General features: G+C 48.8%; 1 protein-coding gene across 1 annotated transcript; it reads right to left on the reverse strand.

The window, feature by feature from the left end:
• Positions 1 to 18,818: 18,818 nt before the first annotated feature.
• LOC144160455 (uncharacterized) lies at positions 18,819 to 31,230 on the reverse strand. Its single transcript, XM_077691777.1, has 3 exons — positions 31,070 to 31,230; positions 23,348 to 23,683; positions 18,819 to 18,822 (listed from the first exon to the last, which is right to left on the reverse strand). The coding sequence occupies exons 1-3, from the start codon at positions 31,228 to 31,230 to the stop codon at positions 18,819 to 18,821; spliced, it is 501 nt and encodes a 166-aa protein (XP_077547903.1).
• Between the last annotated feature and the right edge of the window lie 40,859 nt (positions 31,231 to 72,089).

Raw genomic sequence — 72,089 nt, forward strand, 5'->3', positions numbered from 1 at the left:
AAAGGCCGGCCTCGGCCATAAACAGACGGAGAGTCTGTCCGACCGCGCGCCGCCAACGTATCGCACATCCGCTCGTATCGATCTGCGCCGCTAGCAGACGATTTGTTTGTAGCCGTTGCCCGATGGCTCAAACGGGTCTGATAAGCAACAAAACGTTCTTAGAAAAGTACAGGGACAACAAAAGTGAGCATCTTTCTTCCATAAAGGTTAATTACTGTACCACAGTAAAAAACGGCAGCGGCAATAGCTGGCGAGCGCCCCAAGGAACGGCCCATGCAACCGCGGTACCGTTTTCGAAGAAGGCGCAGTGGCGCCCCTGGCGGCGGTAGACGCGCTTTGCTTCAGCCGAACGCTGCAAAGCGCTCCCGTTCGCGCCACTGGATCAAGACATTCTAGTTCACTGTAGTTCATAGTGAAAGGAGGATAAACTGCGCGAGAAGTTAAGACGAAAGGAAGAAATACGTACGACACTTAAAAGTGTAGTCTAACTGCCGTATGTGTTTATTCGGTTTGTCTTAACCCTTAGCGCAGTTTACCCTTGCTTCAATAGAGAACATCTTTCCTCGTAAATTAGGAACCGCATTCGTGCAAAATGGCTTTTTCTATCTGCTTCACAAATTCGGCAGCGCATGCTTTAATTGCCTGTGTGTGAGCACTGTCGAAGTAGGCAAGTGGGCCTTTTTTATAATCTGTTCCCACATCCTTACAGTAAATACGCTGCCAATAGTCTGGCTATTTTGTGGTTTCATCCAGCAACAGAAACTTAAGCTCTCCAAAGGAAGCGCTTCCCTACAAACAGTGATATTATGTGTATTGTATAAGCCGACTGAGCGCAACTAATAATTTAAATGGTTTATTATTCAAATGTTTTCATAATGGGGGGGGGGGCTAAATCTTTTAGAAAAGGTGGCCCCCCTATAGAAAACGAGATAGATGCCTAACTTTCACAAAAAATATTTTAGTAACACTCGAATAAGCAATCATACATATTTTTGTCTATCCTCACACCGTTCCCTTTTAAAGAGGTAAGACATTTACATTTCTGCTGGCAATATCCACTTTTATAAGGACAAGAAACACATTCACATTGCACACGCATTTTCTGTCGCTAAATTGCGGAATAAATTAGCGTTTCTACAAGACTTTTCTACTTCAACGCAGTAGGTTATGCGTTTCGCAGAAATGCAGTTTTGAAATGGGGCGTGTACACGACTTACTATGTGTTCACTTTTTCTTTATTTATTAGGAAAAGAAGGAAATGCACGGAAATTTCTATAACCGCTTTCCTGCTTTTGCTGCTGTAGTTTGTTGATGAGATCTTAAACATTGATCCTTCAACAAACCCCAGTTCCGCTGCGCTATGTGCCCATCAGCTGGATCAGCTGCTTCGCTCTACGTATATAATGCATGAGTTTTGGGCGAGTGCAAGGTTTGATTTGATTGATTGTCGGGTCTAACGCACCGACGCAACGCAGGCGATGAGGCGCGCCGTAGTGGAGGGCTCCGGATTAATTTTGACCACCTGGGGATCTTTATCGTGCGCCGAAATCTCGTACACACGGGCGTTTTTGTTGTTCGCCTCCATCAGAAAAACGGCCGCCGCTGCTGGGAATCGACACAGCTTCGTCGCGCTCAGCAGCACAACGCCTTAGCCACTGAGCCACGGTGGTGGGTGAGTGCAACGTTTTCATCACAGACTGAAGAACTATGAGCTGACTTCAAGATTATGCACATTGTGCAACTAACAGCCTTTTAGAAGCATTCATTATTGAAATAGGAAATCTGTTACAATCAGGGGAACATGAGGCTTAAACTTTTTCGAATCAAACCACGAAGACTGCCATTTTTCCATCTGTCGGGGGAGGGAGGGAAGCGGGGGGGGCGTAAGCCCAGGGGGCCCGGTTGATTGATTGATTGATTGATTGATTGATTGATTGATTGATTGATTGATTGATTGATTGATTGATTGATTGATTGATTGATTGATTGATTCCGCAAAGGTCCCATTGGGACATTACATGAGGGGTGGGCATGACACGGCACTTGAAAGAAGGGCAACAACATGGTAACGGCAATGTACAGTACTTCATCAACCCATTCATTTCAACCCATTAAACCATGAATAATCCGCTCCTGAGCGGAAGTGACATAGCGGCGGTCCGCGTGCTTTTTCCTGGGGTCAGCCAGGAGAACCGGTCGAGCTCCGCTGGGCGCGCTTCTCCTAGAGCTGCTGAAAGCGCGAAGCGTTTCGTGCAGGTTAGCTCCGGCCATCCGGCCGCTCGGGCCTCTCGCTCGTCGGCGCAGATCCTGCACGTGGCCATCAAGAATCACGGGGAGGATGAGGTAAAGAAACGCCTCAACGACCAATACCTACCCGAAGGCGAGCAAGCACGGCACCCCGAGTACGGCGGACCCGACAACCCCGCGCTCGACGCCGACATAGAAGAGTGGGAAGTACGCCGAGCGGTACAGGAGCTGAACTGCAGGTCGGCCGCCGGCCCCGACGGGATCGGCAACAAAGCCCTGAGAAACTTGAGTGACGGAGCCATCACGGCCCTGACCGGCTACTATAACAAGTGCTGGCGGAGAGGCGAGCTACCCAAACAATGGAAGCACGCCAAAACGATACTTATACCCAAGCCCAACAAAGCTCCGGGACTCGAGAACCTACGCCCGATCTCCCTAACGTCGTGCGTGGGCAAAGTACTGGAGCACGTGTTGAACAACAGATGGCAACCGCACATGGAGAGAAGCGGCGCGTACCCACCGTCCATGCTGGGCTTCCGGGCCCGGCTGAGCACGCAAGACGCGATGCTGCTCCTCCAACACGATCTGCTCGAGACCCCCCACAAGACCGATGCGAGGGCGGTCCTGGGCTTGGATCTAAAGAGTGCCTTCGACAATGTGAAGCACTCGGCGATAGTGCAACAGATCGAGAAACTCGGGCTGGGAAAGCGCTCGTACGATTACATCAGAGCCTTTCTGTCGGGCCGGACGGCTAACCTGCAGATCGGGCACCTGACCCTAGACGAACGCAAGCTGGGCAGCGTCGGAACCCCGCAAGGAGCGGTAATCTCCCCGTTCCTGTTCAACGCAGTGATGATCCCCGTGGCGGAGAGACTGTCGCAAATGCAGCAGATCCGTCACACGATATATGCGGACGACATCACGATATGGACGACGGGGGGAACCGTCGGGCACATGGAGGACTCGTTACAAGAGGCAATCGCCACGGTCGAAGACTGCCTCCGGGGCACGGGACTGCGCTGCTCGCCACAAAAGTCCGAGCTCCTGATCCTGCCACCGACCGGATACTGGAGAAAATCCGTCGGAGGGGAGGCCGAGAAAATCGTGCTTCGAACAACAGACGGTACAGAAGTCCCGCACGTTAAGGGCCTCAGAGTCTTGGGTATGCACCTAGACTCTGGGGGCGACAATCACACGGCCCTGGAACGGCTCCTGACGAAGATTGGGGTGGCCACCCGTCTCGTCAAACAGGTATCCACGAAGCACAGCGGCATGCGGGAGGCAAACCTCCTACGCCTCCTGCAGTCGTTTGTGCTGAGCCACGTCGCGTACGTAGGAGCCTTCCACGCGTGGCGGAGACACGAAAGAGACAAGATCAATGCGGCGATCAGGAGCTCCTACAAGGCGGCGCTGGGACTGCTGCAATGTACCAGTAACGCGGCCCTGGCAAAGTTGGGCATACATAACTCCCTGGAGGAAATCGGGGAGGCCCAACGGGCGGCGCAGATTGCCCGCCTCGGAACGACCGCGACGGGAAGAATGATACTGCAGAGCGTCGGGGCGAGTCCAACGACGACCGGGGAAGATCGCGAGGACCTGCCCGCAGAGCTAGCAAGATCACTGAGGGTGCCGCCGCTCCCGCGGAACGTGCATCCGGAACGAAACGAAGAGAGAAGACTCGCGAGGGCGAGAGCCCTGGCGGAGGCGCACAAGGAAGACCAGCGGGCGGCCGACGTCGACGCGGCGGCGTACGGCGGTAAGCCGGGACGCTACGCAATCGTGGCGGTCAGGGCGTCCGACGGGGAGATGGTGGCAGCCGGCAGCGTCCGGGCGGCCACGAGCGAACAGGCAGAAGAGGCAGCCATAGCGCTGGCGCTAAGAAACTGCCCAGAGATGACTACAATACTCAGCGACTCCCGAGCCGCCGTGGCAGGCTACAGCCGCGGTCGCGTCGGAAGACCGGCTGCGAGAATCCTCCCGAGAGGAAAGGAGACCGTAACAACGCTGAGGTGGTTCCCGGCCCACGTCGGAGCCCTCCCCGGCGGTACGCCCAACCGCAACGAGGGCGCGGACGCCGTCGCGCGAGAAATCGTGCACCGCGCGACGCCCCCCCGTGCCCAAGCCCTGCGGACGGAAGACAACATGGAGCCCCTTGCCGGCTACAGTGAGATACTGGCGTGGTACAAGGAGGGACGCCGCGAGCTTCCCGGCCCTCATCGGGGGCTGGGGAGGCACGAGGGCGTGCTCTTCAGACAGCTACAAGTCGGGACAGTGTTGACGCCGGCACTGGCCCGGCACATGTGCTCGGACATTCCCGGCGACGGTGTGTGCTGTGTGTGCGGGGTGGAACTGGCCACCCTGGCCCACATACTTTGGAACTGTGACGAACCTGTGCGGGGTGTGCGGGGCCCCGGCCCGCTACCACCGGACATCGAGAAGTGCATCCGCTCGACGGATGAGGGCGACCAACTATACGCGATCCAGCGGCTCGAGGAAGCCCTGGGCCGGCAGAAGCGAACGGGAGACCCTCCTGCTGGGGGAGCGCTCCCTAGTAGCCGAAGCCAAGGCCTGGGTACCCCTTGAGGCCCAGGGTAGGCGGGGGCGGTGAAGCCCTGCGTGGTGAATCCCGCCCCCCTCGCAGGATTTATTAATAAAGGTCATTTTCTCTCTCTCTCTCGGCTGCAACGTCACTTCAGCGTGGCCCTAATGGCCGCGCTTTTCTCAATTTCCGCTTCAAAATCCCCGATTTTTAATGGTCGTTTGCGGCGTGCTTACGCTTATTTCAGCGGTGATATTTTGTATCTTGCACCCTTTTTAGGCAGGCTACGATAGGAAATAAGGTTTTTATGAAGTCGAAGTTTTAAGTGCAGTTGACCATCCTGTCCCCTATTTGCACGCGCCTTGTTTTTGTTTGTTTGTTTGTTTGTTTTTCTGTAGCCCTCTGTCGACGGATGGACGTCACAAATGTTTACCCACATGGGCCATCCACTTATTGCTCACGCAACAATATACTCATTTCAGGCCTCCCAAAGTGCAACGGATGCTCTTGATTGCTCACGAGACCAGAGAGTGTCGCCGGCGGTGGATCGACTGTTTCCGGTACAAGGCGCCACCCGTGGACTCCCATGGCCTGCTGGAGCTTGGACCATGCCTGGCGCTAAGCCTCGAGATGGGCGGTCAAGATAAGGTAAGTCTTTCTGAAGGTATTTATGGAAGGGAGAGAAAGAGGGACACAGCCATATCCATGGGCTTAAACAGTCCCTCTGCCGCCATAGCGCCTATTCTTGTAACGAGGGTGTGAATTAAAGGTTGGCGTTTTGAAAGAGGCTAGACGGAAGGCAGTAGGAAGAGAACGAGGCACGCAATAGTGAGGGTTCGTTGGATAAGTACCTCGACGAGCCAGCTATTTGGGTACGCGCGATTTATATTTTTGGGGGTTCTGTGTTCCGGCCGAGCTTTACAAGAATTATGTGTATCTGTGTTTAACTAGTTAGTGCCGCAGGTACTCCAGCTACCACACTGAAAGTACCGTTCTCAAGGCTTTACATCGACTGCTTTTCCGTGGTCCTTTTCGTTGCTGTTATGTTAGCTCTTTTGTTGCTCTTTCGTTTGCAACTCAGCAACGAAATTAAAGTTAGATACACTTTCTTGCATCAAAAGGCCCAACTTTTAAAAAGGTGTTTAAAGCAACGCGAAAATTAATTTGAGTATTATGCAAACAAGTAACTTTTCCCGCTATGTGGAGAAAAACGAAGAATTCGTTAGGTTCCCTTCGGAGTTAACGCTTACAAATGCATTATTGCGGCCTTGTCAATCAACAGTATTGGGTGCACTTCTGCGTAGTTGAGGGTAGTTGGGAGGGGTCGGTGGGGAGGGTTGTGGTGGGGGAGGGGATCGGTTGAAACAGGGGCCCCCTATCTCGGGCCGAATACCGTGTGTTCTAGATGCCGGACCGCACAACGTTCACGTTCATCTACGACCGCCACACCCATTGTACACGTGTACCTCCCCTTACAGGCCCCCTATGTTGATCGACAAAGTCGAATATTTCTCGTTTGTAGGACTGCGCTTGGGTACATCCCCAGGATTGAGGGACACGCGCCGCGGAAACCTGACTGCGCCCCTCTCCCGGCGCTTCGCCCGTCCGGGGCGTAACTGAATGGGGCAGAAAAAAGAAACGGCCGCCGTTTAATAACGAAGACAGCTAGAAAAATCGACTCCGGGATATCCGTAGCACGGCTCTAGCGGTATGCCGTGGCAAAATATTGGGTTTGTACGACTAACGTACGAGGTTCCCGGGCCGTCTAAAATTTTTCTGCTGCGGCCTATGAGAACAGGCTGGATTTCAGGTCGTTCCGCACTAGTTAACACAAAATTGTGGCGCTCAGAAAACAGATAGAAAAAACGACTCCCGGGTTTGAGTACTTCAGGTTGTGGGCTACAAACCTGTTATTGTAGATTTTTTGCAACGTTGTTTGTGTAGGTTCCCTGCAACACTTTTCATGCCCGGGGTGAGGCGTATCGCCACAAACTTCGAAAAACTGACGCTACGTGGCGCCCCCGTCCCCCTCCTTTTTCCTGGAAGGAGTGGAGAGGAGGACCGTCTCCACCCGAACACTCGCCTCTCCTCAGCGGAACCAGGGAGGGTTCCCATCTGTTGTCGCTGAGAGTAACAAAGAGGCAGTCGGTAGTGTGCACGAGGACGAACAAGGCCTGCTCCCCTGGTTTATCCCAAGGAAGTGGGGGAGATAATTGCTGCCACTGAAAAGGTTTGGCTGACTTGACTGTCCCCCCTCCTCATTTTTAGATTGCGCAGAGCAAACAAAGCGTGCTCCCCTGGTTTTTTCGCGCGGGGAAGGGGGGGGGGGGAAGGGGGTGAGGGGGGGGAAGGGGGTGAGGGGGGGGGGAAGACTTTCCAGCACAAGAACTGTACCTGAAGGACCTACGACGTGTCCACACGCGCTACTGTGTACAGTTTTTGCTTCTTCGTTTTCTTTCTTTTTTCTGAGGTGGCAAGTAACGCTATGTTAGTACGGTGTCAAATGTGGAAATAGGTTATCCGCACGGTTTCCTGCAGTGATGCGTTAAATGGTGTAAAACGTATATGTTTGAGCGCAGGTATGCCATTTTGTCTTTTTTACATACGGATTAGTATGAATGTATTTGTAATCTGTTTAGCGTTTTCTCTTCTTTTGCTGCATTGTGTTTTTCTTATGTATACAGGTAATCATGCCGTCCTTGTTACTGTATATATCTATTCCCACACACGCCTAAGGCCTGGCACTCAGGCTGGAAGTATGAAATAAATAGTAAATAAATAAAAATAAAGCACTATCTTCAAGTTTCTGAGACTGAAATTATGGCGCAAGGGGGGTTGCCAAGAGCTGAACGAACGCCGCTTTTTTAACGCTATTATATCGAAGCGGCGTCCGTTTTATCAAAAATCGTTTTCTCGAATGCCGGTTTATAGATTCACCAATGTTCGTTGGTTTTTTTCGTTTAAATTGTTATTTTATTCAATTTATGTACCATTCATCCCAATGCTATTTAAACGCTTTTTACGAGAGGGGATATATTAATTAGAGGTGTCTTCCAGTTTAATTAATTGTTTTTCATCCTTTTGAAAAATTCCCAGTATATTGCCGTAGTTTCGCAGTTTTTTTCCCGCAGCTTTTTGTTCAATATTTGTTGCCTTTAAGCTTTGCGAATTTTCTCATTCTTGTGTGCGCTCTAGAGAATTTGTTTGATATTTTGTTAATTGTAAATATTAAAATTGTGGCCGCGCTCCACTGCTTCCAAGGCGCTTCCATCAGAACATCACCAGTTAAAAACTGATATGCGTTAAAAACGGTTATAAAAAGTATAAACGACGCCGTAAGAAGCATGCATATACGTGAAAAAGTCAATGGCGCTTAACCGAAATGGAAGAAATTATACATTTACAGCACACTGTTACAGTTAAAGTGTCGTGAATTATACGAACGCAATGGTAGTGCTGCACCTGAAATTAACCCCAATGTTGAGAATTGATGTTTGGGATTCCAAGTTACTACTATTTAGACGCCTATGAACGGCCCATTTTAGACGGGTCTAGGACATTTCGATGTACTGGGACATTTCAATGCGGGATGTTACGGTGCAAGCATTCCGGTGCACCGACATTTTCGTACGCCAACTTTTCTGCGAACGGATTTGTGTGCTTATTTGTGTGAAACTTTCGGCAACTTATTATTTGCGTAGGTATTAGGTTATGGATGACTGTCTACGAACTGATTGCATCGTTTGTGTTTATGCTTTGAAAGTTTTCGGTCAGAATTTGAGATTTTTTAGAGCTTTATTTAATAACTCCTTTAGGCAATACCAATTATTATGTATCTTATTTTTTTCTAGGGGCGCGGGCGAGGGTTCAGAAAGTCGCAAAAAGAGCAGCTTCTTGCCGCCTTGTGTGGCGCCTTGCATCTGCGCAAAAAGAGATATTTAACGATGTTACGGCACATATAATGTTACACTGACGTCGAAAGGGACAAATTATGCAGCTCTTAAAGCTTTATGCTGTCGTTCATGAAACTTTGTGTAAATGAGCTGAAGAAACGGTTCCGTTGCATCAAGTGGTTTTCATTAAGACTTGTAACAAATAAAACTTGCTCAAACGTAGGCACTTCCAAAAAAAGACGTCTATTGCTAAGCTTGCGCACCAAGCTTCTGAACTGTGCCTTTTCTGTGCACCCTTCGGTGCCACACACTATAATTGCAGCTCTCTTTCCTAGGTGTAAATTCCGAGGACACCTAAGCACTTTTTTATGATACAGTGATTGAGAAAGCATTAGTGTCCAGTTGCCGAACGTGCACTCTCAATCGTCCTTTTTTCTTTTCTGTCTGTCTATCTGTCCGTCTGTCACTCGATTCAGCCGCTGGGCCAAACATGAAACAATGCTGGAACAAGGAGTATATATAGGCAAAGCCGTCCCAAGCTACTGAACCTTGCGGAGTGCATATATTTCTACGTGTCAATAGTGTTCAGAAGAAAAACTTGGCCGAGTAAATGTCGTCGAAAGGCGATAGTCTTCTGCAGCCCCTGCCGTCTCATACATTCTCCTCCCCCCTCTCTCACTCTTCGCGCGTCTGACGCGATGGAGGTTAGCTAAATTAAATCCACTTTTCCCGCGCTGCAGAGCTCGCACGCCATCTGTTGGAACCTTTGCTACTGTTCGGCTTAGGGTTGCGCTCGAGCTCGAGGCTCGGGCGCCAGCTTCTTTTCGTATTTTTTGGTCAAACCATTGTTTTAACGCCTCTTTTTTAAATTGCTATCGTGAAAACCAAGGCCATGTCTATGCTTATTTAAAAGAACGCGCGTAATCCCGGTTATGTGCTTACATTTTGCCTCAAATGTACCTGGGTTTCCTTCGCGCCATATTATTGGGACATGTATGACAAATCTTGGCAGTTTTAGAAGTTTGGAACGGTTTTGCGTATATAAGCGTCTTGTTTAATAATATTTATAACTTTTGGACCGGTGGCTGAATCGGTGCCGTCCACCGGGCGGGCGCCCTAACATCTGCGCTTCATGCTCTCCAAATAAAGATATATCAATCAATCAATCGCGTTTAAGTAGCCCAAGAAAGACTATCGTCTTTAAAAAAGCATTAGGCATAATTGAGGCAAAACATTAGTGCATAACTGGCCGCAGCAGCGTTCTTTTATTCAAAAATAGACGTGCGATTGGTTTTAATAAAAATGCGCTAAAAGACGGTGTCAAAAACAGGCCAGATAAAAGTAAATACTAATAAAAGAAAGATGTCTCCTCAAGAGTGAGAGAGAGAAACCTTTATTTGGGGCAAGGCTGGCCCTAGGCCTGTTGGGGGAATAGGATCAAAGGAATGGGTAAGGAAGGGGAGCAGACCGGCCGTTCTATACAGCTCGTGCTAGACCGCTTGTGACTGCGAATACAGCAATCTTGTGAAGGATGGGAGTGCCCACGGAGTGAGGGTCTATGGCTATCGCGGGATCGTTGGTGGGGGCAGAGAAATTTCTATAGCGAGTTAATTTGGGGCAAAACCAAATGAGGTGGTGCAGATCAGCTTTGGTTAGGGAGTGGCACTTGTGCACGAATACCTCAGCAGCTCTTGGAAGCGTAGGTAGAGAAGCCAGGAACCCAGGCGGGGTGAGGTTTTTGAGGCGCTGTTCCAAGAACAATTGAAAGAAAAGGTCCCAACAGGTGGCGCGCGAACCAAAAAAACGAGGGAAAATTGAATCTAATTCATCAAACTTCAATTGCATTAATTATGGGGGAGGCAGGGGGAGAAGAACAGCGTGAGGGGGAGAAGGGAGGATGTTACGAGGCGGGGGCGGCCGAAGGCTATGGTATACATTTGCAGCGAAGCAACCAGATACGCAGCCAATTTCTTATCTTCTCCTCGTGACTATGACTCGGCACATACCCGGGGAACGTACTGTAAATAAAAATACTACTTACAGTACTGTAGCATACCCCATTTCAGGTAGTATGACGGACAGGGCGTTTCACGTAAGAGCGCTAGTCCAAGAATATTGTTCACTGATCATGTCGCACACTAGCCGGTGGTTGGGGCGGGGAGTATTAAAATATTTTAGTGTACGTCTAAAAGAAAAGAAGAACCTACCCGCAATCAGTAGCGCCTTTCTCTTCTTGAGCAAAGCAGCTGCCTCAGGGGCTAGCGCGTGCAAGTCGATCCAGCACGTGCTCTTTTCAGAAGCGTTCTCGTCGGGCCGGCGTGCGTCTTTTTTAGCTTTGGAGGCACCGGAAAGCCCGTTGAGCGGACGCGTCCCACGCAATAGAAAACATTCATAACGTGTTTTTCTTTTACTTGCCGAAGACTTGCATATGCTCATCTGCTTGTTTCGGCACTGTCGCGTTAATTGCGTATTTCTTTGTTTTCCGTTACTCATAATGTTAGTATACTTGCACCTCAACCTTAACGCAAAGTAGGTAAGGGTTGAGGCATTTGATTTTTGGTTTTTTATGAACCCCGAAATAATAGATTATGATCTTGCTCTACCGCTTGTGCTTTGCAACAATAACGCAAAATGTTTTTGTGCTGCAAATTATTTGTCAATGCAGATATTAGCATAGGAAAAATAATTTTCCTGAATTCGGGTGTGAATGTTCGCGCGTAGAAATTAAAAGCGAACAGAAAAAGAAAAGCTCGTTTCGTTTAATTGCATGCGTCTTCAAAAGACGCCCACATATCAGACACCTGATTAATTCTAATGTACGAATCAATGTACCAACGCAATTTGTGCAAGTTGTTCAACAGCCAAAAAGAAAAACGTTCGGGATGTGCCAAGTGCGAACAAGTATCATGCAAGCGGAAGGAAATAAAAATGCCCTGTGACAAATTGAACAGATGACCCCTTAATGTCGAAAAGGTGACCCATGGGACCTGAAAGGCTTTCGGAACCGACGTCCCCCAACAACACGTTTCATTCCGTGAAATAGCCAGGACACCGGGCTGGTCGAGCGGCGCGGTGAGCAGACGATGCGTCCGTAGCAGACGACAAGACGACACTGGCAAAAGTTAACTCATTAGCGACGCTGCAGTTGACCCGAGCCTGCTCGATACGTACTAACGCACATTGTTTCACAAGTCGAAAGAAAATTTTACCTGGCGCTTTCCTTCGAGTGAGAAATGCGGCACGAGCGCCACGAAAAAAGCAGGCGTCCGAGCGGGGCGAGCCCTCCCCGTCCACACGGGTAGGGTGCCTCGATGCGCGCCCGCAGAGCGGGAGGCTGGGAGCGCATCGAGGCACCCTACACACGGGGGAACCGTTTTGTGAGGGCTCCCCTCTTGTTTTTTTTTTTTTTTTTTTCCTTCCTGGTTCGGCGAATTTCAAAGGCGAAAAGCTGGCCTCTTTGGGAAACCGTCGCGAGCGGCTAGACCCTGTGTGAAGGCCCTGCTTCTCGCACCGCGGGGGAGAGAACAAGAGAGAAGGAATTGTGTCTTCAGGTCGCGACGCCACGTGGTGTCAGTTTTTCGAAACTCGACGCCGTGTCCCGAAATCCTGGCCATGTAACATTAAGACGGACTAGAAGGAAGAACACGTACACTCTAAGTAGAGACTGCGCCATACCCAAGAGAAATCCTAACAATGTTCAGCCAACTAACCGGTCACCAAGCGTTACTTCAGCGAATATTCCTGCTGCGTGGGTCCGACAAACCAAGTAACTCTGGACAAAAGCTACACTATATCACTCGTTTCAAGATTCATTTCGAACGACGAGCACATAAAACCAATCATCATTGGCTGGTGCGGAATGAAGCTCCCGCATAGTTATGATCGTACTTTTGGACACACTAGCTCCGTCGTGCATATGAAACCCGGATTGCTTACGGCTCGTTGGGTGGTTCCCCGGTTGACGTAGAGGCAAAATAAACTTCACCTCAGAGTGCTGCAGCGGTCACTGCAGTCACGATATGTCCACGCAGCGGGAAAGGTCCACCGGGAAGAATTTGGGCTGCAGGTGTCATGAAGGAATGTTGCTGAAACAGCGCAAACCAACGTAACACCGAGATGGAGCCAGCGCAGGACAAGGCGCTGAATTGAAATTGAATTTCTTGAACGAAAAAGACAAGCATTTTATGCACAGAATAATCGTACCGCGCATGTACCAGACTCACATTTTTTTCAGTCACACTGTAAAAAAAAAAAAAAAAAAGACTCATTTTCAAAGTACGGAAGTTTGCCCTCTGAAAGGGCAACCGACGGTTGGAGTTGACATAAGGAGTGTGTGATCACCTGATTTATTCGTAAAGGCTTCAGGCTCCCGAAGTCTTTCGTTTATGCAGTCATAAAATGCGGGTCATAACTCAAGTTTGGAAGGCTAGATTAGCTGTCGACACCACAGCTCCCTCTCCTGCCATCCCATGATATAAGGTTACTATTGGCCTCGAGGACATACCGTGGCGCCACCTACGAGTGACGTCACTTGTAGGACGCCGAATCGTGTTGTCGTCTGCTACAACACATTTCCCGTGCGTACGCGGAAGCGTTTTTTTCTTGTGGCCACCGTCTCGCCCGCTCCTTGTGGATTTGATGCAAATTACCAAAAAAGTTGTCTGTCAACCAAATAATTCGGGCAAGCAATCAGCGACTCGCTTGTTCCCGGCGACACCGCCGCGTTTAGGTATACAGTTGCTACCATCGCGACCCACAGCTCTTACATACGCAGCCAGCTAACGCCAAGGACGATGCAATTGATTCCGAGAAAAGTACGCTGTAAATTCATTATGAAATACTTGTGACGGGACATGTGTGTGCAAGCAAACACCTTGTAACAGCGACGGAAATGCGTCGCTCAGTTATGATCTCACCGCGCGAACTGCTCGTATTGCCTGGTAAATAAATGACGCGAGAACGGTGATCAGATTGCTTCGCCGCACATGCTTAAAAGTATTGTTATGGCCTGCAGTTTGGCTTAATCAGTGCCTATTTCCCCTACGATGTTTTTATAGTCATGCCCGGATTTGATTAACGATCACTGCCGTAGTCTGTACTCTGCACGGCTGATGTTTACTTTTCGCGACTTGTCCGCAATGTATGAACGGTATGAACGTGAGTTTTTAACGCCTTCGAGCGGGTTCGGACAAGGCTATATTTAGTTTTCATTAGGTGCTCGGCGTGGTAATTTATAATTGCAACGTGTTTTGTGTGTTTACAGTAAGCCGGCATTTCTCAAGCATCAATTTCGAAACTCACTACTTCTCACAGAAGGCGAGGCTGCGTACGAGGCGAAACACGTCGTTAATGATTTCGGGTAATGGGGATATTTAAAATAGGAGAACCGAGCGTTGGGGGTCCCCAAGAAGTTAGAGGAACCCAAACGCAACACACGCGTGCGCGACGGGAGGGCCTTCGCCAACAGCTCGCAGCCGGCTTCGGATGCACGTAATCGGATGTTGGGAACTTTAGGCTTGGCGTCGCAGTAGATATTTCATCGCCGTTAAGAGTTGCGAGTGACAGTCCCTAACAGAACGTTTCACCGCGCTGGGAACTCTGTAAGCGCCGTGATTTCCGTTGAAGCGATCGACGATCAAGATACCTGCACGGCCTCGGCCGATTCTTGCGCGCAAGCATACCATCCTCCGGCCGCTCGCCGCACCGTGCGTGAACGAGCCGGCGCTGCCGGGACCGACCTCCGCGGCCGGTCGGCGTAAATCGCGGCAGATATTTGAGCATCGCTTTGAAAACCACAGCTGATGACACTACCTATCAGAATTTTTCATCACACTAACATCCACGTTCACCAATCTGTATCTTCTTTTCCACAACTTGTGTGATTTAAAAAGCGGCGACAAGTTGTTGCTGCCGCGACTTGCGTCGGTTCGAGCCGCACCGTCGGCTGTGCGGGCAGGCACGGCGGGTGCGTGTGCTTCTGCGAGCAGTTAACGCTTCACAATTTCCTGTTTTATACATTTCTTGCAAACAAGGAAAATCTAGAAACTTCACTCGGCGATCGTCGTAGTCCACATTGTTGATCGGGGAAACCAGCCGCTGCTTACGCTTCGGTCACATGCGTAATAGACCACCACGCTCATGGTGTTTGCGGATAATCTACCACAGTTGATACGGTTATACTGTCACCATTAGGTCGAACTGCGCTTGACGCACTGAGAATTAACTTCAAACGAAGGAAATTAACACGAACATACTTTTCGAACGCGCTTCCTAAGCGAAGTGTCACGCGCTGCAAGCCAACTACGCAGCAAGATAGGAACGGTGATCCTACAAGTGACGTCAAAATGATCGCAGCGCCGGCCTCTCCAGTGGTGGGCCTCGCGGCCAATAGTAACCTCTAATAATACCATGCGTCTAAAGATACTTGTATACAAGTATCTTTAGACGCATGGTATTATTACAGGTTTTCGAAATAGCCAAGTGCTTTCTCCCTGAATACCGCACTTCATTGTCAAGCAATAAAAATGCATTTTTCGGCCATACTGAATGAAATCCTGCTGAATTCCAGCACGGCGGTGGTGACATCGCACGCACGCACGCACGCGCGCACGCACGCACGCGCGCACGCACTCACGCACTAAGCGCGCTTACATGAATGCGACAGTAGCGTATCGCACTGGTTCGTCGAATCGGGCGAATGCGACGCGTTTGCGTTTACATGTATGCGCATTGGATACTATCGCCGCCATGTGTCATATCTGGGAGTTGTGGGGTCGCATTTCCGGCGTTGCCAGATTCCGGTAGCCGGCAAGTTGCTCGTGTTCGTTTTGGCGTCTATCCCGGCTGAAGTGAAACCTGCGGCTCGTTCCCCGATCCACCCCATCAAGTGCGACGATCGCTGAGCTAAATGTGTATATTACGTGCGTCATTTGCAAGAAATGGATACAGCAGGCAATCGTGAGCGTTTACTGCCGTCGGAAACGGTCCGCGCACATGCCTGCCGCGCCTGCCTACACGGCCCACAAAGCGGCTCGAACCGACGCAGACCACAATAGCAACAGCTTGTCGCCACTCTTCCAAAGAAACCTTATCGCGAAAAAGAAGTTCCACATGCAAGAAAGTAGATGCTATTGTGGTGAAAAATTGGGATAAGGATTGTTATCAGCGCTAATTTTAAAAGCGGCGATCAGATATCTGCCGCGATGCTTAGCCCATGCTGACCGGCCGCGGAGGTTCGAGACCCGGCACCGCGGCGCGCCGTGCGGCGAGCGGCCGAAAGATGGCGCTACCTGCGCGGAAGAATCAAAACAGGGCACGGCAGATGTCTTGGTTACCGATCGCTCAAACGGCAATTATCGTGGAAATAAAGTTCCACATACCAGAAGGGGGATGATATCGCGGTGAAAAGTTGTGTTAAGGATCGTTATCCGCAGTTGTACTGACAGCGGCGATCAAATATCCGCCACGATGCTAAGCCTAAAGTTCCCAACACCCGAGACGACCCCAGAAGTGCGAAGCGACTGCCGCTACATGTGTTCGGGTAGTCACATTTGCGTTCTCAATCTACCCTAGTTTAGCGCATCAGATGCGACGCGTCCCCCAAGCGAATTGTCCTGCTTACGTGAGATGCGGTGCGGTATAGTAACGCGACAAATCAAATGCGATACGCTACTGTCGCATCCATGTAAACGCGCTTACTTAACCTCGCTCACTCACTCACTCACTCACTCACTCACTCACTCACTCACTCACTCACTCACTCGCTGGCTCACTCGCTCATTCGTTCCACTCACCCTGTGTGCGGCGGACGGGGCGAGCGAGCCCCGTTATAATTAGTTTTGGGTTTACGTACTTAGAAGCTTCACGTACGTAGAGCTTTCACGGGCAACCAGCGCGCATGCTCTGAACGCAATTGGTTTGCGTGAGTCTTGTGGACATACGTGGGATCCGAATTTTTACGTTGCGGTTCTTCCTTTGCTTCCGTACGTCAACATGGCAGCGCCTTGCCCTCCCGCTTCGCTGCGATAACAGCTTTGTCGCTAATCCCTCGATGTGATATCGTGTTGTAAGCTGTTGATTTCGCCTTCAAGTTGGCCATTCTTTCCCGCGCATAAAGTTTCAAGTGACAATTAGGTTTTGTTTTTTAGATAGAAGCACGATTTTGCAGCTGTTAAGCATGAAGAATTGGCGTTTGTCGCCGTCATAGCAACGGTGACGCGATATCACGAGTGGCTACAGCAGTGTCTGTGTCTGTTCGTAGATGGCAGTAGGCATCCAGGCACCCTAGAGTTATAGAGGAACTCTAAGGCACCCTAGAGTTCCCCCCTGCGGCAGCTATATAGAGGAACTCTAAGGCACCCTACGCGACGCGCGGCTACGCGTAGGGTGACTGGATGAATGAACGCATACGTGTTCGAGGTGTCTGGAAGGAGTGTTCGCCTTGAAAAACCAAATGCCTTCAAATCAAATGCCTTCAAATCAAATCAAATGCCTTTGAAAAAACGTCGTGTGGTATCTCAAAGGTGGCATTTTAGTTAAATGACATGCGGTTCAAAGGCCACCGAAACGCCCGTGTAGCAGGGGTATTACTCTATTTCAAACTTCGATTCTGTTTGCACATGAATTAACCAACGACGCAAAGGATCTGCAGCTGTTGCTTTTCTCCTTTCGTTGAATGAGCTTCCATATTGCTTTGTCATACGTGGTGGGGATAAAGTTTTGTGCTGCGGGGCACAAAGAAAACTATGAGGGGATAATGGATTGGTTTGATGGGCTGATTCAAATGATTAGGAGTATTCGTACTGCAGTGGATACCGCAATATTATGCTGCCTTTCGTATAATGATGATTGCTTGAGAAATGAGCGGCTTGAGTGCCGAATTGTCAGCCGCGAGGCTTTGTTTAAAATCACCCAGTATTAAGGACGTTTTGCTTAATTCTATTCCATGTTTTGTTTAGTCAGCTGATCGCCCCTTCCAGTATCGCTATTTCATGAAAGTTCTTAATTAATTTTACTAGTTTTGTTGCGCCTGATCCTGTCCCCTTCCGCTTTTTCGCACTACTTCGGAACTTTGTGATAAGGGCACAGCCGGAACTGCTGTATCACCCACCCTCCTCTTGACCTTTCATGGAGCCTCCCTTGCTGGTAATAATCACCCAACATCTCCCACCCTATACTTCTCCGCCTTGATGTGGAAAGTCTCCTCGGCACTTGGTTTCCCCTTCGCCAACTTTCTGTTCTGATAGATAATCTAAAACTTGGCTTCTCGGTCACAATCCCCATCTCTCCAAGCCTTACAGAATATGTGCTGTTCTGTGTGTGGAGTGCCCTCACCGTAGTGCAATCACTAAAAAGGGCGTCTTCCCCTTACTCACATCAGGTAATCACACGTTGCGGTATCAGACATCGGCATTTCAAGGTCAAGAAACGTGACTAAAGTGCGGCTCATTGGTGAAAAGTTTCAAAAGTATTTGCCTTCCTTCTACATAGGAGTGCAAATGGGGCGCAGGAGCAGTGGATCCCTAACACGGAGCCCTAGTTCGTCCTAGTACGGTGGACCACGCAGCCCTAGTTTGTTAGCAGAAGACAAGCCCCACTCTTTCCAATGAGCTGGAACTTTGGAGGGCGATGTGGATGTCATATTTAGGTATTATTGAATCCTGAGCATTGCCCATCCGTCCAAACCCGCAAGTGCGGCCACACTTTGCAGGGACGGCCCCACACCGCCTTCGCAGAGCTCCTGCTGCAGTCCTGCAGCCAGTGGTTCATCAGGCGCGAGGAACTCCTCCCCCACCGGGAAGAAAGGCGAGGCCACCCTACGTTGTGGACCATCTCTATCGCACACTGGCCGAGATGCTGGCAGGCATTGCGGGCGCAGGATGTCCCGTTGCTCTCGGGAATGCCTCCTTTCTGGCGGTGCTGCTCTGGGAGTACTGCGAGGTCATGCTATTCAGCCCTGCCCTCGACGTACCACGGGATGAGGTGAGTGCATAGTTCATGTTGTCATTGAGGTTAATCACGTGCACACTTTTTGTTTTAGCCTGACCGCTACCCTAAGGGACGAGTGGCCTGAACATTTTCAGAAACAGGGCACCTTCTTTCTTTAATTCGAGAATTGCGTCATCTCCCTGCGCCGCATTTTATCTGCACACGCGCAGCACACGGAGAGTGAAGGAACTCATGGGCTGCAATGACATGCTTCTCAAATCCACCCGCTAGCTACTTCTCGTTGAGGGATATGAGGTCCTCCTGAGATATTATTTTTAATACCCCGAACCAGGACTGTATTGTGGGTGATTTATAACGGATTAATTCTGCAAATACAACTGGAGCTCTACGCGGGTTTTCATTTGAAGGGTCCTTTTTTTTCAGGGCGAAGGAAGAGTTGAAAAAAAAAAACTCTCGTTCTTATAATTGGCCCAGGCATCATTAACCTCCCCCCCCCCCCCCCACCCGAAACCGAAAGTAAACCTTCAAGGCAGAATAGAGGAAGCAGTCAGAGTGCACGTCCAGTCAAAGTGCGGCTCGGAAAGATATGGTTTATACGTTCGTTGACGGTTTATATGGAAAGATACGTTCGTTCTACGTAAGAACGCCTCAACACCAAATTCGACATCATGGTCATGAATAGTTAGTTCACCTCAACTGTGGATAAATCGAGTGCCTTTACCAAATGCCACCCACTCACCCACACACACACTCACTCGCTCGCTCGCTCACCGACTTGGGTGCTCGCTTGCTGACTTACTTGCTTTACTTATTATTTATTGATTTAGTTTATTTCTTATTTATTGATTGGTCACAACTAAGGAGTGTGACCATTCGGACGCGAGGGTCAAAAATACGGGATATTGCTGTTCGGGCGAACGCTGTGAACTCAGGGCCCGGTTAAAAACCCTAATGTATTCATAAAAACATTTCTGTCGATATATTCTGCTTGTAAAACGGGAACCACCGGCACATTTGTAAACTGCAATACAATTTATAACTCCAGAGTATATTTTCAGGTATTAAACAACTCGATACATGGCATTCCTTTTTTTAATGCCGTACAAAAGAAGCCTTGAACCCAAAGGCTGTTGGACTGAGGCTCCTGACGTTACCTATCAATTTAGGGTGATTGAAAAATTGGAAGACGCTTAAGCTTCCTATTTTAGCGCGGAGCGCGATACAGTTATGGTACTCAGCGATGAGAAAAACTGAAGTGCGCCATGCTTAGATACACGGCAACGCTTCCATGACACGTGTGTCAAGAACGAGCACGTGTTACGGCGTACTGAAGGGTTCATGAAGATGAATTGCAAGTTTGTTTCATTAACAGAATTACATTCTCCAGATAACAATGACGACAATTTATTGCAAAATTTGAAATATTAATCGCGATATTGAAGAAAACAGATGAAGCAGTGGCGACTTCCCAGATACTTCCCGGTGATTTCTCTGTGATGTCACAGAATGCTGTCTGTGCGATAGGCTGCCACCGACTTTTAAGGCCAGCTGCACTCACATTTAACCTCGGATAAATTTATTTTGCGCGTAATGTATGCACCCCAAACCAACTGGGACGTGATTAGTAGACCCGTCCAATGCGTTGTTAAACAGTTAGAAACGTAAACGTTTAAAATAGCTCCGTCGCAATCGACGCTAACACCTACCGGAGGATCGCGCAAACAGCCATGAAGAGGAAGTGACATTGCGGCCGGCCACGTCGTTCATCTTCCGGCCAGCCAGGAGAAACGGTCAAGCTCCAAGCGTTTGTGCGCAGGTTTACTCTGGGTGGCCGGCCGTTCTCTCGGCCTGCTCGCCGGCTGCAGCGTCCCTTCAGCCTGGCCGTATGGGCGCGCTCTTCTCAATTTCGGTTTCAAAATCGCAGACTTCTGCTGGCCATTGGCGCCGTGCATGCGGGCATTTCAGCAGGCATATTTTGTATCTTGCAGTCTTCTTAGGTAGACTACATGGCAATGGGGTTTTCAAATTGTCGAAATTTTCAGTGCAGTTGGCCTTAAAGCCGCCGCCAAGAAACATGTGCTGGGAGGTTGTAGTGGGGCCTCTGTTCCGTTTGATCACGCCACTTTAGTGCTAACGTGTAGTTAACACACTGATAAGTATTCAGTGCTGGCCCATGCATTACCTCACTCCAGCCTGTGTTACGGCACTGTTGCACGAAATTGTTTTTTTTATATTTCTAGCGGTTTTTCTCCAAAAATACGTCTTTCGTCGCTGGAATGAAGCTGAGTGAGTAACCAAAGGCTAATTCGTCCAAATTAAACGAAGTTGTCCGGCGAAGCCACCACGCCCTGCAGCGAATTCAGATTTTATATCCCGTAGAGATTATGATGATGCTTAGCGGCTTCCCCTTTGTAACGGGGTGGCGTTGCACAGCGACCTTAGTCTTAACGCCAAAGTACAATCACCTCACAAAAAAAAAAATCCTTCATGGAATTTTTTGTGCTAGTCTGACTTTTATGTTCGCATGTCTTCCCAGATTGTTTGTTCTCTGATCTTTTCCCACCAACATTCTAGCCTTCTTTTACTAACCTCTACTGCTGCCCAGTTCACTTTTCCGTTAACCTTAAAGCCAAGGGCTTCTGGAAGCTGGATGTCTTTCTCACTGAGGACTGGACGGATACCTTTGCACTCCGTTACAATATGTCGCATGGTTTCTGGCTCCCTGCCGCAACCTGCGCACAGTTTTTCGTGTATCGGTTCGCGGATAAAAGTTTTTGTCCGCAAGCAACAAGTCCGGGCGTTAAAAAGCAATTCACTCATTTATTAAAACTCATTTATTAAAACTTTATTAAAACTGCCTGCAGAACGATTAGCCGTCCCATGTAAGGAAGGCGTCACCGTGACGCGGCCATGACGTCTTCGCGGCTGTGGCGCCTCTACTCCGGCCACGGCCTCACTACTCCCTTTGGTCGACTGCGCCTGCCCCTGTTTTGGGGTGGCAGCCTCCCTCCGGTTTCGCTCGGTCGTTGCCTTTCGAGGGCCGCCGAGATCTGCTGGATGGCCTGGGCGTGGACTTCTTGATCGTAGCAACGCATTGCGGCCTCGAGCCGCGGCGGGATCGTTGTCATCGTTGTAGCTTGGTGCGGGTTCTTGGCACAGTCCCAAAGGATGTGAGCCGCAGTCCTTTCGGCACACAAAACAAAGTTCACTTACATAAACACTCGGACATATGTGCTTCATCAGCACCGGGGTGAGTAACGACCCTGTCTGTAGTTGTCGATATATTACTGCTTCCTTTCGGGTCAAGCCCGGATGAGGTGGCGGCATAGTCCTTCTATCTAGTCTGTACCACTTCACGATTTCATTGTAAGAGGTCATCCTGTCCTTGGTTTCCCACCACCACATCGGGTCGACCGCAGTAGCAGCGGCATGGTTGGTTAGTCCTCGCGCCGCCGCGTTCGCCGTCTCGTTGTGGTTTGCGTTGCCGCGATCCGGCACATCACTGCCCATGTGCTCCGGAAACCACTTAATCACCACACACCGACTTTCAGTCGTGAGATCGACCGCACGCAACACACGTGCGGCTTCACCACACACTCTTCCTCTGGAGTAGTTTTTCGCTGCCGTCCTAGAATCACAGAGCACAGTCGTGCACTCGGGGTCGGCGATGGCTAGGGCAATGGCCACTTCCTCTGCTCGATGCGCCGCTCGAGTCCGCACACTCGCCGCCGTCCGTGTTGCACCGGTCGCTGCCCCTACAACTGCTGCGGCGAATGCCCTTCTGCCATCTGTATACTCTGCCGCATCCACAAACACAGCACCCCTGTCTTTGGCATGGAGATCGATGAGCGCCTTGGCCCTCGCCGCCCGGCGCTCCTTGTTGAACTCGGGGTTCATATTTATTGGCACAGGACATACCCGCAACCGTCTGCTAATTGCTTCTGGACCAGGCACGTCTGTATTTCCGGGTCCCCCTTCCTTTGGCTCCAGGTCTAGGTCACGCAGCACTTGTCTGCCCGTTCTTGTTTCCGATAGCCGCACGAGCTCGGCGATTTCTTCCAAAGTGTTATGCACTCCCAGGGCCAGGAACTTTTCCGCGCTGCTCCGAGTCCGAGTGCTGCCTTGTATGCTTTGTGCATGAGCGCGTTGATCTTATTACGCTCGCATTGCCTCCAGTTGTGGAAAGCAGCAACGTACGTAATGTGGCTTATAGCGAAGGATTGCACTAGCCGGGTCAGACTTTCTTCCTTCATGCCTGCTTTTCTGTTTGACACCCTCTTTATGAGGCGAATTGCCGTAGTGACTTTGGCCGCGAGACGGTTCACCGTCTCGCCGTTCCCTCGTTTGCGCTCAATCAGCATACCCAGCGCTCGGATCTTCTCTACCTCCGGGATCGTGTGACCGCCGCTTATCCTGATCTTGATTTGCTCTGGCTCTCTCGCAGGATCGTTTCCTTTCGCCTTCCTAGCTGCCCCTTTCGGTGGAATCCCCAACAGCTCGGACTTTCTTGGAGAGCAGACGAGCCCGGACCCGTCCAGCTGCTCCTCGATAGCATCAACCTCCTCTTGCAATGCACCCTCGATGTGTCCGTCGCTTCAACCTTGAACCCATAGCGTTATGTCATCGGCATAAATGGTGTGTCGGATCGCCGCGACTCGCGAGAGCCGCTCGGCCACCCCAGTCATTACAAGGTTGAAAAGTAATGGCGAAATGACCGGACCCTGGGGGGTCCCGACACTGCCGAGCTTCTTCTCTGAGCCGCAGGTCCCCGGCGTTGACCTCGGTGGTCCGCCCCGTCAAGAAATCCTTGATGTACGCATACGTTCTCTTGCCCATGTTTAGCCGCGACACCTGGGCCAGGATTGCAGAGTGACTCACTTTGTCAAAAGCACTCTGCAGGTCTAAACCCAAGATGGCTCGGTTGTCTTGCGTGTTGGTAGTGTCATCGAGGATTTCATTTTTTAGTTGTATCATGGCGTCCTGAGTTCCGAGCTTGTTTCGGAACCCGATGACGGTGTTTGGGTAAAGCCTCGAATCTTCCAGGTACCTCTGCCACCTGTTCATGAGAACATGCTCCAACGGTTTGCCCACACAGGATGTAAGCGAGATCGTCAGGAGGTTCTCAATGTTGGGTGCCTTGCCCGGTTTGGGAATCAAGATGGTCTTGGCAGCTTTCCATTGCCGGGGCAGTGACCCGGCTCGCCAGCATTTGTTGAAGTATCCCGTGAGGTTCTCGATGACCGCTTCGTTAAGACTTTTCAGCGCTCTATCCGTAACCCGGTCGGGACCAGCGGCGGATTTGCTGTTGAGAACGTGCAATTAGTGTTAATTAGTGTTAATTAGCTGTTACCGCGCTATAAGTGGTATTATCAAAGAACTTTTCCCTCGTGATCCCCGCTTCCTGATTCTGTATATGTCTAAGGACTTCTTTGCGTCCATCCTCTTTTTCCAGGTCGTTGTGTCTGATTCTTTCACGTCATTTTTATTGCCTTGGTCGTTTCCCGTGCGCTTCCAGGTTTTATATAGTTTGTCCTCAGCCTTCTGGTTCTTTTCTTCCTCTGTGTGTACACGGTTTTCATGTAAAGATACCGTAACACTCTGGCCGCCGATCTCTGGCCATCAATATTTTTAAGTCGCTATTCAAAACTTATTTTGCTCTTAGCTTCTCTCACTTCAAAGGAGGCACATCCTTTGTCTCCCTGTACTGCATCATTTCTCGTTTTACTTTGTGCTCCTAATGTCAATCGACCTACCGCTCTTTGATTTATTTCTAGCCCTGATTGAATCTCTGATTTGACACACACTACTACGTTTGAAAAGGTGAGTGCCGGCACCATTACACCCTTCCAGATTCCTCTCACTACTTCATAATTGTTATATCCCCATAATGCTTTGTGCTTCAAGATAGAGGCGTTTCTTTTGCCTTTCATTCTTAAATGTTCCTCATGAGTTTTTAGATACGTCCGACCTTCGTTTATCCATATGCCCAAATGTTTGTATTTCGTTACCCGCGGTAGTGCTGCTTGTTGAACGAATACCGCTTTGTTACGGGCGTCGTCATTAAACACCAGAACTCCCGAATTTGCTGTGCTAAACTGTAACCCCAGTTCAGTGTCTTCTTCCTCGCATATATCTGTGATCTGTTGCAGACACTGTTTGCTATCTGCTAGTAGTACTATGTCATCTGCATATATCAGTCCCGGGATATGCTGTTCGACTTCCTGCCCTTTGCGGCTATAACACAGATTGAAACCTATTTTACTGTATTCAAGCTTTCTTTCTAGTCTTGACATGTACAGTATGAACAGCAGTGGCGACAGAGGACAACCCTGCTTTAAACTTCTATTTGTGACTACCGGTTCGGTGCACTTTAGGTCCTCCCAGGTAATTTGCACCTCGCTCTCATTGTAAATTCCCTGCAAAAGTTGTATAAATTCCTGGGCTAATCCCTCCCGCTCAAGTATGCTCCAAAGAAGTTCTCTATCTACATTGTCGTAGCCTCCCTTTATATCGAGAAATGCTGTCCGTAGTGGTCGCTTTCGAGCTATTGACACTTCTATACATTGAGTTAGGACAAATAAATTGTCCTCAAAGCGCCAGTCTCGTCTGAATCCATTTTGTAGTTCTCCCAGAATACCGTTCCCCTCTATCCACGCCTGTAGTTTCACTTTTATGGCTTGCATTGCCAGCCTGTATGCCACTTACGTAACTGTAATAGGCCTGTACGAGTTGACATCAGCCCTGTCTCCTTTATCTTTATAGATCATCTTCATCTTGCTCTTACGTTAATCGTCCGGTACCTGCTTAGTTTTTATCACTTTTTAGATTGCTCGAATCAGTTGTGCTTTGTTTTTTGGGCCAAGTAGGTTAATTGACCAGCCGTATTGGCGGTGAGATCTTTGAGTGGCGCCCCCTGGCTCTGACGTCGGCTTAGGGATTCACGCCGCTGTCGTCTGCTACACTCCGCTTGTGAGGGGCAACAGTGCCTGGGCTAGAAATCGCCCGCTTCGTTGCTGTAGTGCGATAAAAAGCGTATTTCTAGCGACTCAGTTATTTTGCCAGCTTCTGACGCATCTGAATAATTCTAAGCTGTATCCCCCACAAGTTTGCAACACACGAAGAGATAGAGAACAACTTTCTTCAGAGTATCGGTCATAAGATCGTGTGTAACTCGTCCTTTCTTGCTTATTCGCGAGGATCAGCTGTCAGAGCTTCTCGATAAGTATTCAAAATGCGTAGGCTTCCCTGCAGTATTTTTTAGATGCTCCTATGAAGACTCAACAGTCTAATACTACGTACCAAGCAGCGGCCTCTACACGCTCATCGCACAGCAGGAACTAAAACGGCTTTCTTCTGTTTCTTTCGTTGTTGTCTTGTATCGGATTAATGTTTCTTGCTTTTTTTCTGCCCAACGCATTAATTTTTCTCCGCCGTCACCAACTTCTTATTAGGAGGTTTCTGGATGTTTGGGAGCCTCACAAAGGTCGTGTGGATATTTCCTTCATTTTGTATGGCATACATTCCCTTCTTCACAAATTGGCTTTCATTACGGCTGCGTGCAAGAAGGTGAATATCCGCAGCGTGCTTTGTTTATTCACATAAAAATACAATACGAAAGTTTGTGCTACGCCACCGCGATCGCGCCCTAACAACGTGGTCCACACTACTCGAAGGCGGCTTTTGTGCTCCGAATTTCTGTCGTAATTATATCGTTATCATAACGAACTGACTCTCAACTCGAACAATGATGACATGATTACGGTGTTGAAGGCATGATATACTCGCTAACTAACGTAATAAATAGTATACCTGCATATATTACAAGACTCGAAACCGAAGAAGAATTCCAAGTAGCTCATTATTGCTTTTCAACCCTTCCAGGCGCGAAGAACAAATCCTATTTTACTCGGGATGGCATCCTATGATTTGAAGAAAATTACTTTTACTCTCTTGTCCTGGACTGAGGACCCGGCCCACTAACCAGATCGATTTAATTGTTAAACAAAGTTTTCCCCTCCTCCCCTTACTCCTCTCCCTCCTCTTGAGTGCAGTTTTCCTATAACGCATATCCGAATATCGGGAAGGTATGGCTGTGCAAAATGTTCCGAAATATCCCTCCAAGTCTTAACAAACATATATGTGTTACTATAAATTTAACGAAGACGTGACTCGTTTTGCTCAATAAACCTCCATACTGGTTAGATGACTGGTATAGAATCAGCACGCGCGTATATACACACTGGGTTATTTGGAACTCAACCTACAGGTTTTGCAGTCTATAGTGCATGTCGGTAAACTTTCATGCCTTGAAAACAAACGTAAAGTGGTGTGACAAAACGCGTGCGAGCGTTCGGCAAGGTTGCAAAAACTGTTTTACCTTACATATGATTACCGAGAATCGTGATGCCTTCTGCCAAAGCCGACAGCCCTGAAGGCCTAGAATTTGTTTTGGTCTTCCATTTTCGCTGTTGTCGGTTATTAGCAGCTGACTGTTCCTTTTGTTCGAATGCTTACATCAGAAGCTAACGCCTAGCTCCAACTCTTCGCGCTCCGCACAGGCGCCGGCAATGTTTCTGCCGTAGCGGTATCCAAAACTATACTTTAATTGACACCATGAGCTAGTGTATGCGATTTTAAGCCTATTATTATGATAAAAAGTTACCCACACGCCAATTCTGGTGCGGACAAGCATCAGACGTTGACCGACCGCAAAGAAACAGCAGGGAGAGCGATCCTGAGTGAAGCAGACGACAAATGCGAGAATCCCTAAGCTGACGTCACGGAGGCGCGCTTCGCAGCGCCGCCTGTGTTCGCGCTCACCGCCAATAGGAATTTCATCCGTCCCTGTTGCCGTACTAGCCGGAACATTTTGTTCGGCTTTTTTCCAGTTTATATTCTCCAACTTTAGCTCTCTATCTGTACGCACATCAGTTTCCGCACTCTCTAAACGCTGTAGTCCTCTCTCCATTCTTCTGAACTTTTCTTGTACCATCGATCGAATGTAAAATACCGCCTCTTCCCATATAGTACCTGTCCTTCACCGTTTATGACATGACCTTGTACTTTTTAGAGCGTTTATTTTGCCACAGGGCATAGATAAGGCATATGAGTTGATGGTGAGGAAATTTTGTTAGATGAACATGAGAATTTTCGCTTCGCGTATAAAGTCTAGAAGGGAACGATGATGGGGCCCATATATACATGCGTTGTATGCGGATGCGTCGTTTACGCGGAGGCCCGTCGCCGCTAGATGTCGCGGTCTCGTAGGACGCAAAGCGAGGCAAGACCTAAGCAAGTGGTGTATGTCAGCTATTGCATCACTGCGGTGGCAAACTGGGCAACCGTGGTCTGTAAAACAATCTTTGAAGTGAGGCCACTGGCGGGTCACGGCGGGAATAAAGGCCACCCCCACCCGGATCCTCCTAAGCGCAACCTCCTCAGCACGGGTAAGACCCGGGGGGAGGGTGGCAGCACACGGTGAAATTAGAGCACGTGTGCGGCGCCGGAGGTGTACCTTTCTTTGGTCTTTTTCCTTAGTTCCTTTACATGATTCCAAAGCTTTCTCGGGGCGCCTTTATCCTTTGCCCGTATATTACAGACCCATTGATCACTTTCTCGTTTACTATTTTGCTATACAAATTTTTGTACTTCCAGCTTGTTTAGGCGGTACCAATTCCACTTCAAAGTTATTTTGTCTGCTTGCATTCCCACTCGCTTGGCCTCCCTGTGCTCTCTCGATGCTTGCTGCCTTTTTGTTATAGCTTTCTTTATTAGATGCGACGCTGAGAGCATCTCTTGTCGGCGGTCCTGTCCTTCCTGCATGCGTCCGTCGTCGTCGTCGGCGTCCGCACTCTCCTCCGCTCACCCCCTCTCCTCTCCGATAGCGAACACTTTCTCGCGAGGGGCATTGGATTGGATTCGATTTGATTGGCTTGGCTTGGCTTGGCTTGGCTTGGCTTGGACTGGCTTAGATTGGATTGGATTGGATTGGATTGGATTAAAGTGAATTGTGTTGGATTGTGTTGCGTCATAGCCGCGGCAGACGCACTGGCGCTGGCGCGTGCCCAGGTGAGAGCGAACACTCTCTCTCAACATCTGCGGGTGTGCGGCCCAGCGCGCTCTCACTCCGCCGGTGGGCGGCGCTGCGCGCGGTGCTGCGCATGTGCAGTACTCTCTCTCTCCGCGGTCTCCTCTCCTTCGGGCGCGCTGCGCATATAACCGGTGTGCCGCTATCCGGCGGCCTTTCGGTCGACGGTTGCTCTCCGCTTGCGCTTGAACCCCCCCTCAGCGTCGCATCACACCAGGGTTCCCGCGATGGGAGGTGGGCGTAATTTTTTCCTTGTTCTACAAGCTTCTTCGCTTTCTTTTTCCTATCCAGTAGTTGGGTTATTTTGCGTTCCTTATCTTTCCTTAAATGAAACCAATCAGTTCGCTGCATTCCCAATCTTTCGTAGGCTGTCTCTCGACTTCCGTCTCCAGGCTTTTGGCAATATTAGCCATTTGCTGATCGTTTAATTTCAAGTCGTGAACCACCGTTTTCGGGTTTTGGCCATCCATTTTTCCAAAAGTCAAAGTTATCGGTTTCTGGTCACTTCCTAATCTGTGGGCTCCTATTTCATCTATTCCCATTAAAGTCAACCTTTCATACACTCCTACTGATAGGAGGCTGTAGTCTATACTGGACTGCTTTTCCCCTCGTTTCCAAGTAATTTGCCCCTCACATTTATTCTCTCTGTTTACCCCAATAAGATTATCTTCTTCACACATATCCAGTACGAGTTTGCCATTGCGGTCTGTGTATCCGTCCAGGTCCTCAATGTGGGCATTCATGTCTCCCACTAGAATCCCCTCTCCCGATTGTCTTAACTGATCGAGGACCCGCTTAATGCGAATTAAGTTTTTCATTCTTTTCTCTAACCTCACTATCGTCCCCTCGCCACAGATAGGCACCTCCCATCAGCGTTTCTCTTCCCGCTATCAAGCCCTTAACCCACATATGTTCTTTCCAGTTTTCGTTTCCTCTGTGCCAATTGGCTCCCTGTTGAATAAGCATTCCGACCCCTTCCCCTTTCCTGCCATATATATTCGCGCATTACTGGGGGCTCTTCTAAATCTTGAAGAAAAGTTTCTGTAAAGGCGTATACTTTTTCTTTTTGCAGTTGACTGTGAAGCTCTAAACGTTATTCCCGTGATCTGCCCCGTGCATGTTTATATAGTTAAGCTTAATCACTCCTCGATTTTTTTTCGGTTAATTCTTTTTACATGTTTCGGATAAGCGTCCGTCACCGGGGGGACGTCGCTTGCCTCTTCGCTCGCCTGTATTGCTATCCCATACCCCTTTTTAAGCTTTTGTGCGCCCTGTGTGCTAACTTCGGCACTTTATTTTGCGCTATACTTTTGACCTCGATCGCACTCGCTTACCTCTGCTACATTTTCCCGGTGCCTGTTATTTAGTACAGCTTCCGGGATGCTCGTGGCCCCCCTAAAAAAGCTGCCGCCCGCGCAGCTAGTGGCCTCCCCACCTGCTCCGCTAGACGCTCAGTGAAATGTACTCCGTCTCTAACAAACGCCTGGCCCGGCCCGCACGGTGCACTTACCAATTGAGGTCAACCAACTCAAAATTTATTGCTTTAGCGAGCGTCCAAATTTCCCGGTTCGCGTCTACCACTGCCCTTGCTACGTGGCCTCTTCTACCTTCAACCTCCGGTACCGTGCAGACCACGATCTGGACGTCGTCCGAAATCGCCCCGAGTTCAGTGACCCCCTTCGCCCCCTGCTTCCCTGAAACACGTCGTTTACTCCTCCCATTATCACCACTAGGTGCTTGCCTGTCATTGTCTCCCACACCTGCTCTATTGCCTTTGTCATCACTACGTTAACCGTTTTCCCGGGGAACGGGCTAGCCTTAACTCTCTGGTCCTGCCCTACCCTTTTTTGTTATCACCTGCTTTGCCTTGCGCATGTTCGCATGATGATACTTTGTATTGTATGATTTGACAAATAAAAGAAAAATGAAATGAAATGAATGAATCGCCCACAATGGTGGCTGGACGCCCCCTTGGCTCCTTTAGCTGCGCAGGTGTTTTTTTTTGTTTTTTTTTTTTTTCTTCCCGGGGTTTCCGCGCTGACTGTCTCTGCATAGCTCTTGCCCGGGGGCGGTTTTTTTCCTTCTTCCACGACAGCGTTAGGCCCCTCTCCGTAACCAGCGCTGTCACGTCCTCCATCGTCCTTACGCGTGGCGGCCTTGACCTCCCGTTTTCCCGCCTCGGAGCCAGGCACACTCAGTGCGCTTGCCCCGTGGCGTACGCCATTGCTTTCTGGAATGGCATCCCTCTTCACACGTGCGCTCTCTACCTGCGCTAGCTTTGCTTCTAGCACCTCTTGCTGGTGCCTTTCGGTTTTTAGCTCCTCCACCAACTCGTTAGCCTGTACCCTAAGCTACTCCTTGTCCTCCTCTAGCCGGTCGAGGTGCGACTCCATCACACACATCCTACACATAAAGTCCTGCCCTTCCGCCGCCTCGAGTGAATTGAACCTTGTCTCCTCGAGTGGGTACTCCCGCTCGCACCTCATGCACGCAACGCCCGGCTTCTTCGGCGCCATGTTTCGGAGCTACCTCACTGCCGTCCACAAAGTTAGTACTGCCGCTTTCTCCCGCACGTGCTACGCTCGAAAAGAAAGGACAAAGACCGTGCGATGCTTGCATACAGCATCTTCCTTTGTTGGTGCGCTCTCAAAAAGGTGCTTAAATCAGTACTACCACCATTACTACCTTACTTGTATTTGCTCTACAGCCTTACCTCCCTAAGAGAAAAAGAAAAAAAATCTGACTTATCGTTTTCGTCGACTGGGCCATCGTCGCTGAGCTGGGAACACACGTCCGTCGTTCACCCCAACTCAACTCAAACCTCAAGAGACCAATGATACATTGCGCCATTAGAGGCACGTTTTAGCCTACATACACGTGTTTTTTTGTACAACCGTAGGCCTGCCGATTTAGTGGTGCAGATGTTACGCTTCTGCATAGCAACCATATGGGCCAGGTCCCAATCCCACAGGGCCTGTTGTTTTAACAGGGAAGCTGTTTAGGGGTTTGTCATGTCCGCCGATACTCCTCACACCAGGCTAAGGTACCCCACTTGACCGATAGATGGCGTCACCGCCTCCACAGCCGTTCAGTTCTCTCTCTCCAGCTCTTGTTTTGTGCGCTTCAATGGTTTGGTCCCTTTTATGTCGGTTTAGGCTACTTTTCTTGAATATTTTTTTTTACATCAGGGTGATTTTATCCGTAGTTAGGTGGGTATTGGTTTAGTTTTTTTTTTATTTAGGTGGTTTTGTCCCCTTAAAGTCGGTTACAATTGTCCCTAAGCTATCTGACCAAAGGATAGCTACTGTAAGCACATATGCATGGTTACCTTTTTTTAACTGGGGTTGTTTTGCCCGTTTTAAGCTGATCTTGCTTGTTATTATTTCACTTGGGATGCTTTTCATCTGGTTTAGGTAGGTTTCTGCTGCCCAACGTGCCCCAAGCGGACGCGGTGCTCTACAGGGTATGTATTGTGAATACAACGCCCGGAGCAGTGGTCGAGGTCGGCAACGTCTGGTTCGTCACATTTCGTTAGTACTAAAAACAAACGCTTTACGAAAATACTCTGCATGATGTAGCGCGCCATGCCGCAATGCCTCGACGCATGCACAAATTCGTTTTCTTGCACTGCAGCACGTAACAGTCAGCTAGCCACCGCCTGCAACCGGCGTAGTGTTGAATCGCGGACGCAACGCGCTCTGGGAGATGAGGCTGGCATCGCCAGCGCGAAAGAAGCATGCTGCATCTCGCTCCGGCAACAGCCTTAGCCTGGACGCGCCAGCGGGCGCCATTGCGTCCGTTACGTCGGCCGCGCCAACTTGCGAGAACTTTTGCTCACGTAACATCGCGGTGCCGCACTCGCGCCCGCGCGTTTCGGCTTTACGTCGACCCCTTAGGCCCCATTCCACATATCGCACGTCATGCACAAATTTATACAAACACAAAAAGTGCATTTTCAATCACGTAACAAAAAGCAACCCAAAAAGTACGTTTGTGCGCTCGTAACAAAGGGCATGCGATATATACCGATTAGAATTGAACAACCTGATACCTTACAGTTCCCAAAAGATGTCATACAATGCGGAAGTCTGCATGTATACACTAAGTACATTACAAACGAAGTAAACTGAAGTGTCCTTGTTTTACGCAGGGGAATACATAACACCATTTTCAACCAGAAGCCGCCTGCATGCACGTTTGTAAGGCCGGAAATATAGATTAGAATCAATGCATATGTCATTTCTGCTTAACATTTTATGAGACCAGAAGTGTACACGAGACTGTTTAACATTGTACGAGACTATAAGTCCGCCTATCGTAAGGTCTTGGGGATAGGCTTTAGGCCTGCAGCTTCTGGATTGTCTACGCTCTTAACGACCTCCCAATTATAATTTGCCTCTGCAAATTCACTCATCATGTATTTGTGGCAATTTTGCCCCAGCTATAAATATTTCTTCACACTCTGGGAACTGAGAATAGACTAAATAAAAATTTAAGAACGTGCACTTGTCAAGCGTCAACCTTTTCCTTACCTCGTGAATTGGGTAGCAGGTAAGCTAGGACCCAGGCTTTCACATTTTTATCGCCTTTCAAACACTTTTAAAGGATGGCAACGGGCCGCCCGTATTTTATGCATTACTCCTTTCTTGAAACCAGCCAAGCAGCCTGCTGTGATGAATATACCTCAGAACTATAGTAAGCGAATTAAACATATCCAGGGCTAACTGTAATATATATTAGGCTAAGACATATGGCGGAAATCTCAAAACCGTTGACAGCCGAATGAGTTTCGGTTGAACATAATTCCCTGATGACAGCAGCCGCAATGTTGCTTTGGTTGGCCCGATGTACTGGAATGGACTGCCCCTGGCAGGACTCCAATATTTCACAATTTGCAGGCTAGGTCACCACACTTCGCGCACTCCATTTCTCAGTTTTAGGTTTTTTCTTTTAAAGTCAAGAAAACTGCGCCCGCATACACCTCGTATTCCATCAAAAGTTATGGGCGGCATGGTATATGACACGAAGCGAACACAGATAAATCGTCCGCAGCTGCTTAGATAAAAGAAAATAGGGACCCGACAGTAAACAACGTGACTTCTGCCGGCATAGGTGCCGCGACCGCGAAAAAAAAGAAACACGACTCGTTATTTATATTTCCCATTTGACTGCGGCCGAAAACTTGAAAAACTGCAAGAATTTCTTTCTTTACCTGAAGTGCCCCGAGCCTCGAAGCAACATTGCACATTGGCAGAAATAACGTAGGGCATTGAGGCAATGTTCCTGACGCGTTACTGTGCAGGCATCCTAAATTAGGTTGTATGTACAAAACAGAAGTGCTGTCTGTGCTTTTATGCTGCCCGATTGCGTCAAATCGTCTAAACGTCTAAAAAAAGCCTGTTTGGTGGCATGCACTTTCGGCCACGGATGAAATGTGTGTACATACATAAATACAGAATCCAACAAACACATGCGCACTGTATTCTGTGCTTTTTACGACGATATTCTGGCTTCTGTACCCGTGAAGTATAGTTTGAATGTTCAAGTGTAAATGAATTTTCATGGTGTTTTCAGCGTAAGATGCATTTGGTGCCTTATGATTATGATTTAAAGGCATCGATCGCCAGAAGAAAGCATCGTGTGAAGCCGCGTTGCTCTTGCACCGAGCGTAGCAGCATCAGCAGCCGTATCAGGATTTTTAAAGCGCAAGTGCTAGTTGGAATATTGAGCGAGAAGCCGTCATCTCAGAAACGAGTCCAATTACTTCCCATTGACCGCGACGAGTTCGATAGCGCGTGGATGAAAAAATAATAGACAAAGAAAAAATGCGGTGAAACTATGCAAAACCGCGGTGGTTGTTATTGCAACTTTTATTGGTAGGATGGCTCTAGGCTATGGGAAGGGTGGTATGGGACGTTGTATGGGACGTTGTATGCGACGTGGTATGGGACGTTGCAGACAGTGGTCGCCTCGGATAGCGGAGGATGGTGTCCCAGAAACTTGCAAGAGGAGCTCGAGCAGTCGAAGAAGGCGATGTTGATGGCCAGATCCGGTGCAGTAGTAGACCTACACTATACCACTCGTGCTAGACCGCTTTTAGTGAAAAATTGCAGTGAGCGTGCGTGTGTTTGTGTCTTAAGTATGTGGGTCGGTACAGCTCGTTGGATCGAGAGAGGGCGGTAAAAAATTGTGGTATCGAGAGACTTCGGGGTAGTGCCAAACAAGATTATGGAGGTTTGCTGTACTTTGCGAGAAGCACTTTTCGTGGTGGAGAGGGGTGCGTGCCATTTGCAGAATATTTCAGGGGAATAGGAGGCATCGGCTAGAAAATTAATGATGAAAACGTCTTTGTCATGTTGATGAAAAAAAAATGCACTGACGATTGCTACACTCCCCAATGCGAAATTAGTGCGCAGCGCGAACTGCAGTCTTCTCGGTCATGGTGCATATCTGCTGCGTCTCGGGAAGTGATCGCGTGATCAGCAAATTCACGGCGGTGCGCCCTACTCTGCCGTTGTCTCGCAGCGCGATGTTGTTGCAAATCGTGTTGGAACCTCCCACGCAAATGTCACGTGGTTCAGATTTGCCACGCCCGCAGTAGTACCGTATCCCCAAAGTGTGAGGGGGATGCAGCGAGAGAGATCGCGCCATAGCAGCGCGTGGCTACAGCCGTTGGATGAGGTTGGTCTCCTCGAGGAAGGCCAGGACAAGTCGGAATGCTTCCCGCCGAATGGAGTTCGTGCCCGTCAGCCTTACGCACTCCTTATATCTTTCTTTCTCTACCTCCTTCTCTGCTCCCATTTGTTCTCACCTATCCACTTTCCCTCCCCCTTTCCCCTTCCCCCGGAATGAGTTGTATGCTGGTGAACTCCCAAATGGGTTCAAAATATCTCCAGTCCACGTTTTTTTTTTTTTTTTTTTTCACTTTCTATTTCAATAAAACACCACCTCACACTCACGCGTGCCGGCCCCCCCGTCACACCCTCGCAGACACTACGACGAGCGTCTCGTGCTTGCTCAGCATACTGCCCTCTCCTTACACTTCCGGCGCATTTTTATCCGCCGTTTCCTTCATGCCCTTGCTCGCTCGGTTACAACGCCATCGCCTCCGCGAAACCACAGATGCGTTCGCCAAAGGACTGCGCCCTAAAAATCGCTAATGACGAAGGCGGAACGGGCACCGGCCGGCGCGACGAGTAAGCAGCGGAGTTCCGCCGTCAGCAAAGCGAAGGCGATGGCGACGGATTATTCAGCTCATGGCTGAGTGGACAAAGTCGACCCTGCTTTATTGTCCTCCAGTCGTTTCTTTTATACCTTCCGTGCCAGGGCCGCCCTTTACGCTGAAGAGGCGGCAGTAAATCCATGCCTATGCTATAGAGTTCTAGAACACTGTACCAGTTGGCGGCATCTTAGCCTTCAACCCAGCGTCCCGCCTAATTACGGTAGTAGCGCCAAATCCTCCCCTGGTGAGCCTGGGCAGGCAAAAGTGAGTTGTAATTGCCATAGCAACGTCGCCGCCATCTTGAGCTTGGAGGCGTACTAATTGTCATGGCAACACCGCGAAGAAACGCAGAATGGGGGTTGGGAGTAGTAGTAGTAGTAAAGCTTTTATTTGGGGAAGGTAGGGCTAAAGCCGCTTGGTGGGGAAAATGGTATATGAAGGTGGGGATTACACGGGTTGCTTCAGCTCCAGGCACTTTTTCTTCTATTCACTGACTGTTCAGAGGCTTTGCCGGGGTCGTGGTTCGTCAGACTACTCGCGACAGACCACTTTTGGTTGCAAATTTGCCTATTTAGATCAATAAATACTTATCTAATGCGGCATGTGCTTCTTGGTGCATGGTGTTTAGATCAATGTGTCGAATGGTGTCTGAATAATGTGCATTGAAGAATGGCCATACACATATTGAGTGGGGAAGGTCTGCTTTGGTGTTCGTGTTACAGTAGGGACAATGTGGGGGTGAGGGTGTTGTGGGGCCCTTTGTCCACTTCTGAATATGTGGGGTGTAACCTGCACTGGCGCAAAGCTTGTTGAGGAATACTTCTTCGGCTCTTGTCAATGAGGGCATGTTAGCGACATAACAAGGTGGTGTCACTTATTCGTACCGACATTTATTGCGCTTCTTGAGTCGCTGCTGGATGAGTAGGGCAGGTGAAGTAGCCGAGGTATAAACCAGCATAGGTATAAAGTGAAGACTTTCCTGCGCCGCTGCGTGAGCGGCCTGGTTTCCTTGGCTGTCCTCTTCATAACCTGGTGTCCAGTCGATTCGGATGTTCACTTTGTGGCTCTTTAGTAGTACTTTAAGCAGTAATATGAAGTTAACAAGTGTGTTGAGTGAAAGGGGTTCTCGTAGTTCTCGGATTGCTGCGAATGTATCTGTCAAGATGCGCACGTTGGGCGGTGGTTTTAAAGTCGATTTCGTAGCAGATGTGGTTAATCGCGCTGCTTATGGCGTTCAGTTCTCCTTCTAATGCGGTTCCATCGTGTCGGTTGAGATATATTTGCCCGTTAAGACAGATGTTTGGGACATGTCAATGCTGCACCGATATGTGTGGGAGTCACGCTTGTATCGGTGAATATATCAATTTCATTTGGCAGTTTGGACGCCATCAGGTAGTGAATACGTTGAGATCTGGTTGATGGAAGAGCCCGTGGGATTTGTTTGCTGAGGTGGCTTTCGATGTTGTCTGATATCGACCACGGTGCAAGGGGAGTGGTTAGCTCAATCGTTGGTGCGGGTTTTTGTTCGTCCCATGCCGTGAGGAGCAATCCTTGTCGGGTGAGACCTCGTTTGCAGTCTGCTTGGTCTTTTGTTTCTTTCATTACAGTAACGATGGGAGGAAGTGCCACTGCCTGCTCAAAGGCTGCCTTTTTTGTCCGTATTGGGAGGCACGTTATGGTACGCAATGTGGCCCTGTGGAGCACCTGAATCTGTTTGGTGTTGGTCTTATTCAACTCATAGACAGTGCCGATTGCGACCGCACGTGCCATCGTTAGGCAGACTTTTTGACTCGCCCCTCCCTGTTTGTTGGAGAGGCGCTCTATCAATTTCACCATTGGCTTCCATTTTCGTCTCAGCTCTGTGATCCATATCTTGGGGCTGTTGCAGTTGGCTAGCGGGAGGCCGAGTAGCCGTAGGTGCCCTTGTTTCATATGTATCTCCGTGTCGCCTATATACAGCAGGTCGTCTCCTGTGGGATGAGCTTTTTACGTGCTTGAAACCATGAGTAGCTCAGTCTTTTCAGCGGCGAGTTCAATACCTAGTTGTGGTAGGCACGCCTTTATGGTGTTTACTGCTGCCTGTAGCTCGGTGAGCATGTCTGTTGATGAGTAGTCTCTGCCCTCGCACCATATTGTGATGTCATCAGCGTATATAGCAAATCTGGCCGACGTTCCTTGTTCAAGACTCTTAGCTAATTTCGCCATGACTATGTTGAAGAGGACCGGTGCAAGGATGGATCCCCGTGGCACTTGTTGTAATAGGTGTTAGGTGTCCATCCGCGGAGCTTGCTGTTGAGTTGTAAGGGGCGGTTGTGAAGGAAGTTTCGGATCCATATATGTGCTTTTTGCAGGGAAAGGCTTGAGATAGAATTGTGGCCTGATTTACTCTATCGAATGCCTTTCTAAGATTAACCTGACGCTTATGAACGAGAGTCTCACCTTTTACTAACACGAAGCAAAATGACTTCTTGCTGCGCTTCGCCCCTTTGCATGGGGCATATAACCGCTCTTCTGTGGTTTTCAGAACGCTGACACAATATTTCTACTATGCTAAGATGCGCACGCGAGCCCCGCGGCTTCTCTAGCGCACCGCCGCCGCTGTTGCTCCGGCAGCTGCGGCGACCGTTATCCCGTTGTCGCGCATTCGCGCAAGTCGCACCGGGAAGAGGCAGAGAGGGAAAAACAATAAGAGGAGAAAGAGTGTTTTGCTTGCCCAGCGCCACTGCGACTTGTAGCGGGTAAATCAAAGAGGAACTAGCAAAAAGTCACCTCGGACTGACTGCACCTATACCGACACCTGATGATGAGGATTGATTATTGCTAGTGGTATCCCCTTTGTAGCGGGGTGATGAGGTGGCATCTTAGCAAACAAACTAATTAAATATGTTTTATACTCTTCGTTTAATACTAGCGCTGCTCTTAGGGCAGGCACACACTATCTTTTTTTTTCTGTTGCAGGTGGTAGTTGTCCTAGGCAATATTCTGCTCTCTGCTTTTCGTCAGCCAACATTCTAATCTTCTTTTCCTAGGCATTCACTGACACCTGGCGTAGAAAACAGGAACTATGAAACCATCCAGTACTACAATTAGTATGCGGTCAGCACTAAAGTCGCACGCAGTTCAAAACAAGATTTCGAACTCAAGCTAATACACCTCGTCACTTGGATGTGCAGTTTTAGTAGATTAGTTAATATTAGGCATCTTTGTCAAAATCAAAACATGATTTAGACCTGAAGCTTATACGTCTCATCACTTGGTCATGACTTTTGAGTAGATCAGTTATCAATTGGCAGCATTATCAAGATCACTAGAGTGAAAGTAATAGTGTATGCGTGTTAGGGATGACCGCCGTCAACGTGCAAGAGTAAAAAGTTTGCTCATACCTTTCCCCTAACGTGTGTATCACTTCTTCATGATGTGCTAAAAGCCTCCATGGTCATACATTTTCCCGGAGTGGAATCGCTCATGGGTATTTATTTATTTGAGGAGAAAGCCTTAGATGTATCACCAAACGCAAAACGTGACCGTCATCGTCGCCGGAGTCCGCACGAACGGTACCAAAATGGCCGTAAGTGTATCTCGTTACAGTTTCTCCAATCACTTCTCTTTCACCCGCCGTGGTGGCTCAGTGGCTAAGGCGTTGTGCTGCTGAGCACGAGGTCGCGGGCTCGATTCCCGGCCACGGCGGCCGCTTTACCTGATGGAGGTGAAAAGCAAAAACTCCCGTGTGTACGAGATTTCAGCGCACGTTGAAGATCCCCAGGCGGTCAAAATTAATCCGGAGCCCTACACTACGGCGCACCTCATCGCCTGCGTTGCGTCGGCGCGTTAAACCCTACAATCAATCAAATCAATCAATCAATATAAGCACCATGTGCCTACAGGCGCACAGCACAAAGTGGTTGTCTTTGGGAACGCTCCTTGCCTCGTACCTTCAAATTTGTTCACAAGGCAGCTGAAGCATGCCGAGTCCAGACAGACGGTTTCCGGACACCGTCGATCGAAACCATATTTCACACTTCGAGTCACGTTAAACGAGCGCTCGATCTGGATAACATGTCGTCGCGGTTAACATGAATGCCGTTTGCAGAGCGCGGCTGATATTGGGATGTATCCCCTCAGCGAAAACCAGGAAATCCTCCGTGTAATTATTCAAGTCCGCATTTTTTCACGTTGGACGCCAAAGTTAAATTTCACAGGTAAAGTTATTTAAGAAGTACTGTTGCTTAAAGGAGCTTCGTTTTGATACCTTGCCGCAGAGCTTCGTTTTGATACCTTGCTCGTTCCACAAAATGCGGAAAACGCAATAAACTAAGATGGTGCTTACCGCATTATGATGCTGATGCATTCTTCGTATCTAGAACTCCTAGCTTTGGCTCAGCTAACATCACCAGACTCGTTAAAAATCGTTATATCGCTCTCCTTCTCCAGGTGTAAACACAACGCGCGCCCATCCATTAGGCAAGATTAAAACTAAAAATTCAGCTTTCCATGAAGCTAACCTCTGCGACGATCTACAGAAGACGACGAGGACTGCGACACCCACAAAACGAAGAGCTACCTGCAGACCGCTGACACAGTGATTGGAGGCATAGACCGCTGACACAATAATTGGAGGCATAGTTATCGCTTTCGACTTTCCCCTTCCCTAAATATCCCCATACCGACCCTACGCTCATCCAAAGCAGCAGCCAAGCGTAAAAAAAATTGCGCCCACCTCCCCGCGAGGGGAACCCTGTGTAGGTGCGACGTATCGTGGGGTTCACGTGGTGTTTCCGTTGGATTGGTTCTGAAATCGTGTGAAACGTGTCGGGAACGCGTATGATTATTTTGTTTTATGATTATTATTATGTTTTATTGGCCAATCTTGGTCAATCTCTCTAAGTGGTATGCTTGGGGCTTCGCTGTCACAACGACCTTTGCTCCATCATTGTTGCTGTAAGTGGGAGCTTCTTTTCTTTTATTGCAAGTGTTAATCATTGCCCCATCATGCGTTGTATCAGTAGCATCTTGACGTAGTTTGAATGAGTCAAGGATATAAGGCGCGTTCGTAGCATTTGATTCTGTCTCGGTTTTGCGGCGCAGTGGGAAGAGCACCATGTACCTCGCGTTCCGCCCACAGTGTCGTGGGATCGAAACCGGGCGCCGCTAACTACTATTTTTTTTTATAGTGTAGGGGGAGGGGTGTGGACGGACAACAACGCCGTATGGAGGGACAAGGCGAGTGAATGAGATGCAGTCGCATCTAAAATGGAATAAACGCGTTTTAACCCACTCATTTCCCCAGACGATAAACGATTGGAATGCTCATATTCAAAGCCGTAGTGTTAGCTTTCTTACTTGATGTTCTCATGTTTATTGTGCATGTTTGCTTTGTTTTTGCTTGGTTTTGTTGTTAGCCTGTTCTTGTTATAAAGCGCCTGTCCTGCTTGGACTTATGAAAGGTCTGCAGTATGTACATTAATAAAATAAATAAAAATATGCTTTACTGATAAAAAGGGCAGAAAAAACAGACCCAATAATTTATCGAATAAGCATGTATATCATTGGCTAACGGGCCAACTTCGTGGGCCATGTTAAAGCCCGGGCTATACAGAACAAGGACTTCTATCCTCAAATAATAAAAAACAAGAAATCGCTAATGAATGACCTTTGATTAGTCTCTTGCCCAAAAAGTGGGTATACCTGAATGTTCCGAACGCGACTACTGGGTCCGATGGAGCTTACCTGTGAGGGATGATTTGAGGGCGATATGATGTGCAGACGGTCCTGCCATGGTAGAGGCTGCTCAGGTGCGGTAATTGTACAAACATCTTCGAATTCGGGATTGTCAACCAGATCGTAAAGTTTTCACTTTTTCAAACAAGGGGCTACATTAAAATCGACATCGGGGTTTTCTGTAAAAAATCTTTTGAAGCCCATTTAGGTTTGTACTAAAATGAACGAGCTTGGTGCTTGTCTAAAACAGTTCTGACAAGCTACGCGCTTGTCTAAAACATCTACGCGAAGCTCTCACGCGCGAGCTCACTTCGGCACATTGAGGCTGCGAGGTCCCCTAGCTGCACTTTTCTGTTCTCCGTTCTGGCTACCCTACGAGCTACACTGTGGCCACGACTAGCTTAGGCGAGTTTTCGACGCCACGCCAGCTGAACGGCTGAAGGCTGTTGCATCTATTTCACCTGGCGGTTCCACCTAGCAGCAGAACGGAAAAAAAGAAATGGGGGCGGGGGAAGGGGGGCAAAACAAGAATTCTTGTTTCGAACGGAAACCGAAAGTACGACTTCAGGCGACGTAGTGAGCTCGCCAGTCTACTTACGGAGGAAAAGTAATAGCGAGAGGTGGCAAGCAGGGATGGATAAAATAGTTTACGACCATGAGACCCAGCAAATGTTTTCGAGCGCACACCCAGAGGCTCTCGCCCTAGCTCCAAAACGAAAGAGCGTCCGTATGAGCACCCCGCACTTCACAGATGCATTTATTTTGTTAATGCTGAGGGGTCCCTCTCGCCTTTTGTGTTAAGCACGGTAGTCGTCCGCAACGTAGGAATTATGTTCACGGGAACCTCGTCCGTTCCACTTATGACCATGCAGCTTTAGCAAAGCTGTGCGGAAAAAATAAATGTACGTTCCGACTACAGGCAGCAGCTTCCGACCAAAATATTTAGCCAAGGAGGTTGTATTTAGCAGGAGCGGCGCAAATTTGCGCACAGAAGAAGCCAGCATAGAAAAATTGGAGCATATTCTAAGCGCATTAAGTGATTACGTAACTTTTGTAAGTCACTTCAGTTTCTGTTTAACTCAAGCCGTCATTACTGCACGCTGCAGCTAGTGCGCAGTGCGGCCCGTGCGTAACCAGTCAAGCATGAACAGACCATAGCTCGCAGTTGATATATTTTCTTTTAATGTAACAATTCACCCGCTGTGCCTGTATCTACTTGGTGCTGCCGTTTGCTGATCACAACTGGACATATACCATCCCCGAGCGCAGCGTTTAGCTCCATATAACGGCTTGCCGTATTAAAAGATCACTAAAAGGACATTGGTGCTCGCGTGCGTAATGCGGACACGTGATGCGGACCATGCTTGTTTCAGCTTTTGTCGCTGAGAACCTTGCATTTCTTGCGTACATTGTCTTCATCAATACTCCTTGGCTGGTCCCCAGACGGGCGTTGGGCTACGCTGGAAAAAAAATCAGGGCCTTGCTATGATAAGTTGTAGAAAATAAAACAAGAAGGGTTCGCCGCAATACACTGCCGGAACCGTTGCGGCCCGCGATGGCCGTGTATGTATATGTCCATGCTTGCGTTATTTTGTCCCAAGGAGAAACGAAAATTCCAGGCACACACATACGGAAACTCAAGTTCTCAAACCCTGCATAGGGGTTTCTGTCACACGCGGTCAAAGAGCATCATTAAGACGCATGGTTTTGGTTACAACAGCTAGAACAAACAGCTTGCATTCCATTCGCTTCGCGGCTGTCATTCCATTAGTTAGCGTGACTGTGAGGTAAGAGTTGGCAACATTTATTCCTTTTGCCATATTGGTTGAAGGTGATTTTCTATCGGTGAATGCCCTAAAAATTAGGTTGCCATGGTCCCCGAAAAGTGCCGGGATAAAATGATTGATTTTGAAATGAAAGACTGGAGGATTTTCGGGCGGTGAGCAGAATTATTTGCGACGGGAACTCCGTAGGGTTCCTCCTCATATCACTCGGTCAAAACGGACTTCGCAGGCACTTCCTAATTTGCATACAGGAGATTTTACGCATTTTTGCTGTCTCTAATTCATCCCGTCCTGTTACATCCTTCGACGAGTAGCGGGGACACCTGGAGGTGATGTCTGTCAGTGCTTCTTGGCGAAGGTTTGCACGAGACAGCGGCGCCGTCTATATCCTACAGTCTGTTGATTCGAAATGAGTTAATTGACTTGGAACGTTTTTTTTTTCTCGTAAACTCGTTCATTACCGCTGGCCTCAACGCTTCAACCCCAACACAACAAAGCGGGACGCGAAAATTCGAAAATACCCGCGCTCAGTTCCTTTCCTCTATCATTTATGAACTAGCTGCGCCATCTAGCACATTCTCTAGGCACTATTTCTTGTTTCTTGCGTATTCCTCACACTCCCCCCCTGGCAGCGGCGATTCGGTTTGTTTGTTCGCGAAGGCGGCGGACAATCCGGTCGCTGGGTCAACGCACCAACCACGTCCTTTTGGAAATTCTGTTGCCTCTGGAAGTGTGATTTTTCTGCTTTTTGTAACAGTAGTGACTCAGAAGATAATGGATGTTCAGTGTTGATATTCTTTTACATTTTTTCAGAGCTGGTGTATAGCGTAATTTGTTGAAATACCTATCATATAATAGCTCTTCTACTGATGTTCATCTTATCACGGGTTTTCGAAATTTACACATGGAAAAAATGTCATTGTATTACTCAGTGGAACAAGGTAATTTCCATCAGGAAAACGGAATAATTTTGTAACTCGTGCGCTTTATAAGCCAGTATGTACATTCAAACTTTAATCTAATGTAGACGAATGATGTGCAAACATTGCATATTTCAGATTATTTTTCCTTGTTTGTTCTCTTATGTGAGCACAATAGAAATGTTCTATGCAATTTTCTATTAATTTTGTACTTCAAAAATTTTATTGCATAATACACACTAATATTAGTCGTTTAAAGTAGTGTCATTAGAATGTGCATTTATTTAGTTTTCTTTTTATATGCAGCATAAAACTGTAATTATCACATTATTTATTCCAAAAAATAACTACTAACACCTTAAAAAAAGTAGCCTATTTTTTCACGGCGACAAAGGAGTTAAAATCTCGCCGACCTACGACATCAGGTGCCGCTAAAGCAATTCCAGTAACCTATAACTGCTCACTCCATACAATATCACAGGCCCTCTAGGTGAAGTGTCTCTTGGCAAACATGTCAATCACTCAGGACGCGAAATGCGATTGTAGGCATGCACATAATTTGACGATTTACACTGACCTTTTAGTGGTTTGATACAACGCAATACTCCAAATAGATGTTTCATACTCGAATCTTAATTCATTTCACGTCTTCGGCGAATGCAAACATCTGAACATTCAGTCTCGGCGAACACCATCCGCTATTTAACCGGGCACAGGACTTTTGCACGTCCTGTGCTACGTACGCTCCGAGGTGGTCATATAACAAAGCCTCTTATATTTTAACGTGAACCATATTAAAAAAGTTCTCTATGCGCTCTACCAGGCTGTGCGCCATGCTTTCGTCCACAAGCTTCTGCAGGCCCGCAAACCCGTCACATTCCAGAGTACCTGGTATTCTTCCAGTATCATATGTATGATGGGGAATGCGTGGCTGAGAGAGAGAGAGAGAGAGAGAGAGAGAGAGAGAGAGAGAGAGAGAGAGAGAGAGAGAGAGAGAACGTTTTATTGAGCAAAAAAAAAAAAGAAAGAAGGTGGGTGGCGTCCTCAGTTCAGGAAGCCGCGCGCTTCTGGTCAGCGCGCGTTCCCACCGCTCAGGGGATGGAAAAGGGAGGGGATCGGGATGGTGCGGGAAGAACCATACAAGATGGGCTGTTGTGGCGGGGAGGTTGCAGGAATGGCAGAAGTAGGAGAATGTGGTAGGGGAGATGTGCGACAGTACGGTACAGTTGAAGTATGTGCCTGTCTGTAGCCGGCGCCACGGAGAGAGAGAGAAAGAGAGAAAACTTTTACTTCCGCAAGGGCTAATTCGGGGGAGGGGTGGTGACCGAGGGAGGAAGGTCCCCGGTGGCTTTGGCAGCCCGGGCGACGATGGCATCTTGCACCGCCGAATCCGAGCTGCCCAACGCCTTCGCCCAGTGCTCACCGTCTCGATATGGGGGGAATGGGAGGCGTGTTTCCAAACGCTTCGCTGCACAGCGTCCACGGGACATGCGTGATGTCACTGCGCGTGCTATTCTATTGAGCTGCTGCTAAAACATTCCCGCCGTTCGGGCTCCCTGGCTTCGAGGTAGAGTTCTGGGTACTGGCGCTGATGCCTGGGTTAGAGCCTCAGCGGGTCTGGTTGACCTTTTTTTATTGCGAATTTGTATTCTAAACTCAATTATTTTCTATTGTGGAAGAACTCAACATTCGTGTTGTTTTTGTTATAAATAGCGATTTGTTATGTTTTAGGTCGCTTTGGGTTCGGGGCGCAGCATGTGACCACGTTTCATACACGTTCTATATCGCGCGAAAACACATGTCACGTGGGGCGCTGTGCAGCGAAGCGTTTGGAAATGGACGGCCGGGAGCAGCAGACCCAGGATCTCTGAAGAGCTACTCACATAGGCCCCGAGATATCCAACCTTGAAAACCTCTCGGCGTGTTTGTTCTGCACAGTCAGCATGTAGAGAGTGTCTTCAACATCCATTCGTTAAGACTTGCGAAGGCTAGTGCTTATCGCGTAAGAAGTAAAGGGTGACGGATCAGGTTTGGACGGCCCGCTCACCGCGTTATGAGAGGTTCCAAGGAATTTGTAGCGCCGTGGTTGTCTTGGTAGTTTTCGAACTAAGCCAAGTGCCCTATACTCAAGTACCACAGCGATAGAACAAGCGAATTGAGAGCGTGGGGCTAGTCCTGGTGAAGTCCTTCCGTGCATCAGCAGAGGGATCTAAAAGTTTAATTACTTACGCACTTACCTGCTTCCCTCACTCACTCACTCACTCACTCACTCACTCACTCACTCACTCACTCACTCACTCACTCACTCACTCACTCACTCACTCACTCACTCACTCACTCACTCACTCACCTGCATTTATTTGTTCAGTCATTTGCTGAAGAAACGAACTTCAACAATCTGACTCGTGGGGCATGTTGCTTTGAGGGCGAACATGGTGGTCTCTCATGACCCGTTGAATATTTCTGCCTCGCCCGACTAATCCCTATTTATATATTGTGCCTGTATAACGTAAATATGTGGAACATTCCTAAATGCAATTGCTACAACACATGGATCGGTGTTGGCGTATTGAACAACGCAATGCATGACCTGCCTATTTAACAGCGTACAAAAAAAGGAAACATTGACTTCAAAGAATTTTGTACAGGTGCATCTAAGATTACGTATCAATTTAGCGGATAAAAAAAAATAACACTGCGACATCTGTGCTTCTTTACTGAGAATAATTTTCTGTGGGAAAATAATTTTCTCGTGGTTTACTTCTGCTCCTTTTCAGTACTGCACCTGGATCAAGGAGGGGCCGCTTTTTATTTTTCCCTACTCTGAGGTGACCAGACTGTGTGGGGGAGGATTCACCGCTTTTTTATTAACATTTGAACATGGCTTTACATAATGCCAATAAAGTATGCGTTTATTCTTCGCTACATGGCCCCTTACAAGTTCCTTCTATGTTCCTAATGCAAGACACGACTCTACTGTACACGCTTTTGAATAAAATGCTTGTGAAGCAACAATTTATGTGGAAAAATTCACCCTAGAAAGATTTTGTTTTCGCTTGATTTTTATTTTTGTATAAAGAAAAGGAACTATTGATTGTTCGAGCATCATGACATAGAAGTGGCTGGAAGTCTATGAGAGCGATCTTCTTCGTGCTGTCGGCATAAATAATAGGGATGATGATGATGATGATGATCATGATGAGCAGGAGGATGACGACGACAATGATGATTATAATGGACGTGTGATACTTCATTTTCAAGCGTATTGACAGGGGCGCTGTCTGTAGGAGGGCGAGCCACTAAACACGGTTCTTTTGAACTTGTGCTTCAGCATTATTCAGAATTAGCTTAATGAAACTTGGCACCACTACACGTTATCCTAGGATACAAACATGGGGCTGTTCGTTCCACTGCAGTTTTATGCATGCGGCTGGAATGGCTTAGGAGCTGCGGCTACATGTTACTCGTGTTATAACCGTGGCTCATAGTTTTCCATGATAACTGATTAAACTTCCACCGGTTACGTAGTCGCTTGAGTACTCCAACGCCATATAATTTGTTTCGGGATACCTCTCAGAAAACGCTACAGTGGTAGTCGTTTTCCGCCACCATACACATCCAGTAGAAGCCCATGTACTAACTGCAGACGTTAATCGTCTTATCGACGTCTTAGCGTCTTAGAGTCGTCTTAGTGGTCAATTGTTTTACATATATCTACACGCAATTTAGAGCCACAGAGCCTTCGGGAGAAAGTTGTATTTGCCTCAAACCGTATTTTTCCGAGGAGTAAAACCACCGGTGACCGCCTGCCGACAGGCGGGGATAGGTAACGCGAGACGAGCGCAGGGGGAGCAATCTCTGCTTCGCTTCACCTAACCCGAGATGACCAGACTATGCGGTGGCAGTCCTCAGAGCTTCTAACACCAGAGCTGTTCTAGGGCTGACCCGTACGACAGTGTCCTGGTATAGTGTCACGCTCTCTCTGTCTTTAGAGTATCCGCCGAAACCTGTTCGCAGACCCACCCAAAGATAACGCAATTAGGTTGTTTTAGAATAGGGGGCCCCAACGCTTTGGGGTCCCCAAGCGTCTTGGGGCGCCTGCGCACGAGCAAAACCCAAGCCGTCCTTGGGGCTTTGGGTTTGCGTTTAGGGCGCACGCTATTTTGCCGAAATATCGGGCGCCCCAAAGCCGGGGCTTGCGTTCTTGCCCCGCTCTCGAAGTGCAGCGAGACTGCACGTGACCATGGCTGAAGCGACACCTGCGGCTCATTTCCAGATCCACCCGATCAACTACGACGATCGCTGAGCTGAATTTGTAGCTTCCACATGTCGTTCGCAAGAAATGGATAAAGCAGGCAATCGTGAAGCGTTTCCTGCCCTCGTAAACAGTCCGCGCACACAACGGCCGCGCCTGCCCGCTCGGCCCGCTAAGCGGATCGAACCTGCGCAGGCCACGGTAGCATACAGCTTGTCGCCACTCTTCCAAGGAAGACGACGACGACGACGACGACGATGATGATGATAATGGACGCGTGATACTTCATTTTCAAGCGTATTGACAGGAGCGCTGTCTGTAGGAGTTCCACATGCGAGAAAGTAGACGCTAGTCTGGTGAAAATTGTGCTAGGGATTGTTATCAGCGCTGATTTTAAAAGCGGCGATCAGATATCTGCCGCGATGCAAAGCCTACGCTGACTGGCCGCGGAGGTACGCCGGCCGATCGGGCACCGCGCTTGGCCTCCGCGATCGGCTACCGGAAAGAGAGAGAGAGAGAGAGAGAGAGAGAGAGAGAGAGAGAGAGAGAGAGAGAGAGAGAGAGAGAGAGAGAGAGAGAGAGAGAGAGAGAGAGAGAGAGAGAGAGAGAGAGAGAGAGAGAGAGAGAGAGAGAGAGAGAGAGACTTTATTCAAAACGGGCCCTGTTAGGCGGGGCGGGTGGCCAGAAGCCGCAACTGCTCAGCGAGCTTGGCTGCTCTGCCCGTCAGGGCTTGTTGCGTCGTCACGTCAGAGCAGCCCAGCGCCGCCTCCCATAGCTCCGGGGTGGTGATTGGGGGTAGGGGGTCGTCCGGACAGGCCCACATGTGGTGCTGTACTGTGGCCTTCGCGCCGCATGATGTGCAGTTGGGAGAGGAGAATAGGGAGGGGTGTATCCGGTGAAGGAGAGCTCTGTTAGGTAGGGATTCTGTTTGTATGAGTCTCCAGAGCCATTCTTCCGTGTAGCTGAGGGAAGGGTGGGCGTGGGGGTATCGGAGGCGAGAGAGGCGGTAATACGTGGTGATGTCGTGGTAGCCCAAGAGGCTCTCGCGAGCTGACCTGGCTCCGTGGGAAGCAATGGGGATGGGGCATGCCCGGGAAGCGAGTGCTCGGGCCGTTGCATGAGCCGCCTCATTGCCTCCAAGCCCGGTGTGGGCAGAAGTCCAGATCAGTTCTACTTGGGTGGTGGTTGGATTTTGCATAAGACGTTTTAGGGCCTGGGGTGAGATGGCACCCGCAGCAAAACTTCGAATGGCCGTTTTCGAACCGGAGAATATGAATTCCGTGGTTGGCCGGTGCGACAGGGCTAGTGCGATTGCCGCCTCTTCCGCCGTCGCAGGTTCCGAGGTACGAATTGTGGGGTAGTTGATTGGGGCGGGGGGCATTAATGATCGCCAGTGCGAAAGACTTCTTGTGCCGGTACTCGGCGGCATCTACGTACAACGTGGCGGGCCGTATGGGGTAGCGTTCTGCTAAGGCTTTAGCTCGTTGCTCTCTGCGACACTGGTGAATATGAGGGAGCATATTGCGGGGTAGGGGACGTACTTTGAGGCAGGAGTGGGTTTCAATAGGTATTGGGTGTTTTGGATCTGTAATAATAGGCGCATTTAGCTGTAGGCTTTGAAGGAGGTGTTTGCCGGGGGTAGTTTTGGCTAGGCGGCTTAGATGGCTCATCCGGTGCGCCGCTATCAGCCCTTGGGCCGTATTTACACCCCTGTTCCTTCTAGTCTGGCAGTGGAGGTGCCGGGTGGGAGTTGCAGAGCAGCTTTGTATATTGTGCGGATAAGGCAATTGATTCTGGCCAGTTTTGAATTAGGGGGGAGGAGGTACGGGGAGCAAAGGTGATTCGGCTAACAACGAATGCTTGAACGAGGCGGAGCCTATCTACTTCCTTAAGCCCATGTCTTTTGGAAGCTATACGGCGCAGGAGTCCGATGGTTTGGGAAACATGTGAAGAAAGGCGCTTGATGTACTCTGTGTTTGAACGATTACGGTTTATGACTAGGCCGAGGATTTTGATTTGTGGGACGTCTGGCACAGGCTTTGAATGTATGTAGATTTGGATGTTGGGAGTTGTGCGGTTTGCGTGCTTCGGATTGAGGAGAAGTAGTTCTGATTTAGATGGGGAGCATTGGAGGCCGGCTATAGTGGCTCCCTCAGCCACGGCTGACGCTGCTGCTGGGAGAGTCTCCTCTACTTGTGCGTCACTACCCCCGCTTGTCCAAAGTGTGATGTCGTCTGCATAGAGGCTAAAGTGTAGGTTGGGAATGCAATCTAGAGCCTTAGGAATATGAAGGAGGGCGATATAGAAAAGGCGTGGGGATAGCACAGCTCCTTGCGGAGTGCCTACTAGGGCTAGATGAAGCTACCTGCGCGGAAGCATCGAAACCGGCTACGGCAAATGTCTTGGTCACCGATCGCTCAAACCGCAATTATAGCGGAAATAAAGTTACACATGCGAGAAAGGGGCTGATAGTGTGGTGAAAAGTTGTGTTAGGGAGTGTCATTCGCAGTTGCACAGGTAGCGGCAATAAAATATCCGCCACGATGCTAAGCCTAAAATTCCCATCACCCGAGCTGACCCGAGCAACGGAAGCCAGTTGCGGGCTGTTTGAGGACGCCACTATTCTAAAACTCGCCGCGCGCGAGCGCGTTGCGTTTGGGTTCCCCTAACTTCTTGGGGGCCCCCAACGCTGGCTTCCCCTATTCTAAAACCGTTTCGGAGGGGCGGGCTGCCACACGTAGTTTTCCGCTATGGATGCCGCTCGACTAAAACTTCAACGCGCGCTCGCTCAAGAACGTCAGCGTCGTCGTCTAGCAAATTCAACAGTGCGTGCGAAGGAATCAGAAGCGAAACGATAGGGATGGGGAGATAACCCGGAGTTACGGAAGAAGTGTTAGGTCCCAGATTGCGACTGAATTCGCTATCATGCGATGGTAATAACTAAAAAGCATTTCGCACTTTCTTTCAAACCGAACTGAGCCCGAAACATGTAGGAGTGCCTATGTGGTCTGTCGAAATAAGATGTAGAAGCGGTACATAATATTTATTTCATGGCATTATGACAACATCACCAGAAACCTAACGGGAATGATAAATTTCATCGACTATTATTTCAAGACGACGTGCTACATTGATTTGGTCTTGAGTGATAGCTGAGATAGTCTTGAGGGATGGCGCGATGGCGTAGAGGTAGAACACCCGCTTCGCGTGCAGAAGGACCGTGGTTCGAATCCCGGTGCCGGACAATTCCCACCGGATTAAAAAAAAAATCCGCGTATTGATGGAATTGCACAAAGGGGCTTGGGGTGGGGCCTGACCCCGGCGACCATTGCCGGTAATGCACTCCCTCACCAGAGCAGGGTTGGCCACCCTGGTGTAGTAACGGCCACAACCTCCCATGAATACGCCAATTAACCCTCGGCCCTCAGTCCCCAGCGGCTGCAAAGCAATTAACCACGGCGGTGGTCAGACCTGTGACGCAGCAGAGGGTGCTAAGAATCCCTGGATTCGGGCAGGCCGCCAATTGAATCTGAACCTGGCAACGTTTAACGCGCGAACCTTATCTAGCGAAGCAAGTCTCGAGGTGTTGTTCGAGGAATTAGAGGGCATTAAATGGGATTTAATAGGGCTAAGCGAGGTTAGGAGGGCAGGCGAAGCCTTTACGGTGCTGAAAAATGGACACGTCCTATGTTACCGTGGTCTAGAGGACAGAAGAGAACTGGGAGTGGGATTTCTAGTCAATAAAAGCGTAGCTGGCAACATAGACGAATACTATAGCATTAACGAAAGGGCAGCAGGTCTTGTAAGTAGACTCAATAAGACGTACAAGCTCAAGGTGGTGCAGGGCTACGCGCCCACATCCAGCCACGACGACCAAGTAGTGGAACGCTTCTATGAAGATGTGGAATCGGCAATGGCTAAAGTAAAAACCCAGTATACCGTAGTTATGGGGGACTTCAATGCTAAAGTAGGCAAGAATCAGGCTGGAGACAAGGCAGTTGGGAACTATGGTCTGGGCTGTAGAAATAGCAGGGGGGACCTACTAGTTGAGTTTGCAGAACGGAATAACCTACACATAATGAATACCTTCTTCTGTAAACGGGAGAGTAGGAAGTGGACCTGGAGGAGCCCGAATGGGGAGCACAAAAATGAAATAGACTTCATATTATGCGATAACCCTGGCGTCGTGCAGGATGTGGAAGTGCTCGGAAGGGTAAGGTGTAGTGACCACCGTATAGTAAGATCTCGAACTAGGCTAGATTTGAGGAGGGACCGCAACAAGCTAGTACGAAAGAAGCCGATAAATGAGCTAACAGTAAGACGTAAAGTAGAAGAATTCGGGATCGCGCTGCAGAACCGATATTCCGCCCTTAACGAGGAAGCCTGGGCTTACGACACAGGAAGCCAGCGACAACCTTACATGCATTATCACGGAGTGTGCAGTAGAAGTCGGTGGCACTATGGCTAGACAGGATACTGGTAAACTTTCACAGGAGACGAAAGATCTAATCAGGAAACGGCAAACCATGAAAATCTCCACCGCAGCTGACAGAATAGAACTAGCCGAGCTCTCGAAGTTAATCAATAAGCGTAAGACAGCTGATATACGGAAGTATAATATGGAGAGGATCGAATACGCTGTAAAGAACGGAGGTAGCCTGAAAGCAGGATAAGCAAGGCAATGTCATCACAAATAGGGATAAAATAGTCACAGTGGCCGAGGAGTTCTATAGGGATCTGTACAGTAGCCGGGACATACAGGATAATGCCGAACAAGACAGTGTTCAGAGGAGATAGACATCCCACCAGTAACGACCGAAGAAGTAAGGAAGGCTTTGAAAGAAATGAAAGGGGGCAAAGCACCTGGTGAGGATCAGATAACAGCAGACCTCTTGAAGGGTGGCGGCGAAATTGTACTTGAAAAACTGGCAAACCTGTATACGCAACGCCTGATGACCGCAATGGTACCGGAATCTTGGAAGAACGCGAACATCATCCTAATCCACAAGAAAGGTGACATGAAGGACTTGAAAAATTACAGGCCGATCAGCTTACTGTCAGTCGTCTACAAGGTATTTACCAAGGTAATCGCTAACCGAATCTCTGCAATCTTAGATTTCAGTCAACCTAAAGAACAAGCAGGGTTCCGTAAAGGTTATTCAACAATGGACCATATTCACACGATCAATCAGGTGATAGAGAAGTGCGCTGAGTATACTGAACCCCTATATATAGCCTTCATAGATTATGAGAAAGTATTTGACTCAGACGAAAACCTAGCAGTCATTCAGGCATTACGGAACCAGGGCGTAGATGAGTATTATGTAAGAATACTAGAGGATATCTACAATGGGTCTACAGCTACCATCATCCTCCATAGGGATAGCAGCAAAATACCTATAAGGAAGGGTGTCAGGCAAGGAGACACAATCTCTCCAATGTTATTCACAGCATGCTTACAAGACGTATTCAGAACGTTGAATTGGGAACAGGTGGGAGTAAGGGTTAATGGAGAATACCTCAGTAACCTCAGATATACTGATGACGTTGCCTTGCTAAGTAACTCGGGGGACGAATTGCAAAGCATGCTTTCCGCACTGGGCGAACAGAGTAGAACCGTGGGCCTGAAAATTAATATGCAGAAAACTAAAGTAATGATCAATAACCTCGGGACAGCACAGCAGTTTGAGATAGGTGGGGAGGCAGTGGAAGTGGTAAGCGAATATATCTACTTAGACCAAGTTGTGACCCCAGATCCCAACCATGAGGCAGAGATAATTAGAAGGATCAGAATGGGGTCGGGTGCATATGGCAGACATTCTCAGATAATGAATAGCAGCCTACCATTGTCGCTGAAGAAGAAAGTGTATGACAGCTGCATCCTACCGGTACTCACCTACGGGGCAGAAACTCGGAGGCTCACTAAGAGGGTTCAACTTAAATTGAGGACTCAGCGGGCAATGGCGCGGAAAGTGATAGGTGTAACATTAAGGGACAAGAAGAGAGCGGAGTGGGTCAGGGAGCAAACTGGTGTTAAAGACATATTAGTAGAAATTAAGAAGAAGAAATGGACGTGGGCAGGGCATGTAATGCGAAGGCAAGATAACCGCTGGTCATTAAGGGTAACATAGTGGATCCCTAGAGAAGGCAAGCTTTTCAGGGGGCGGCAGAAAGTTAGGTGGGCAGATGAGATCAAGAAGTTTGCGGGGATAAATTGGTCACAGTTGGCACAGGACCGAGGTAATTGGAGAATAATGGGAGAGGCCTTTGCCCTGCAGTGGGCGTAGATAGGCTGGTGATGATGATGATGATGATGATGTGATGATGATAGCTTATTCCGCATGATTTCAGTCTCGTGGGCACACACCTAGCCCTCCCAAAATATCCTTTGTAAGTGAACGCCACCTAGAAGGAAAAGAAGCGTGTCAGCGCGTTCCGAAGCGTCGTCGTTGTCGTCGTCGTCGTCGTCGTCATGATCATCATCTCGAAGTTTGCCACCATTGCGTGGCAGCTCGTGCTTCAGCGTCACAGGGACCGATCAGAACACTGCCGGCTTCCACCACCGCTGGATCGCCGTCTCCGCCGCCTCATGAAAACCAACGTCATCCAACCGTGGTGAATCGATGTTGTGTTGTTTTCGGAACACGCATTGTGGTTTCTTAACTGTGAAGTGAGAGTCCTTCAGCGTGATTGTGTTTCGACGTTGCTCAGGTGTGGCGGATACTCTTGATTGCTCACCAGACCCAATCCCGGCCGGTGGTGGATCCGATGGTGCGGGGGCGTGGCCGTGTGGAGCCGCGCCTACCGTGGACTCCCGTGGCCTACTCGAGCTCCGACCGTTCCCCTCGCCAGCCACGGCACGGTTCGTCACGACCAGGCAAGTCCTTTGGGAGGCATTTTAAAGGAAAGCTTCCTACCTCTACCGCCAACGGTTCTTTCGTGGCGTGCGGGACAAGAAACTCCCAACTGCAGAGGGAAGGGCGGTTTTTACTCACGGAGCACAGTGTAGATGGCGCGGCGAATTTACCCAGTGTTCCCGGCGCTCTCATGCCGGCGGCCGCATTGGCGCGCCCGGCTTTCTCGTCTGCTTTAGCGACGGTTGTTTTGGGCCTGTTTCGGTGCAGCTTCGCGTCTATTGCGGTTCCTTCGCACGGCTTGATTATATTGTTCGACCGCACCTCCTGGGTAACCCGGGCACGACGGAATTAAGTGGCCGTATGGCAAAGATACGTTAAAGAGTGGTTTTCAGGGCCCGAAAACAAAATGTAGAGACCACATACAGACATCTGGCCGCTAAACAAACAATACCTTTTGCGCACTGCTTGCCAGGGATGGGACTCCGTTTTCTGAATTGGTGAATCGCAATTAAGTTGTGTTTTAACAGGTATTACAAAAGTCGAAAGGACCAAGAGGTTCTGATAAATAGCGATTATAACAGTTCCCTCAGCTTTCTCGCAATTCTCAAACTTACTTAGCTAGTTTAAATCGGTATAAATGGGAATCACTAAGCTCACTTGCCGAATTGTTTCGGTGTAGGCGCTTGTGTCGCGCAGTGGTGTAGCCCCAAGCTAGTACATCACGATGGCTAGGTTTCGCTGTCTCACCCTTCGAAAGGCGCTCCTCTCCGATTTCTTTCTCCCGACTCACGGCCGGGCTACAGTGGCGGCGTCCGCCGCTCTAGCCCGGCCGGGGCCGACGCTGCTGCACCCCCTGCGAATTCCAGGTAACGGGTGGCAGAATTTCTGGTTTCACTCTTTGTAGAGCCACGTGTGTGAATTTAAGTGACGTCGCATGAACAATTATTGCGTGAGTCGTTAAAAGCTTTGCTTTCCAACCACCTTCACAGCGTGGATTGGAGCCAATATTTTGGTTTTCCCACCCTGCAAACCAATCCTTAGTGTATATCTTTGCCGTACGGCCACTTAATTCCGTCGGGTCCGGGTTACCCAGGAGGTGCTGTCGAACAAGTTAAGCCGAGCGAAGGAAGCGGAAAATGGACGCGAAGCTGCGCCAAAACAGGCCCAAAACAACCGTTGCTAAAGAAGATGACAAAGCCGACGGTATGGTTTCCGTCATCGCGCCCGCCGGCGCGCAGGGAACGCTGGGTAACAGCGGCCGTTCGCCGCGCCATCTACACTGTGCTCCGTGAATGAAAACCGCCCTCCCCCTCTTCAGCCGCGTTAGGAGTTTCTTGTACAGCACGCCGCCAAGGAACGGTTGGCTGGTAGAGGTAGAAAGCTTTTCTTCAAAAGAGCTTCCCGTGGTAAGAATCGAACCTGGGTCCATCACGTTATGAAGTCGACGTCTATCCGATTGGGCAGTTTCCATTTGAAACTTTGGCTTTGATTCAGGTTGCACGGGATTAACTTCGCGCTTGAACAATCTTTCTCTTAAGAAAGGGGAAATAATTTGGCACCTCCCAGGGTCGCGTATGTGGTTCTAATATCACATCTTACCTTGACCCATATGATCGCTTCTTTACCGCGAAAGATTTTTTTTTTTTTTGGTTGGCGTGAGGGGGCTGTAAGTGGTTTAGTGTTATGTGCTTTTTCCCTCCTCCATGCCATTATGTCGCAGCCCTTTGAAATTCTAGCCGAAGGGCGCAAATACCGTATCCCCCACCCTGAAGCCTCTATTTAGGTCGGTATTACCCCAGACTATCTGCACACCCCTCCTCCTCCCCTTCTCCGCCTTGAAGTGCAAATTAAGAGCATAACTGGTTTCCCGGCCTTTTGCTTGCTTGCTCCGTTGAACCATGCTCTAAAACATGGTTTCCATGTCAAAATCTGCTTCTTCAGAAAATTACTTAATGAAAAGTTGCCGTTTCTTTGTGAATTACCGTCAGCGGAATACAATCGCTGAAAAGGACGTCTATCAGCTCCGGCGTCTGGGTTTATCAGATGTTGGTATGGCAATCGACCAGTATGGGAGATGTCTACAATTGGGAGAACGTTTCTAGGAAGCATCCACTTCAAATGCAGCCCTACGTTTATATAGAAAAGCCATACAGCTTAGTAGTTAGCAGAAACTTAGAAACTGCAGAAAAATTCCTGCAGGACCAGGACAAATTTCTCTTCAACTGCGAAGTTTCGAGAACGTTGTATCGCTTTCTTTTGATGCTGTACGGCTGATTTTAGATGGGTTTCAGACGTCGGCCTATCCGGCGCTGTACTTTAAATCTTAGCCTATAGGGTTGAAACTGTGCCTCAGCCGTGAAACGCTGCATCCATCTATTACGTCCATGTACTCGTGACTACCAATGGGGCGCAGGAGCAGAGGATAGCTCTACGGAGCCCTCGTTCGTTAGCAAAACAGTGGCCGAACTCTTTCCAAAAGCAGATACAGAGGAGGGCTACGTGCGCGTAGAATTTGAGTCCCTTCAGCAACCGTGTGTACAAACCCGCATGTGCGGCCACACTTTGCAGGAGCAGCGCAGCGGCGCCTTCGCAGAGCTACTGTTGGAGTCCTGTAACAAGAGGTTAAAGCAGGCGCGAGGATCTCCTCCCCCACCGGGAGGAAAGGCGGAGGGCAAGAGCCGCAGGGAGACAGCCAAGGCAACGCCACCCTGCATGTGGACCGCCTCCATCACGGAATGGCCGAGCTACTGGCGCTGGATGTCGCAGGGCTCTCGGGAATGCCTCCTTTCCGGCGGTGCTGCTCTTCGACTGCTGCTAGACCATTCTCCGCTGCCCTACCCATGGCGTCCTCAACAAGGCGAGTGCACAGTTCATGTTGGCGTTGAGTTTAACCACATACACGCTTTTTGTTTTAGCCTGATCGCTGTACTAAGACACGAGTGGCCTGGACATTTCGCAGAAACAGGGCAACCTCTTCCTCCAATGCGAGAATTGCGTCACCTGCCTCCGCCGCGAACATAATCTGAGCGTTCGAGTTGACCTCACTATAAGTTATCTGCACACACAGAGCCCACGGAGAGTGAACGGACTGAGGGGCTGCAATGGAATGCTTTTCGAGTCAACCCGCGGGCAATTTTTCTTCCTGTGGTATAAGCTCTACCTAAGATACTGTTCTTAACACCGCATATCAGCACTGTATCGTGGGTGATGTTGGAGGAACTTTTTCTATGCCGAAGGAAGAGTTGAAAAAGATTGTCAGGACATGTCCAGGAAACTCTCTCCATTACATGTACGTCTCCCCCATCAAATTAGACGGTATTCACTGAAACGTTTAGAGGGGATTTCGCTTGGCAACATTGAAAATAGCCATGATAATTCCCGCTGTGTCTGCGCCTGGGCTTAAGCGCCCGAATCTCGCAGAAAAAGAAACCCAGCGTGCATAGTCAGTTGCGTTTCAACCAGACTCTCGGCGGTGGCATCAACAGATATATTATTAATCGTACTCAGATTATGTGGTGGCGCTGTACTTGCTCTCAAGCAGTGTTGTACGAAACGGTGTTCCAAGGAACGGCGTTCCTGGGACTAGTTCCTTTTGGGAGGAGCGGAGGAACGCCACCGTTCCATTAAGAGAGGGTGGAACTGTAACGGTAACTCGTAACGTTTACGAAGGAACGGCAGAGGGAACGGCGTGCCTCCTGGAAGCGTTCCATCGCTAGGATTTGGCTCTTTTCCACGCCAAGGCTTCATGTCGCTGAAGCAGTACAAAAAGCGACAGGCCGCTACTGTGTTTATCTTGCTATAAGCTGCCCAGTTTGCCCGCCATTCCGCAGAACGTGCTTGCTCGAAAGCCAACGACAGAAAAATAACCACGCAGCGGGTCGCAGCCTGTCGTACAGACTGCACCGGGTGCGCGCGGCCTTGTCGCTACATCGGCTGCAGACAGGTTCTTCGGTGCCACTTTGATTCGTCTTCTGCGCCGACCTGTTCTTTCGGCATAACAGTGGAACTCGAAAGCCCAGTAGGGGAAGACGTGGCTGTACCGTGTTCATTGCAGACGTGTTATCTACAGTACACGAAGCTGTGCCAGCCGAATGGGCCGTACGAAACTTCTCTGATGTCTCTCACCTTCGCATCATAGCCGTGGGACGACTGTGGTGTATTGTTACGGACCAGTTCCGACCAGCGCTTCAGGCGGGCACCGATAGCGGTCCGAGTATCGTATGCTCACGTAGGGTTACCAACCATCGCCGATTTTGCGGGAATGTCCCTACTTTTCCTATAACGTCACGAGTCCCGCGACGTCCCCGTCGGGACCGCTATATGTCGCGGATTTGTTCCGGACCGCCCGGGTAGTAATTTTTTTTTTTTTTGCGATCCAAAGCACGCTCAACAAGGCGCGTCACGCTCCGGAACACAAAGTTAGCACGAACGTGGGCAAAGCTGAACTTCCGCGTGAAGTGCGACAACCTTTACGAGTACATTCGCCAGCAAGAGATATTGTTGCGAGAAGCATATAGCCAGATGAATTACCCCTTCAAAAGGCTGCAACAATAACGAAACAGTGGTTTTGTCTGGAAGCTACCGTCATAAAGAAAACTGATTTCGTTGCCTCCCTATATTAGGGTACGCTATCCCCCCCCCCCTCCCCCCTTCACCAGTCCCGACTTCCCTCATTGAAGAGTTGATAACCCTAAGCTGGCGGCGTCTGCCGTGCGCAGAGCTCCTCCATTCCGAGAACGAGAAGCCGGAGGACAAACTTAAAAACTGTAGCATAAAGTCACATCAGACAAGGCTGCGGCAAAAAAAGGAAATCATGAACTCTCAATCCAGCAGAACAACGCTTTGTAGCTCTGTTGTTAACGCACTGGGTCCGATGCTGGCGCGCGCGAGAATTTAAGGAGCAAACCACAACGGTCAAAGTTATGCGGACGGCACCAGTGTTTCAACGGCCGTCAAAAGAAATGTACACAAAACAACCACTGTCCATGGAGAGCGCGGGTTGTATGCTAGCACACGCCTATGAACGCATGCGAAAGCGTCTCCTTAGCCTGAGGGACTAACCAACTTGTCCTCAAGTGCAACATGGTAGTAACTTCAATTGCTTTGGTGGTACGGCTCGTCATCATTGCAGACGAAGTCTTGACGAAAAAAACGGGTTTGGCATTCCATTACCAACATCAAGATGCAACTCTTGCTGAGTCCGAACAAAGGATACTACTCAGTTGTGAAGATGTATTCTGGAGAATCTTTTTTCACACATACGGTACTATTGAATCAGCATTCATTAAACGCCTATGTATAGTTCCTTTCAATGCGGTGTCTTGTGCAAGACATTTATGTTCGTGCAGGTGAGCAACTTTCTTTTTGCATATCTGAAGCGCAGTATCCGGACTGCACATTTCAAAACCAAAGTGGAAAGCGCCATATGTGTTGCACCACACTTGCAGTTAAACATGTCTGGAGTATGCCCCATGCTGCATGAAAAAATTCCTACAGGAGCATTTCGTTGAATTCTTTTTATCTCCAGATAATCTGCTGCTGGCCGTGTTCATATTCATATAATATACGTAGGTCGATGTGAGTGTTAAATTTCTCACTTCATTTCGCCTCAGGATTATCCGACACGAGATGTTAATTAAAAAAAATCAAATAGAACGTTAATGTAACGACTTGTTACAATATACGAACTGTAACTGGAACGCGTTCCTTTTGTCAACTTGTAACGGGAACTTGTTACGGGAACTTGTTTCAAAATTGGGAAGGAACGAGGAACGAGCTTTCGGTCGATTTTAGAGTAACGTGTACAACACTGCCCCCAAGCACTTCGCATCCTGGGAGAATAAAACCGCGGCCGCGAACGGAAGCGACATGGCGCGCACGACACGGCGCTGCAGATGCGTGCGATCACGGATGTCGCCGCGAGTGCCCTAATACGCGGTTGAGTACAAAAGCCGAATAATGGTTTAAGGCGCAGAAAGGTGCAGCTTGAAGCTGTAGAAAAGCGGCCATATTTAATACTACCGAGGGCATACAGAAAGGAAAGAATTCCGGGTAGGTCTCCTGATTGACTGCGAGATAGCTGGGATTGCGGATGATTTTATAGCATCAGCTGATGGATCGCAACCAGTGCGATGAAGATAAAAAGAGGTATAGACTAAACATAGTACAAGCCTATGCCCCAACCTTTGGCTAAAATGATGAGGCCGTGGATAGGTTCTAAAGGTGATCTAATAGGTGATGCATAAGGTAAGAGAGAAGTGCATGGTAGTAACAGGAGGCTATTGCAAAACAAGGAGAGATGCGAGTTGGGGAACTTGGCGCGGAAAGCATTGAAATAGGAGGTCGGAATAGCTGAGGAGATGCACTGGCTGTATTTGGCGTAACGTAATAACCTTAAAATAACGAATACATTTGCCTGCCAACTAAATATGAAATTCACATGGGAAAGAAACTATGGGGAAACTAAAAACGAAGTCGACCTCATTCTCAATTGCAATACAAATATTTTGGAGGATTTGCTTTGCTATGCAGGATCGAAATCAGTGACAACAAAGTGTTAAGGGGCATATGTAAGGCTATATCTAAAAAGGGACCAACGAAATTAGCTGAAAGAAGAAAACAGAACCGGTAGTCAATAGGGCCTTATATGAAACGAGGTAAGAAACGAGGTCCTCAGCGCATCCCAAAGCTTCGCCGTCTTTCCACCGTTGCGTGGCGGCTCGTGCTTTCGTCTCACCTAGGCCGAGCAGAACATTCGAGGTTTGCTCCGCGCAGATCAAGAACATTGATTGATTGTAGGGTTTAACGCGCCGACGCAACGCAGGCGATGAGGCGCGCCGTAGTGGAGGGCTCCGGATTAATTTTGACCACTTGGGGATCTTTAACGTGCGCCGAAATCTCGTACACACGGGCGTTTTTGCTTTTCGCCTCCATCAGAAAAGCGACCGCCGCGGCCGGGAATCGAACCCGCGACCTCGTGCTCAGCAGCGCAACGCCTTAGCCACTGAGCCACCGCGGCGGGTAGATCAAGAACACCCGCGTCAGCCAGCCGTGGTGAGCTGACGACCAACTGAGAGCCGCATCCGATTGCTGTATCTTAATTATGAGGACTCCCAACTCAAACTCCCAACTCAAAATAATTCGGTTTCAGCCTTGCCGGGTGCGATGGCTGCCGCGGGATCTTCGCCCGCCGGTGGTGGATCCGACGGTAACGGGTCGCGGCCATGTGGATCCGCGCCACCCGTGGAGTCCCATGGCCAACGGGAGCTCGGACCGTTCCCGCCGCCGGGCATCGGCATAGATCGCAAAGACGAGGTAATTAAGTCTTTATGGAGACCTTCTAGAAATGGACAGACGGAGAACTCAGCGTAGATGACGCTACCTTCTCGATGCTTTCAACACTTCCTCTTTTCCTCTTCAGCGCCAATTCTCGCATCTAGGATGTGAATAAGCAACCTGCGTTTTGAAAGGGGCTGCACCTCAAGAAATAGCCGCAGGTCGACTATTCGCACCCTTGGGCACTCTGATTTGTCATTCGGAGCCTCCTGGTGAAGCCACTGTGGGTTGTTTCTTGGAATGCAGATAGAAGGCAATGGTGAGAGGACGATACACGTTATGCTGAGGGGTCGTTCGCCTAGGTGTGCCATAAAACGATAAGTAAGTGCGATAAATAAGCCCCCCTCCTCCCCTTCTCGCCCCGCTGCCTCCGCCGCGTTGGGAGTTTATTGTCCGGCACGCCGCGAAAGAACCGTTGCCTGGTAGAGGTCGAAAGCTTTGCTTTAAAAAGCCGGACAGACTGCTCAGCGGAGCCAATGGCTGCGCATACCTCGGAGCGCAAGCGCCCTGACAAGTGTTTCTAGGCTATTTTGCTCGAACTTCTTAGCTCGTAGCATCCACAGCGCTTTGAGGCGAAAGGAAAGGGTGAAAGCTGCAGGCCTTATAGACTTCGCCACCTTATCTAGGGCCCCTTTTAAGATTTCTGCATCGGAAGGGAAGACGAAGTGGATAACACATTTAGCTGCGAATCGAAGCGAATGTTTTTAAAACAAAGCAAATATTTAGCGATTTCCGCTAAGACACTGAAAGTTAGTTCCTCTACCATGCTTCAGTAACTAGCCTGTAGAAAATTCTAGACCTGTTTTGAATGTTTTCCGTAATTTTCCTGCGGCATAAAACAAAGAAAAACGATTCTATGCTTTCGGGTCAATTAGTGGTAATATATCTTATAGTTATTAACTTTCACCTCATTCGCAAGAGCTTGAGTGTGATGTGTAGTTATTGTTGGAATCATAGCAATTTTCTTACCAAAAACAAATTTAAATGGCCTAAGAGGCAGTGGCATACGCTGGATTTTGTTTCGGAAGGGGCCAGACGCCCCTCCTCAACTAAGACAACGAAGATATATACGAGGGGGGCATGGAAAGGAGAAAAAAATAAAAACAAAATAAAACGAAAACAAATGAGAAATGAATGAATGAATGAATGAATGAATGAATGAATGAATGAATGAATGAATGAATGAATGAAACGAAAGCACCGACCATGAATGAATGAATGAATGAATGAATGAAACGAAAGCACCGACCAGTTCCTGGGCAAGTCCTCTGAACTGCTCGCATTAGGGGAAAGGTCCCGCTTCGCTGGCCTTAGGGAGGTCCTCTGGCCGGCGTTCGGGCACAGAACGCGGCACAGAACTTCGCCTTTAATCTGAGAAATGAATTAAAAAATTAAAATATGGGCGTGCTCTACTTAACCCCTCCAGTATATTCTTTTCGGTGTCACTGCAAAGTGGCTGATCGTTGGGTTGGAGCAGACACCTAATTTACATAAATTTAATGGGTGAGTCACCTGCGACAGAAAAATAAATCTCAGTAGTCATAATTAGACATTTGGCATAATAAGTTCCCAAATCTCATACTCTTCAAAATCACAATTTCGCCGGGCGCGGCGGTCCCTTCGAACCCCCCCTGCGTACGCCACTGGTTCCAGGAACTTTCGTGCCAGGTCTAAGGGAAAAACCGGGCATATAGAGCGACGTCAGGCATGAAAATCAGCCTCATTTTTAAGCGGCATGCCCTCATATGGTGAGTCATTCAATGCTTTTCTGGTCATGAAACTACCGCCCAAGTTTCGATTGGGGACGAAGTTTGCCGCGTGCAGCCGCGCTGCAGTACCTGCCCCGCCTTTGGCGGCACTCTCTGGATAGAAACGCGTTGTTGGTAAATATACCATCAATTGTTGTTACAAAACGAAGCCGTCAGAAAGTCTTACAATTGCAGCCCTTAGGGGGAATACTTATCTGGCAGAACGCACACTCAAAACTGCCGACCGATGTCTCGGATTGATTATGAAATTTCTTAGAAGCCCCCCGCGTGGGAGGCTTAAGGGGGCGTTGGGTTCCGAGATGGGGCAATTATTTACTGACCTTTGGCCACGCTCCTCCCAGCCTTGCCCAACCGCAGCTCTGAACCTTGAAAATCGATACCACAGCACGGTCATCGTAGCTGTGGAAAAAGCGCTGTTCGCTAGGCTCTCCACAGCAGCTCTCACTGGCTCGTCTTCACCTTCACTCGCTGGGAATTATGAGCGAATCGCTGTCCTCAAAGCCTTATTCTATTTCGAGTAAAGAAATGAAGGAGGCACATTAAAACGCTGCTACTTCTTGCTGTTGTGCCCACAAAATACAACCTGCATCCTACAATTGCACCAGTCGTTCAGTTGCCGAGGGGTAGGCTCTCTACAATGTCTGCGCACGCATTGACGCGATATTTATTTTCATTCACGATGCATTCTCCATGCTGGTGTGGAAATGTTTTTTTACATACGAGGACGTGTAGTAAATTAAAGCTCAATTCGTTCCCTTTTTGGGGGAATGGTACGCTCCTATCTCGCGCGCAGCTTGGCGTCAGAACAAGAGCAAAATAGCGACTCTTTGTGACCGTTTCTGCTCAACCCTGATCGGCGGGTAGGAACGCAGTAACAGCATCACCGTCCACATGAATTTTTTTTCAAACTCACAAAATGTTAAGTCTTTTTAGCGGCCCAGGACAAGTAAAGCAAACACGTGCTGCTAATACTGCGGTGAGTGTCGGGTCCCGGCCGAACGCCCTCCGACCACTTCCCCGGCTGCCCGATGATGATGATTAGTGGCCCTCCCTTTCTATCAGGACGTCGGTTGACAGCATCCGTCTTGCCTGTTTCGTTCCGCCTAGTTGTCCTACTCTAACATAACAGATTTGTCTCCCCCTACCTCCCTTACCCATGTTTTATAAACTCCCATTACTTCCCCCCCCCCCCTTCCCCGGCTATTCTAAATTATCGCCTGTTTGATTACTCACCCTACGTACCCATCTCTTCCCCAATTTTCCTCCACCACCACTCCAGTCGCCTGTTCAATCATGAGGACGGCAGGAGAAAATGGAGGAAGGAAACTGCGGTGAGCCACCAGCATTTGATGTGTCAGTGCGGATGCATGGTGCGGGTGACAGCGCTGGAGTCACAAGCAGCGAAGCCGAACGCGGGATGGATTCAGCACTCAGATCGTCCTCGACCGCATTGTGTCTAGATTACCCGACTGATGGAGCTGGGGACGGCTCCTTCTCTGATGCGCAGGCTAGGCCCATGTCCCGATCTAACATAGAAAACATGGGAAGAGATCGCACAGAATATTTGGAGTGTTTCCTTTCAGGTACATGTCTGAGTCCAATTCCCTTCCGTCAGGGAAAGGAAGGAGAGGTGCACTCGGACGCCGACGATGAGCTCCGAGAAGAGTTGGGGCTTCCAACCGCGGCTGACCTTGGCTACATCGTGGCCGATCTGGGTGATGAGTTCGGGTACGTGTTCAGACGGGAAGCGCCTCTTGAAGTCCTCTCAGCCTTCGGAACCAAGCAGCCAACGTGTGAGTGAAGTTGCCATCTGGGATTACGTGCACACTGTTTGGGTTCTGGAAGCCAGCACTATGGCAGCGCCCACATTAATCCTCACAATATATACAAAGCGTTGGACTATATAGGTTCATAACAACGCGTTTAAGAGCCTCTGCCGGACAGGGTTGACGCTGTAATGGACTGTTCAAGGTACCAGGCGGTGATTTGCAGCGTTGACGTTGTGTACACGGGTGGGCGAACTTGTTCGCAAGTGTTGAGGATGCCAGCATGTGGAACTGCATGTAAGGGAGCGCACATCTAAATGCGCAAATCTTGGGTAAAACTGTACGAGGCGGGTGGGTGGACGGACGGACGGACGGACGGACGGACGGACGGACAGACGATGGATGGATGGATGGATGGATGGATGGATGGATGGATGGATGGATGGATGGATGGATGGATGGATGGATGGATGGATGGATGGATGGATGGATGGATGTTTAACCCCAACGTCGGCAGCACCCAGGATGTATACAACAGGTAGCATTGTTGCACGACTGCAAATATTGGAAAATATGTACGCTACTTAGTACTACAAGCAGAATCCAGTGATACATGGAAGTTTGAGTGATAAACAGAACTCTTGCAAATAAAGAGGGAAAAGGAAACATCACATATAGGGGAACAATAATGAGCGGCGTGAGCAGGAAATAAATATGTGTTATGCAGATGCTATGCATACAAATATTTTTTTTTGTTCACCAACAAGTTGTACGAAATACATAACACAAACTGTTGGGCCAATAGCCGAAGCTAGTTTAGGCCCATTACATAAATACACAATACAGCAGCAAACAAACAGGTGAGTGAAAAGATACTGATTACAAAAACACTGCAGGAAAACCAAATAAAAAAAATTGAACATAACAAAAGGAACCTGGGTTCATGCGATGTTGGATAGGTAGTACCTTTTTAGTGTAAATACAAAGTTATTAGCTGTTTTTATTTCTATAGGTAAAGTGTTCCAAACTTTTGCTCCGTAATATTGTAGTAGCCGTTGACCGTAGGTATTTCGGGTTACAGGCAAGTTAAAATTCACGTTACTTGCATTCCTAGTGTTCCTTGTAGGTAACACAAACAAATTTATTGGAAAAGGATGACAATGGAGAATAATTTTGTTGACAACTATACAGACCTTCATTTCACGGACATGCAAGAATGGAAGTATTTGAAGCTCAGAGAATAACGGACGGCTGCGAACACAAGAGTTAGAAAATGTCATAATACGTAATGCTCGTTTTTGAAGCCGCACGATGGGATCTAAATACGTTTGATATGTAAATGCCCAAGATTCGCAACAATACGTCAAGTGACAATGAAACAGTGAGTAGTAAATAACCTTCATAATGGAGATACTGAAGTACGTTCTACTTCTTAAAAGGGCGAAACAGGACGATGCAAGTTTAGAGGAGATCATTTCTATATGCCCTTTCCAGTTCATATGGCAGTCCAGAGTCACGCCTAGATATTTGATGGAATCAACTTGCTCCAGCAAACAACTATTAAAATATACTTTCATGGAGTCTCCATCAAATTGTCTATGCGGGGAACGGCAAAGCATATACTTCGTTTTCGAACTGTTTAGAGTTAATTTATGACCGTTAAGCCAATTTGACAACCGCAACAACTCATGATTTATCGCACTTACTACATGTTCAGCTGATTTACCACTCACTATAATTGCGGTATCGTCCGCATACATTATAACCTTGGATGATGTCAAATAGGTAGAAAGGTCGTTAACGTACAGGGAAAATAGCACCGGACCGAGGACCGAGCCCTGAGGGATACCTGTTGATATTTCTAATTGTGATGATGAAACATCGGCAACAGAAACATACTGTTTGCGATTGGACAAGTAGCTGGAGAAGAATTGTAGGGTGCGTCCCTGAAACCCATAGTTTTCTAAGATTTCTAAGAGAATCGAGTGCGTTACGGAGTCAAACGCCTTTTTGAGGTCAAGAAAAACCACACCCGCTATTTCGCTATTATGTAAGGAGGAGTACACTTCTTGAGTTAACGCCATTACAGCAGAGGACGTGGACCTATTTGTAGTAAATCCATGTTGGGCTGACGTTATAATTTTATTATGTTCTATGTATTTTCGTAGACGAACAGAGATAAGCTTTTCAAACACAGTGTTTATAACGCTCAAGACGGATATTGGCCGATAACTGCCTGGTTCATTACGGTCACCGCTTTTGAAAACTGGTGACACTCTTGCTACTTTTAGGTTGTCAGGGTATACCCCTTTAATTATGGCATAATTAAACAGACGAAGTAATTGGGGCCCAAGTACATCAATATTGTCCTTCAGTACACGAACGGTTATACCATCATGACCGGCGGCTTTCCTGTCTGCCAGCCTTGATATCACGTTCACAATTTCAGGATAGTCAATTTCGTCAATTGTAAAGGAGCATAACTTCGCATTGCCGCTTGCATCCCATTGCGTCGAAGGAACCTGGCTAGCTAAGTGCGACCCTATGGTAGTAAAGTATGAATTAAAATTTTCTACGGTACTAGTATCAACTGAGTCTGGACACGGCCGGACTGGTGCAGCGGCGAGCGCGCACTTTCATACGGCCTGCGCACCCAAGAAGGACCCAATACAGCAGATTCTTTACAGTGGGGGCGCTTCGAACCAACCCTCTGCCCTTCTAACCCGCCTTTCTGTTAGTCGACGCATCGCCTCTGGCCGAGCAGCTGTGTGTTTTTGACAGTGCGCTTCGCTGCCGGCGGGCCGCTCAGCCCGACCGGAGCGTGAATAGCAGAATCACGTTTAGCTAAGCGATAACCCTATCTCCCTCGACGGGAAATCATTCGCGTCACTGGTCGTGCCCTGTGCCTGTGCAAACCAAGACATCATCCGAAAGGAAAAATAAAAAATAAGGAATGATATTTCAGTCACGGAAAGTGCCGTGTTTATTTGCCTGTCTCACCATTTTCATATAATACAGTCGCTGATAAGATATGAAGGCCTCGCATATTTTTCTTCATGTGCCCCGAGTTAAAATGTTTCTTTCAATTTTTTGATTAGGCGCTTCCGAGTGATAATGTTAGGCTGTTTGACCCAATTAGACCGAAAATTCAGAAGGGGGGAGGAGTCGCCTATTTTAATGACGCACATGTAAATTTACACGGACAGGTATCGCGTGTAGCTACGGCAGGGCTAGAGCTGTGGCAAGTGCGCGCGGGCCGCCGCTCTACCTACCCCGCGCGTGCTGTAGGTCAACCGGCGAGGGTTGGTCCGCAGCGACACGAACTAGCGGCGGTCAAAGGTGGGAACTATACCCGAAGCGCAGGCCGTATGAAAGTGCGCGCCCGCCGCTCCTCCAGCCCGGCCGTGGTCTGGAATGACAGATGTTTTAGTGGGTTTGCCTACGACGTTGTTGATAACATCCCACATTTTTTTAGCATTGCCTTGCGCTTGCTGCACCTGTGAAGTATAGTATTCTTTCTTCCTTTTTCTTATCATATCGACCACTTTATTCCTAACGAGTCGGAATTGCTGCGCACAGAAGTCGTTCTGTTTATGTAGCTTCCATTTACGATACCACGCGTTTCGTTCTTTTATGGCGTTCAGTATTGGCTTTGTCATCCACGGGCAGAGTGGTTGCTCGTACTTACAGCTATGGTGGGTTGTGCAGCTGGAAATTATGGACGATAAAGAACTAACAAAGTTGAAAAACTCTGTATGCACGTCTTCAGAGAAGATGTCATGGTAGTGCGTGTTTTGAAGCTTAGTGCGCAGCTGGGCATAATTGATCCTCGCATACGTTGTAGGTTTCTTTTTATCGGGAGCGGCCTTATCAGTGCGAAGCAAAGCAAACACAGGGGCATGGTCGCTCACGCATTCATCGTAAACGCCAGCAAAGACTGAGTCCATGTTACACAAAATATGGTCAATGGTCGTGGCTGTATTTTTTAAGTGCGAATGCACTTTATAAGCGACCCCAAACCTTCCACCGACGGCGGCGGCGTCGGCGGCGGCGGCGGCGTCCGCAGTCCTCCTCTCTATATATAAAAAAAAAACAGCATCCAGCGCCAGGTTTCGATCCGAGGACTTTGCGGCCGCAGCGCGACGCTCTACTGACTAAGCCACGGACGCGACGCTGATATCAGTGTTAGTAACGCGCCTTATATCTTTAACACAGTCCTCCTCTCTATATAAAAAAAAACAGCACCGGCGCCAGGTTTCGATCCGAGGACTTTGCGACCGCAGCGCGACGCTCTACCGACTAAGCCACGGACGCGACGCTGATGTCAGTGTTAGTAACGCGCCTTATATCTTTAACGCATTCAAACTACGTCGTCAGCGGCGTGCGTTGGCGACTCAGCGGCGTTATAGCGGCTTGATAACTGCGTGGTGTACACGTGATACTACAAACCCGATAGAAGAGATGGAAGAGAAGGCGGCGAGGCGGTGGGCTGCGGGGGCCGAGCGCAAGCGCCGCAAGCGGGCCGACAACCGTGCATTCGCACTTTCACATTCTCCCCCTCGGGGAAATGCGGGGGAATTTTTTTTTATTCTGGTAGGCACATTAATCAGGTTATAAAAACTATATGACTGCAGAAGTAATGTATAATCAATGTTTTGTCCAGCTGAGGTGTCAATGTTAAAGTCACCTGTAATTAGTACAGGATGCTTATTGCCGAAGCTCAAAACGTTTAGAATGTTTTCCATTCTGTCAAGGAAGAGCGGTACGCTAGAACTAGGAGGTCGATAGACGACGCCTACAACTGTTCCAGATGTTAGTGTTACGAATAGGGTTTCTGAGACATCGTCAATAGCCGATACATCTTGTCTAACATTATACAGCACGGAAGACTTGATAAGAAGTGCTACACCACCACCACGCGATGATGTATCCCTACAAGATGACAGGAAATTATACCCATAGAAAGAAATATGCTCCCCGTTCTTCAACCATGTTTCGGATAAAGCAACAACATCGAAGCTAAACTGGTGCCTGCTCAGAAAACTTAACAGCAAGTTCTCGTTTTTCCGCAGACTTCGAATGTTAGAGTGAACGACGGAAAAATATGAATGCTTGGAAAACTCTTGGTTAACCTGGCTACACGTACAGGCCATATGAAGCTAGATGTGGTACCACAAAGAAGTTGCAGACATTTAGTTTACTTTAGCCAGGTCCTCCTCAGTCGCTACGTGCAGAACCCGAGAATTCTCGGTCTTCCTCATCAGGATTTTGCCTTGGGAGACCCAAGCAAATTTCCAATTCATTTCTCTTTTTTTCTGCACCGCCTTACCAAGGAGCACCTTATTCTCTGGGCACAAATGTTCGTTCACATACACTGGCTCGTTGCCTTCGTACCCGAGCGTAGATGCCAAGAGCCTCTGCTTACGTGCCTTCTGTAGAATTTCATCTCTTTTGGTCCTCGAGATGAATTTCACAACAATGTTTTCATGGTCGTTTTTTTTAGTTGGAACGCGGTGAATCGTATCGATGTCTTCTGGACAAAGCCTAGCTTTTAACGTAGTAGCAATCGTTGCCATTACGTCAACCAATGACTCTTCGGCAGAGGAAGGAACGCCTTTTATCTCCAGGTTGTTACGCCTGCTGTATTGTTTCAGTTCCACGATTTCTCTGCGCATGTCCTGGACTTGCTGCTACAGCAGCTTCGCTTCGGCCTCTTTTACCTTTTGCTGTTCCTTTACCACTGAAAGTT

This window comes from Haemaphysalis longicornis, unplaced genomic scaffold (assembly GCF_048455015.1).
Source record: "Haemaphysalis longicornis isolate Haplotype H1 unplaced genomic scaffold, Haemaphysalis longicornis Haplotype H1 scaffold_1, whole genome shotgun sequence".
Taxonomy (NCBI): Eukaryota; Metazoa; Arthropoda; class Arachnida; order Ixodida; family Ixodidae; genus Haemaphysalis; species Haemaphysalis longicornis.

What these genes read in the sequence shown, in the direction of transcription:
- LOC144160455 (XM_077691777.1), bottom strand. Translation starts at nt 31,230, where the DNA reads ATGGCGCCGAAGAAGCCGGGCGTTGCGTGCATGAGGTGCGAGCGGGAG. An exon ending in CGGCTAGAGGAGGACAAGGA is followed by an intron (nt 23,684 to 31,069) that starts GTAGCTTAGGGT and finishes TCTCATGAACAG; the next exon opens with GTGGCAGAGGTACCTGGAAG.